This window comes from Micromys minutus (genome assembly GCF_963924665.1).
Source record: "Micromys minutus genome assembly, chromosome: 2".
NCBI lineage: Eukaryota > Metazoa > Chordata > Mammalia > Rodentia > Muridae > Micromys > Micromys minutus.
Genome location: NC_137971.1, coordinates 92,174,669 through 92,246,757, shown reverse-complemented (window position 1 = coordinate 92,246,757; position 72,089 = coordinate 92,174,669). Strand labels below are relative to the sequence as shown.

The following is a 72,089-nucleotide window of genomic DNA, read 5'->3' as shown; positions in this document are numbered from 1 at the left end:
TTGGCTAATTGAACTGATATTGGGGTGGACATACTACCTTGTTCATTTTATCTGTTATCCCAAGGAAAAAAATGAGAAAGAAATGGGCACTCTAGCTTTTTGTAGTCACAAGCAGATATGATATGAAGATAATCTTTAGTACAGTTACCTAGCTACCAATTGAACACAGAGCATCTGAAAATCTAAGAACATATTATGGAGGTTAATTATGCAGTTAGCTGTGTGCTCATTAGTGAGTGTTACATCACAATGACCAACATATGAAGAAAAAAAAAAAAACCTTAGAGAACAAGGGTTAAATTAGTTCATACTTAGCAAGTTTTACTGCTGAGGACCTTAAGTGAAACTGAAACGTGACGTGAATACCTGTGGAGAATAGCATCTTACCAGCTGGTGAATAGAAAGCAGAGATGAAATGATGGGAAGAGACCACAGAAAGTCATTGCAAGAACAGTATCATAATGACTGACTTCATTCAGCCATGTTCTACCTCCAATGTATTACCAGTAACTAGAGAACAGTTATGGAACACATAATCCTTGGAGAGAAGTTTCATATTCCAACTATATCTGGAATAGGTGATCTCTAACTGACTGATATGGAATTATAGAATTTTTAGTTGAACATTTACAGAAAAACAATGGTATAGATATTACCCTTGTTTTTTATTGTATAAAACGTTGCTTGCTCATTGCTATGGACCAGCTGACTAATAGTTTCATTACAATACTATAAAATTCATATATGGTGTTTTTATAGTATCATATTTTTATATTAACATATTAACATCTTAAAATTCCTAATGAACTGATTTAACGTAATTTTAAAAATGAAGTAATTATCCAAAATGAAACAGAGCTGGATTCAATCTTCCTAATGATTAACGCATTTCCACTGACCGTTTGGTATATGGAGGCTAGGAAGGGCATGACTATTTGTATTCGTACTCCTGTATAAATCACCTTGTTTAATTTTGCTATAGATGTCATGCTTTCTAGGTATAAGTATTAAGTTGAGATCTTCTTACTTGACCTGTAATATCAACAGAAATGATTTGATGTGTTTACTATCTGACACATAGTTGCAAATATGTCAGTGGAATTCAAAAGCAAAAGAAACTTTCCAATATTTCTTTTTTTTCCTCATATCTACTAATATTTCTGGAAGTGGTTCAAAGTAATGTTTCTCATTACAGTTTTTGATTTTGTCCTTTACAATCAAAATAAATCTGTTAATATAGTCCTTGCAAAATCTAGACGATAAATTCTTTGTCCTAAGAAATGTTCTGTGCATAGTAAGATTATGATAAGAACCTACTCACTGGACAATATTACTGAAGTGTCTTTGAAAGAAACTTAACAAGTTGAGAAAAATTTTGTTATGTACACTTTGTTGGTTCTTAACTAATGATAATGAAAAAATTAAATTTGAGGATTTAATTATAGAAAAACTCCTCATAAAATCTTTCTACCATTGTTTTGATAGAAACAAGGGAGACATAGTTTGATTTGAACCAATGGTTCTTGCCAGTTCCATTCCAGAACATTCCAGGAGGGAAGAGCAGAGACAATTCAACAGTTAACAGCTGGAGTCAGGAGGGCTGCAAGAGCTTACAACCCAAGCCACTGAGTTTATTATCATCATTACTAGGACTTATTAGTGTAGTATTATTAGGAACCTTGGTGTCTGTCCTTTGCTGTCCTAGATAGTCATTAACTGCATTTATGGAACAAAAGCTTAGTACTTCTTATTCTCACCCACAGGATCCTAAAGTACCATTGGTCCTATCTGGCTCAAACAGTTGTTCAATGTTGGAAAGGACTGGAAGGTTGAGACTGAAAGAAAATGATGGGATTCTTTCAGAGAGTGCAGGAGCTAAAACAATGAAGAGAAAGATTTGAGCATAACAAGCTGGCACAGAAGCAAGAATCTCTACTAAGTACTAGTTATAATTTCTCCAGCTATAGCACTACCTGTGTAACACCTACTGTATTGACCATATGAAGTGCAACCACAGAAAAGACCATGAGAGCCTGGCTATGGTCTGTGAGGCATATTTCAGGATAAGCATGGTCATTTATTTACAGTATCTGAAAATCAATTTAAGCAGATAAGAATCCAGGAGAACATAAAGATAAGGGCATTACATAGTAAAATTTGTGCTATTGCTGCTGTTATTAGCTAGATTGGAACAAAATGTTATATTGAGGAGGGAAATACAACTGTTTCTACTGAGCATCTATAGCAACCAGAGAGACAGACAAGATGAAAGAGTCATGGAATGAATGAGTGAATCGGGTGTAGAATTTGGTTTTGCAGACTAAGAACCAGTTAAATGACCAACAATAGGTTAGGTGGAAAAGCCACTCCCTTGTGAAGCTAGAGAGTCCAGAAAGAAGTGAAGCATTCATAGAGGTTCTTAGCCAATACCACATTAAGGAGTAACAATAAAATAGAAAACTTGGGGTGGGGAGGTATAAGTAAAGTTTGGAGATAGGGGCATGGATAGAGGGAGAGGTATGTATGGAAAGTTATCACAAGTTACTATAAAGAATATGTCATAAGGAAACTTACTTTTGTAAATCAACAAGAATGAGAGTAGACTCAAAGTTTGGATACTTCCTACCATGGAAAGACCTGGAGGCAGATTATGTTCTGGGTGATGAAGGTGTTTCTTCACAATGACGACAGCAGATAACCTGTAATCGTAATACTAGAATCTGAGAGGAAGACTGCCCTTTGAACAGACTAACTGAGTAATAAGCCTATTACTATTGACAAAGGTGGGAATTGTGAGTACCAACTGAATATGAAGTTATAAGAACAGAAAGCCAATAATCATATGACTATAAACATACTCAATTTTCTAAATTGAACATAATTGAGTTTTTCTACATTTAGTTCAGTCTAGTAAAAATATTTATAATTCACATATCCAGATTTATATATAAAGAATGGGCATTGCACATGTGGTACTTCTAGGTGAAAATTTGTCACAGTAAATGAAGCAGTAACCATTGTCAAATTGTGTACCATAAAAGTCAATTACAACCAGAAATCAGTTTTACACTATGGCTTTGGGAAGTTCTTAACATGCCTTGCACATATATACACACAATTATAATAAAAAGGTACTTTACAAATCAATCAACTCAAATCAATAAAATCAAAACATCAAGATAGAAGGGAGAGGAGTGTGACATGTTTGCTTGCGTTGTACAGAAAAGAGGCAGAGAGAGGGAAAGGGAAAGGGGAGGGAAATGGCGAGGAGGAGAGGGGAAGTAAGAAAGGGAGAGGGGATTAAAAGACAGAGAGGGAAGAAAAGAGGGAGGAAGGGAGGGAGGGAGAGAAAGAAAGGGGGGAAGAGAAAGGGAGAGAAACCCAAGGTTTCAAAAGAATTCCATCATTTTATCTCTTGTAGCCTCATAATAGATTTCCTGGTGGAAATAGTGATTGATCTCTTCATATTTTGTAAGCTACCCTGAGCTCCTCCAAACACAGCCACTGTATTTGACTCTGCTGGAACATCTTCTGAAATATTTTTTTTTATATATTTTAGAACTCTGCAGGTTTATGTCTATGCAAATGCAAAATACTTCATTTCACACTTCTTTCAGATTTGTATGCATGTGATGAATTTATATTACTTTTTATAAGACCCATAATAGGCACAATTTCTTTTTATAAAGAACATTTTTTTTTGGTTTCAGTTATAACTTCTCACTCATTTTTATCCTGCATGAGTAGGACACCCCATATTGTATTTTTATTATTTTCACTTCTATTTATCCTAACTAGATATAAAATCTGAGTGCAAGGAATGGTTTTATATTCTTCATGTTTATGGATAATCAGCACATTCTCACTGACCAGTATAATACTCTCGAATTTGAATAGTCACTCTGATGTTTCAGACCACTTCTCAACAAATGCCTGTCCTCTAATCTTCCATGTAATGCTAGAAATAATACACACTTAAAAATCCCATGTTTCTGTGTGTGATTTTTGTATTCTAGTCAAATTTTCATCATCATAACAAATTACCTGACACACAATTACAGAGGAAGAAAGTCCCACTTTGGCACAAAGATACAGAGGTCAGGTCCTGCTCATCTGGCTCTTGCTTTGAGCCAACTCATCATGGCAGGAGTGTCTGCTGGAGGCCTGGTCACCTCATGCCAGCTGGAGATGGGGAAGAGAACTAGTTAGCTGGGATCTACAATACCTCCTCAAATGTCACACCTCAGTGATATTCTTCTTTGTGTCCCATTTTATTCCAGTCCTGCCAATGCTTTATACTAATCGTTCTTCATTAGTACACACAATGTTTTTTGTCTTTAATCAGTAGGTTTTACAAGTCTTTTGTAATTTATTATTAGTAGAATATTTTACCTATTACTATTAGTAAAGTAGTATACCTATTTTGCATACCTATGAGTACAGGATCAATTAATACTTATCTCAATAATTTTTTATAACAAAATTAATCTTTGGCAACAAAAGATATGTTTTCAAAATATACTACTGTAAAAAAGAAAACTAGAAGACTCTAAGCCTTATTAATCACAGTGGTTATTCATAGCATTTAAGTGCCTATATTAAATAATCTTTCATATATGTGCATTCATTTTATAGTTAGTATGGAGAATGATTGGAACTAAATTTATTTTTAACATATAATAACATATCAACAATCCATCACATCTTTAGTACAAATAAAATAGTACCTGTTGCTCAATCACATTTCTTTAGTTGGTTTCATTTATTTTCATCTCTCTCTTTCCTATTTCCATTCCCCCTCCTTTTCTTCTCTTCTTCCCTCTTCCCTTCCTCTTTTCTTTCATTTTATCTTATTGGGATAAAGTTTTTCTATATAGTCTAGGCTGTTCTCAAATTAACACTGCTCCTGCCTGAGATTCCATGTTAATATGCTTCTTGTCATTTGCCAAGACACTCAAAAGCAATAAGATGGCTAGTATGACTTCTATTGATTTTATACAACAAGATTTAAAGATAACGTTAAACATTTGCCTATTTATAAAATAATATTTTTCAATAGAGTCTCCAGATAGAAGAAGTATGTATAATTTTGACCGATTGCTGAAATGTCTAGAGTCATTTAAAATTGTGTGACCTTCTATTTAAAGTATGACAATCACGTAAAATATTTCCTGAGTCAATCAATGAAAGGCTCCAGAATTTGAAATCAACAACATAGAATAAGGGGAAAAGTTCTCATGTGGATAAAGAGACAGAAAAACAAAACAATTTCAACAAATAAAATAAATTTTTGCCAGAAAAATCCACAGTAAATTTGTCTTTTTCAAATATTTGTTTTATCAAATAGGTCAAATTCAAATTGACTTTTTATCAAATAGAAAAAAAAGAACTGAAGATTTGATAAGTGAATTTTGTTAATAAACTTTTTTCTTTCATGAGGAATACATCAGTTAAATCTGTATTATATACCACATCTCTCAGGTCTCTAGCTCTGGGTACCATGAAATTTATTCTTCATTGTAGGTTTTCAGTCTGCAGGTTAGCTGTGCTCACAAAGATGACCTTGTTATTTTAGAGGAAAATCCCGTGAACTGTTTCTCATCTGTGGTGATGTCAGTATGGGTACATGAAGACTCGATGTGCTGTGGTCTCTGGTTCATGAGCCTTTTCCACAGAAAGCTCGGGTAACCCTGTCCCTGATCTGTTTGGTTCTTACTCCATATATGATGGGATTGAGCATGGGAGGAACTAGAAGATAGACATTGGCAAACATGATGTGCACAACTCTGGGCACATGGTGGCCAAAGCGATGGGTGAGAAAGGTGAAAAGGGCTGGGATATATAAGGTTAAGATGACACCAATATGGGAAGCACATGTGCCAAAAGCTTTGAGGCGAGCTTCACCCGAGGGCAACCTCAGCACAGCTCTCAGAATCATCACATAAGACACACTGATGACAATTATGTCAAAGCCAACCACAGAGAAAGCCACAAAGAGTCCATATCCACGATTGACTCTTGTATCAGCACATACCAACTTAAGCACAGCCATGTGTTCACAGTAGGACTGGGGAATGACCTTGTTGGGACAGAAGGGCATCCTGGAGATCATGAAGCAGAAGGGGCTCACCCACAGCAGCCCTCTCACCATCACAGCTGTCCCTAGTTTGATGACTACAGATGTGGTCAGGATGCTGGAATGTCGGAGTGGAAAGCAGATAGCCACATAGCGGTCCAAGGCCATGGCCATGAGCACCCCAGACTCAACAGAAGAAAAGGCATGTATGAAGAATACTTGGATGAGGCAGGTATTGTATTCAATGTTATGATCGTGAAACCAGAGTATGGCCAGCATTTTAGGTTGTGTGGAGGAGGACAAGACCAGATCAGTGGTAGCTAACATGGCCAAGAAGAGGTACATGGGCTCATGTAGGGTATGGTCAATTCGGATTATGTGTAGAATAGTGATATTTCCAGTCAGTGCCACAACATACATAATGCAGAATGGAAAAGCAACCCAGAATTGATAATTCTCCAGTCCTGGGATTCCAAGCAAGATGAAAAATGTAGAGTGGGAAGAGCTGTTCCTTGAAGCCAACATGAGAGAATGAGTCATACTTTCTGTGTGGTGAAGTTACTCTGCTCTCTGAGGAGTATAACAGCCAAGACATGGAAGATTTTTGCACTTGTGTAATATTACAATTTTATTCCATAATATATTATAGTAAAATCATCTTTTATAGTTAATAATATTTTGTAACATAAATGATGCTACTCATTAGTAGTTGTAACATTTAAATTTCTGATCATTTATCGGTGAGGGATTATTGCATTTTGAGACCTTTCTCTAGAGTCCCTTAATATCTATTGTTTTAACTTATGTAAGGCTTCTGTGTTATCAGTTATCATGAGAAACAATAAGAGCTCAGAGCCATTAAATGATCTGTCAGTGATCACATGTAAAATTATGGTCTGAATGCATGTCTTTTGGACCAGGGCTCCTAGTAAAACACAATACCACAATACCTGTCTCTATTATAAATGAGTCATTGGGAATCCCCCATCACACAGGTCAGGTAAATTGCTAGCCTGTTGTAAAAGATACCAATATGTCCAGTACTTAGAAAACATACTGAATGAGAATTTGGACTCAGGATTCTTCTACTTCTGTGGACCAGAGCCATGACCAAGCACTAGGTTGTCTCTTTTAGTGTCTCTGGGAATCATTATGTTCTCTGGGACCTTCCCTCCTCTCTCTCTCTCTCCCTCTCTCTTCCTCACCATTCATTCCCTCCCTTCCTTTCTTCCTTTATTCACCTTTGTTGATCTTCTCTTTCTACTTTCCCTCCCTTCTATTTCAGCAAAGTCTTGATATTATCATATAGTTTAGTGGGCCTCATATGCAAGAATACTGGAATTTCAGGAATATAACACCATGCCAGTCAAGAAATGGCATTTTCACTGGCTTATTCCCATTAGTCTGAATACAGAAATCTAATTTACAGTTTGGAAATGAATGTACAAATACACACACACACACACACACACACACACAAACACAAACGAGCATGTTATACAGCTTTATTGGAAATCCAGTATACCTCCTCTCCTCTACCTAAACTTTTTCCAAATCCAGAACTCACATGTTAAGAGAAATGTCACAGTCTTTCTTATTCTCCTCTGTCTAATCTGACTTTTTGTTCTTGGTGTTTATTTCTTGGAGAAACACCAGAATAATAGAATTAAACTAAAAGCTGCATGTGATATAGAAGATGTGGTTTTTTAACCAGTGTTGTCTCTGAATTTTTCTTGATATTCTGTAGACTCTGTTGTCCTCACTGATAATAATTCCATCTGTTTCTCTTTCATTCTTAGGACCTGAACACATGAAGATTTGTTAACTACAAGCTAAACTTAATTTACACATGTTTTCTGATCCTTTGTTATTTTTGTTACACGTGGAAGAATTTCCTTAGGAAAAGATCAGTTTAACATTTTGCTTTCGTTTGAAAATGTAGTTGTGCATTCCTTAAACAAGAGGAAAAATACATATGATTTTTCTTTTGCCTAGTACTCTTGATTTCTCTATTCTTCTATAAGATATTCTATTCTTACTTTTACATTATATAACTATTATTAGCAAACTATATAATACTACTCAACAGAAGATTAAATAAAGTTATATTCTTGTAAAACATTAGTGAAAGGGTACTGAACGTCTGCGTCTCACTGTGCACTATCTGAACCTATGTGCAAAGCCTGTTAGGCTCACAACCATCCTGTTGCTGGAAAGCATCTTCCTGGAAGGTATCTTCCTACCTTTCTGGGTCTGACACAGAGGAAGTCATGATTCTGTTCCCCTTCTCAGAGTGTAGCTCGGTGGACTTGGATTTCTAGACAAGGTGTTTCCATCAAGCCAGTGCCCTCAATATAGTGCATCACTTTTCTTGAAGAGTTCACGTGTCCCACTGATATCTGAAAAGAAAAAAATATGCCTTTGGCAAAAGAAATAATTCACCATGAGTTTTTCAATACCTTTGAACAAGCTGAGTATGACTAAAAATGTTATGACAAACCCCTGGTATTCAAGCTTGTTTAGAGACTTTGGGTCAGGGTCTATTTAAAGAACTGTATGGTCTGTCTGTTTCTCTAAGCAATGACTCTTTTCTTCTTTCTATATCTACTACCGCATGTTTACAATAACTCCAGTTATTCCCTCTGAGACCAGTAGTTGAATCTACAAGCATTAACCCTTAACTTTACTCACTTAACTATATACAGGAACACAAAGACAGGTTAAAGTGAATGTAAAAAAAAAAAAAAAAAGGTGTGTTATTGGGATTACACAAATGTTCCTATGCTTATAGTAAAACATTTTATTAAAATTTATGGCTCTCATTTAAGGTATTTTATGTGCAACAGAAAAGCTCATTAAGACTTTATGTATGTTTAGGTTTAACTATGAGAGGTATGCTTATATACATGAAAGATGTCCAGATGTATGTGAGCATATGTGTATATATGTGGAGGTATAATTGCTCGGCTTAAGCATGTATAATTAATGTAACCCTCTCACTCTATGAGTTCATATTGTAGAATGCACAGCTTTGTGTAAGTGCATCCCTGCTTACATTCTTGATAGTTTAAAATGGCAAACCATGATGTACATAAGTATATGGTTTTATTTTGAAATAGGACCATTTTGACATGATGGTGGTAAGATAAAGCTCTCATAGAGTATGATGAATTACTAATCCAATGTGACTGAAGGTCTTACCTAAACATAAACCATATGTACATGTGTATGTACACACACACACACACACACACACACACACATCTTTGAAGAAAGAAGCAGAGATCAAAGTGTTGTCTCTATAAATACAGGGTTCCCTTAAACTATTAGAAGCTAAGTGAGGACAGAAGAAATTTTGCTCCCACAAAACCAAGAGAATGAGCCATATGTACTAACACACTGATTGATAATAGATCTGAAGCTCCTGGATCTGTGACAGAGGGATTTTCTGTAGTTAAGCCACTAAGTTTGTCACCCAAAAAGAAGTTGGGGATGGACAAAAGTCTTGTATCAAGAAAAAGATAATGATGATGTTTTTACTCTTTGGGATCACATATTTTCAATAATAAACCCTGAAGTTGTTGAGATTAAAAAAAGAAAGAAAACTTCCAAAGATTAGAAGAATGCACTGAGGTTGCTAAGAATTTTGAAACTGAGCTTCTGTGCTGATTAAATAGGCATAAACAAGAGCTCACTAAATTGCAAAAAGTTTATTAAAAATATTATACTTAAAGCTAACTTTCTCACAAAAAGTAGCCCCTATGTCTAGACGTGGCAACCACAAGTGCTATGCTTAACAAACAACATAGGACTTTCTATTTTTAAAAATAGGATTTACTGTCTAGTTAATTTGCCTAGATGTGCTCTTGATGTCTAGATTTCAGATTCTATTTCTAAGAAGGCAGGTGGATAAAAATATGGACTGTAGGAAAAGATTAAATAAAAATTTTAAAAGTGAATCAAGGTACTAAGATGTTAAAATGCCGATTCACAGAATGATCAAAAGGGAACCTGGGCTAAATGGTTAACATGTTACATGGTTTCAAAGGAAATAGCTTGTACAATTGTAGTAAATAAAAGACTGGGCTTGGATCTTTAAGAGAAATCCAAGCAGATTACAGAGCTGTAAGTTTGTATCCATCACTGACTCTGAGTCATTCTTTCAAAGCTTCCATTCATCACTCCCTCAGAATCCTCTCTCAGTCTGAGGCTAGACCAGGCATTGCCTGGTAGAATTGTTGGGGTGACTTACAAATACTTTCATATTATCTGTGATTAGCAATACTTTGACTTCTTCCTTTCCAATCTCTATCCTCTTGATCTCCCTCAGCTATATGATGGCTCCAGCTAGAACGTGAAGCACTATTTGAATAGATATGGAGAGAGTGGCAGCCTTGTCTGGTTCCTGATTTTAGTACAGTTGCTTTGGGTTTCTCTCCAATTAACTTACTACTGGTTGTCAGCTTGCTGTAAATTGCTTTTTTTATTTTTAGGTATGTATTTTCTATCCCTACTCTCTTCAAAACTTTTTATCATGAAAAAATAAAGAGCTGTTGGATTTTGTCAAAGGCTTTCTCAGCATCTAATGCATGAACATGTATTTGTTTCTTTTGTTTTGTTTATATGGTGCATTCATTACATTATGGAATTTTGTATGTCGAACTATCCCTACATCTTGATCATAGTGAGTCATGTATTTGAAGTGTTCTTTGATTGAGCTTTTAGAGTATTTTATTGAGTATTTGTGTAATTATGCTGATAGTGAAAATAATGGTTCATAATTTTCTTTGTTGATTTGACTATCAGTATGACTCTGGATGCTTAAAAAATTTGGAAATGTTTTATTTTTATGTTTTGATTTAGTGGAATAATTTTGCGGAGCATTTCTCGGAGTGTCCAGTCGAATCCTATGTTAAAATGTCTGCCCCTGGGCCCTTTTGAGTTTGGAGACTATTAATAACTGCTTCTATTTCCTTGGGGGTTATAAGTCTATTTAAATTGTTTATCTGATCTTGATTTAAGTTTGGTACATGGTATCTATCAAGAAAATTATGCATTTATTTTTAGAGTTTCTGATTCTGTGGAGCATAGGTTTTTAAAGGATGACCTAATGATTCTTAGAATGTCATCAGTGTTCTGTTTTTAAAATTAAAATTACAACATTTATACCTACACTTTTATCTATCATTACAAATTAGTCCATATACCTCTCTAATCTTTTCTTCTTTCAGATTCATGAAAAAATCTTATTAGTTACAATGAGCATAAAGCACATGTAAAGCAAGATGTAACCTAGAAATAGTCAAAGTTTTCTTGGTGTGTAAAGATTAAGAATAATGATTTTTCTTTTTCCTTGGCCATTGTTTTTCTGAAATTTATTATAGTCTGTGAGTAGTTTCTGGGGGTGTTCAGAGCTTTCAGGGCTTAGTATCCAATTATCAGTGATTGCACATTATGTCTGTTCTGTTGTGAATGGGTTACTTCACTCAGGATGATATTTGCTAGGTGCATCCATATTCTTAAGAATTTCATATAGTTATTGTTTTTGATAACTGAGTAGAACTCCATTGCGTAAAAATACCACAATTTTTGTATCCATTAACCTACTGAAAGACATCTGGATTCTTTCCAACTTCTGGCTATTATAAACAGGGCTTCTATGAACATTGTGGTACATGTGTCTTTGTTGTATGTTGGTGTAGGGAGCCGTTTGTGCTGCACCCAAATGTGGTGCCGGCTTCCCGCTGAGAACTCAGCAAACAGAGCTGTGGCCCAGCCAAGAGACTTAATGCGCATGCACCACATAAGTCACAGCCCACCTCCGGGGCACGTGATTGAGCTACAGGAGGATGCACCAATCAGGTAGCAACACAAGTCTCTGAGGCATGTATAGCAGTGCATCTTCTCCCCCACGAGAGAGAAGAGGAAGACGGAGAGAGAGACCCCACGTGGAGGGATGGCGGAGAGGCACCACGTGGAGAGGGACCCGATAGGAAAGATTGCGGGAGGTCCCGCGTAGACAGAGACTGGACAGAGAAATCGTTCATGGGGAACTGCGCGTGAGAGGCCGTCTAGACAGTAGAACTCAGTAGGGAGTCCCCGACTCAGAGACAAGTATCCTGCTCATGAAGCCCCTGCTCAAAGTGCTGTACAATAAAGGTTATTCCGCAGAAGAAGCTGTTCGTTTGTTGCACGCCTGTTCCTAGCGGCGGGAAGCGTGGGCGTGGGACATGGTGGAGCATATTTGGGGTAAATGCCCAGAAGTGGAATAACTGGGTCTACAGGTAGTACTATGTCCAATTTTCTGAGGAACCACCAGAATGATTTCCAGAGTGGTTGTACCAGTTTACAACCTCACTAAGAGTGGAGAAATGTTCCTCTTTCTCCACATCCTCGCCAGCATCTGCTGTCATCTGAATTTATGATCTTAGCCATTCTGACTGGTGTGAGGTGGAATCTCATTGTTGTTTTAATTTGCATTTCCCTGATGGCTAAGGATGTCCAGCACTTCCTTAGATGCTTCTCAGCCATTCAATATTCTTCAGTTGAGAACTTCTAGTATAGCCCAGTGCCCCATTTTTAATAGGATTGTTTGATTCTCTGGTGTCTGATTTCTTGAGTTCTTTGTATACCTTGGATATTAGGCCTCTATAAGATGTGGGGTTGGTAAAGATCTTTTCCCAATCTGTTGGCTGCCATTTGGTTTTCTCGACAGTTTCCTTAGCCTTACAGAAAATTTGCAATATCATTAAGTCACAATTGTCGATATTTGACCTTAGAGCACTAGCCCTTGGTGTTCTGTTCAGGAAATTTTCTCCTGTGCCTAAGCATTCTAAGGTTTTTCCTACTTTCTCTTCAAATAGTTTCAGTGTACCTGGTTTAATGTCGAGATCTTTGATCCACTTACACTTGAGCTTTGTACAAGGAGATGAGAAAGGTCTATTTATATTCTTCTGCATGCTGAGTACCAGTTAGACCAACACCATTTGTTGAAAAGGCTGTCCTTTTTTCCATTGAATCTTTAATTATCCTTTATCTTTTGTTATTCCAGATGAAATTACACATTGCTCTTTTCAACTCTATGAAGAATTGGGTTGGAATTTTTATGGGGATTGCATTGAATTTGTAGATTGCTTTTGTTAGAATGGCCATGTTTACAACGTTGATCCTTCCAATTCATGAGCATGGGAGATCTTGCCATTTCCTGAGATCTTTCTTGATCTCCTTCTTCAGAGATTTGAAGTTCATGTCATACAGGTCTTTCACTTTCTTAGTTAGTCACACCAAGGTATTTCAGATTGTTTGTGACTACTATGATGGGTATCTTTTCCATAATTTATTTCTCTGCATGTTTGTTCTATGAGTATAGAAAGCTACTGATTTGTTGAGTTAATTTTATATTCAGCAACTATGCAGAACTTCTTTATTGGCTGTAAAAGTTTTCTGTTGGAATTTTTCGGGTCACTTACGTACACTATCATGTCATCTGCAAACAGTGTTTTTACTTTTTCTTTACCAATTTTTACCCCTTTAATTACCTTTTGCTGTCTAATTTCTCTGGCCAGGACATCCAGTACTATTTTGATTAAGTAGGAAGAGAGTGGCAGCCCTGTCTAGTTCCATATTTTAGTGGGATTGTTTCAAGTTTCTCACTGTTAGGTTTGATGTTGGCTATTGGTTTGCTGTATATTGTTTTTATTATGTTTAGACATGGGCCTTGGTCCTGTATTTTTCAAGAGTTTTAACATGAAGGGGTGGTTTATTTGGTCAAATGGTTTCAAAGCATCTAATGAGATGACCATGTGGGTCTTTTATTTAGTTTGTTTATATGGTGGATTACATTGATAGATTTCTGTTTATTAAACCATTCCTGCATCCCAGGGATGAAGCATATGTGATCATGGTGAATGATCATTTTGATATAGTCTTGGATTCATTTTGCAAGGATTTTGCTGAGTATTTTTGCATGAGTGAGATTGTTCATGATTGAGATTGGTCTGAAGTTCTCTTTCCTTGTTGGGTTTTTGTGTTGTTTAGGACCGAGGGTTATTGTGGCCTCAAAAAATGAGTTAGGTAGTGTTCCACCTGATTCTATTTTGTGGAATAGTTTGGAGAGTATTGGTATTAGCTTGTCAATAAATATCTGATAGAATTCTGCACTTATCCCATCTGGACTTTTGATGACTGCTTCTATTTCTTTAGGTGTTATGGGATTATTTAGATGGTTTACCTGGTCCTGGTTTAACTTTAGTATCTGTTATCTGTCTAAGAATTCATCCATTTCCTCCAGATTTTCCAGCTTTGTTGAGTATAGGCATTTTATATATTCAAGAATCTGATGATTTCTTGAATTTCCTCAGTTTCAGTTGTTATGTCTCCACTTTCCTTTCTGATTTTGTTAATTTGTATACTCTCTCTTTGCCCTCTTGTTAGTCTGGCTAAGGGTTTATCAATCTTGTTGATTTTTTCAAAGAACCAGCTTTTGGGTTTATTGATTCTTTGAATGGTTCTTTTTGTTTCTATTTGGTCAATTTCTGCTCTGAGTTTGATTATTTCTTGTCATCTACTCCTCTTGGGTATATCTGCTTCCTTTTGTTCTAGAGCCTTTAGCTGTGCTGTCAAGTTGCTGATGTATGCTTTCTCCAGTTTCTTTTTGGAAGCGATCTGAGCTATGAGTTTTCCTCTCAGTACTTCTTTCATTGCATCCCATAGGTTTGGGTATGTTGTGTTTTCGTTTTCATTGAATTATAGAAAATCCTTAATTTCTTTCTTTATTTCTTCTTTGACCCTGCTATTGTTCATCAGAGTGTTGTTTAGTTTCCACATGTATGTGGGCTTTTTGTTGTATTTGTTGTTGTTAAAGACCAGTCTTAGACCATGGTGATCTGAGAGAATGCATGGGAGTATTTCAATCTTCTTATGTCAACTGAGGCTCGTTCTTGGTCCAGTTATGTGGTCAATTTCGAGAAGGTGCCATGGGGAGCTGGAAGAAGGTGTATTCTTTTACTTTAGAATGATATGTTCTGTAGTTATCTATTAATTCCAGTTGGTTCATAGTCTCTGCTAGTTTTACAGTGTCCTTGTTCAGTTTTTGTTTCCATGATCTGTCCATTGGTGAGAGTGGGGTATTAAAGTCTCCCACTATTATTGTGTGTGGTGAAATGTATTTTTTGAACTTTAGTATGGTTTCTTTTATGAATGTAGGTGCTTTTGTATTTGGAGCATATATGTTAAGGATTGAGAGTTCCTCTTGACAGATTTCCCCTGTAATGAGTAAAAAGTGTCCTTCCTTATCTTTCTTGATAACGTTTGGTTAGAAATTTACTTTATTCGATATTAGAATAGCTACTCGAGATTCTTGGGGCTGTTTGCTTGGAATTTTTTTTTCCCAACCTTTTACTCTGAGATAGTGTCTGTCTTTGTCTCTGAGATGAGTTTCTTGTATGCAGCAAAATGCTGGCTTTTTTTCATTTATCCAGTCTGATAGCCTATGTCTTTTTATTGGAGAGTTGATTCCATTTATGTTAATAAATATCAAGGAATAGAGGTTGCTGTTTCCTGCTATTATTGCTTTTGTAGGTTGAGTTGTGTCTGTGTTGCTTTTTTCCTTTGGTTTTCTTGCTTAAAAGTTTTCTTGTTTTTAATAGGATGTAGTTCCCTTTACTGTATTGGGTTTTCCACCTATAATTCTTGGTAGTGCTGGGTTTGTGGTAAGATATTGTGTAAATTTTGATTTGTCTTGAAATATCTTCATCTCTCCATCTATAATGATTGATAGTTTTGCTGGGTATAGCAGCTTGGGCTGGCACTTGTGCTCTCTAAGGGTCTGCATGATGTCTGTCCAGGCTCTTCTAGCTTTCATAGTCTCTGTTGAGAAATCGGGTGTGAGTCTGATTAGCCTGCCTTTATATGTTACCTGACCTTTTTCCCTTATTGCTTTTATTATTCTTTCTTTGACTTGGGCATTTGTTGTTTTGACTATTATGTGTTGGGAGGAATTTCTTTTCTGGTCCAACCTATTTGGAGTTCTGAAGGCTTCTTTTATGCTCATGGTCATCTCATTTTTAAGGGTAGGGAAGTTTTCTTCTACAATTTTGTTGAAGATATTTACTGTGCCTCTTAGTTGATATTCTTCTCCCTTTTCTATTCCTATTATCTTTAGGTTTGGTCTTCTCATTGTGTCCTGTATCTCCTGGACATTTTGGGTTAAGAGCTTTTAGTTTTTGCATTTTCTCTGACTGTTTTGTCTATGTTTTCAATGTTGTCTTCGCCCCCTGAAATTCTCTCTTCCATCTCTTGTAGTCTATTCGAAATGCTTGCATCTGTGACTTTTGATTTGTTTTTTAGGTGTTCTACCTCTAGGGCTATCTCTTTTAGTGTTTTCTTTATTGTGTCAATTTCTGTTTTAGATTCCTTATTCCTTTCCTTCATCTCTTTGCTTCTGTTTTCCTCTAGTTCTCTGAGTTCTTTGATTTTTTTCTTGTTTCCTCTTTAAAAGTTTCTGATTCTTTTTGCTTTTCCTCCCGTTCTTGTTTAAGGATCTCTATCATCATCTTGAGGTGTGATTTTAGGTCTGTGTTTAATTTTTCTGGAGTGTTTGGCATTCTGCTGTTTGTTGTGATGGGAGAGCTGGGTACTGGTGTTGCCAGGTTTTCTTGGTTTCCTTGGGATATGCTCTTTCGCTTTCCTCTTGCCATCTTGTTGTCAGTGATATGTTCTTGCCTTTCCCTTGTACCTTTCCTGTGTCCCTGGATCTCCTCTGGTCCAGGTGGCAAATGGTCCGAGCCCTGTTCTGAGCCCCAAAGCCTCCGGGTGGGAACAGAGGTCCCAATGCTGGGTTCCTGGTCCCTGGATCAGGCAGGGCAGGGGCGTGCTTTCCGTGTGCCCTCGGCAGAGATCTCTCTGCCCCCTAGCTACTGGGATAACCTGCTCACCAGGCCTTTTTCTCTGGGAACTCCTGGTCCAAGTGTCAAATGGGCTGAGCCCTGTTCTGTGCCCCAAGGCCGCCGGGTGTGAACACAGGTCCCAATGTTGTGTTCCTGGTCCCTGGATCAGGCAGAGCAGGGGCGTGCTTTCCGTGCACACTCGGCAGAGATCTCTCTGTCCCCTGGCTACTCAGATTCCCTTCTTACCAGGCCTTTATCTCTGGGAACTGCAGGTCCAGGAGTTCTTTGATTTCTTTGAGCTTTTTTCATGTTTCCTCTTTAAAAGCTTCTATTTCTTTATTCTTTTTCTAGTTCTTTTTTAAAGATCTCTGTCATCATCTTGTGGTACGATTTCTGGTCTTAGTCTACTTTTTCTGGAGTGTTTGGTATTCTGCTGTTTGTTATGATAGGAGAGCTAGGTTCTGATGTTGCCAGGTTGTCTTGGTTTCCATTGGGTAAGTTCTTTTGCTTTCCTCTTGCCATCTTTTTTTCTGTGATTATAAGTGATCTTGTTGTCAGTGATTGGCTCCCATCTCTCCCGTGTATGTGGCCTGTGTACCTGGACCTCTGCTGTTTTAGGTGACAAATGACTTGAGCGTTTGTTCCGCATGCAAGGACCTTCTGGGTCGACCCAAGTCTTTATGGCAGAGGTCCTGCTCCCCTGGACCAACGGGAGGGTTGCACCTACTGCATGCTAGGCCTATCCCTCTCTGAGCCCCAGCTACTCCCAGCACAGTCTCGCCAGGCCTGTGTCCCTGCATCTCTGCTGTTCCTGGTAACAAATGTCCTTAGTGTTTAGTCCACACGCAAGGGCCTTCTGGGTGGAAACCAAGTCCCTATGGCAGAATTTCTGCTCCCCTGAAACGTCTGAGGTCAATGCTTTCTGCGTTTTCGGCCCTGACCTATTAGTACCCTGGCTACTCTCAGAGCAGTTTCACCAGGCCTGTGTCCCTGGATCTCTGCTATTCCCGGTGTCCATAAAATAGTTTTAGTTTATGAGCTAACAGTAACTGAAGGCCTAGAGACTGGACAATTGGGCACTGTTGTATTAGGGCCCATTATGACTCTTCCTCTCTAAGTAAAAACTATTGCTAAGGACATAATTCCATAGCTGTTTTGCTTTGTTATCTCATTTGCTTTGGACAGTGTATATCTTTGAGAACTAGGTGCAGTTATATTTAAGAATGCAAAAGTTTAAAAGATTAGGTATATGAATGATTTCATGGTTATGACTTATTCTCAAAGTCAAGTTATTTTTATACTATATTCTTATTTTATAATTAAAAAAACACCAAGAACAGAGCCCGGACCATCTGATGCACAGACCGCCAGCTCCTAAGTTTGAGAGACTGGTGAGTGGGAGATCTGAGCAGACCTGGAGCAGAAAGATCTCTGCAGAGTGCGCACGCAGGGCACACCCTCCGACCTGCCTGATCCAGGGACCAGGAACAGAACTTTGGAACTTCTGTTCCCACCCGGCGACTCTGAGGCATAGAACAGGGCTGAGCCCATCTGCCACCTGGACCAGTGGAGATCCAGGGACATAGACCAGATACAAGGGATAGGTGAGAACATATCACTGACAACAAAATGGCAAGAGGAAAGGGAAATAGTATATCCCAAGAAACCAAGACAACCTGGCAACACCAGAACTCAGCTCTCCCATAACAGCAAACATCGGAATTACAAACACTCCAGAAAAAGAAGACGCAGACCTAAAATCATACCTCAAGATGCTGATAGAGATACTTAAACAAGAACAGGAGGAAAAGCAAAAGATTCAGAAGCTTTTAAAGAGGAAACAAGAAAAACACTCAAAGAACTCAAAGAACTAGAGGAAAACAGAACCAAAGAAATAAAGGAATGGAAGAGGGAAATTAAAACAGAAATTGACACAATAAAGAAAACACTAAAAGAGATAACCCTAGAGGCAGAACACCAAAAAAAAGAAATCAGGAGTCACAGAAGCAAGCATTTCCAATAGATTACAAGAGATCGAAGAGAGAATCTCGGGGGCAGAAGACAACATTGCAAACATAGACAAAACAGCCAGAGAAGATGCAAAAAACAAAAAGCCCCTAACCCAAAATGTCCAGGAAATCCAAGACACAATGAGAAGACCGAACCTAAGGATAATAGGAATAGAAGAGGGAGAAGAGTATCAACTAAGAGGCACAGTAAATATCTTCAACAAAATCGTAGAAGAAAACTTCCCTACCCTCAAGAAAGAGATGACCAGGAGCATAAAAGAAGCCTTCAGAACTCCAAATAGGTTGGACCAGAAAAGAAATACCTCCCGACACATAATAGTCAAAACACCAAGTGCCCAAAGCAAAGAAAGAATACTAAAAGCAGTAAGGGACAAAGGTCAGGTAACATATAAAGGCAGGCCAATCAGAATCACACCCGATTTCTCAACAGAGACTATGAAAGCTAGAAGAGCCTGGACAGACATCATGCAGACCCTTAGAGAGCACAAGTGCCAGCCCAAGCTGCTATACCCAGCAAAACTATCAATCATTATAGATGGAGAGATGAAGATATTTCAAGACAAATCAAAATTTACACAATATCTTACCACAAACCCAGCACTACCAAGAATTATAGGTGGAAAACCCAAGACAATGAGGAAAAATACAGCCTAGTAAAAACAAGAAAACTCTTAAACAAGAAAACTAAAAGAAGAAAAAGACACAGACACAACTCAACCCACAAAAGCAATAATGACAGGAAACAGAAACAACTATTCCTTGATATCTATTAACATAAATGGACTCATCTCAGCAATAAAAAGACATAGGCTATCAGAGAGGATACATAAACAAAATCCAACCTTTTGCTGCATACAGGAACTCATCTCAGAGACAAAGACAGACACTATCTCAGAGTAAAAGGGTGGGAAAAAACTTCCAAGCAAACAGCCCCAATAAGCAAGCTGGAGTGGCTATTCTAATATAGAATAAAGTAAATTTCTAAACAAAAGTTATCAAAAAAGATAAAGAAGGACACTTTTTACTCATTACCGGGAAAATCTGTCAGGAGGAACTCTCAATCCTTAATATATATGCTCCAAGTACAAAAGCACCCACATTCATAAAAGAAACCCTACTAAAGCTCAAAAAATACATTTCACCCCACACAATAATAGTGGGAGACCTTAATACCCCACTCTCACCAATGAACAGATCATGGAAACAGAAACTGATCAAGGACACTGCCAAAGTTGCAGAGACTTTGAACCAACTAGAATTCATAGATATATACAGAACATATCATCCTAAAGTAAAAGAATACACCTTCTTCTCAGCACCCCATGGCACTTTCTCGAAAATTGACCACATAATTGGACACAGAACAAGCCTTAATCGATATAAGAAGATTGAAATACTCCCATGCATCCTCTCAGATCACCATTGTCTAAGGCTGGTCTTTAACAACAACAAAGACAACAAAAAGCATACTTACATAGGGAAACCAAACAATGCTCTTTTAAACGATAGCTGGGCCAAAGAAGAAATAAAGAAAGAAATTAAGGACTTTCTAGAATTCAACGAAAACAAAAAAACAACATACCCAAACCCATGGGATGCCATGAAAGCAGTACTGTGAGGAAAACTCATAGCCCTAAGTGCTCCCAAAAAGAAACTGGAGAGAGCTTACATCAGCAACCTGACAGTACAGCTAAAAGCCCTAGAACAAAAGGAAGCAGATACACCCAAGAAGAGTAGATGACAAGAAATAATCAAAATTAGGGCAGAAATAGACCAAATAAAAACAAAAAGAACCATTGAAAAAATTAACAAAACCAAGAGTTGGTTCTTTGAGAAAATCAACAAGATTGTTAAACCCCTAGCCAGACTAACTAGAGGGCAAAGAAAAAGTATAAAAATTAACAAAATCAGAAAGGAAAGTGGAGACATAACAACTGAAACTGAGGAAATTCAAGAAATCATCAGATCCTACTACAAAAACTTATACTCCACAAAATTGGAAAATCTGGAGGAAATGGACGAATTCCTAGACAGAAACAAGATCCCAAAGTTAAACCAGGACCAAGTAAACCATCTAAATAACCCTATAACACCTAAAGAAATAGAAGAAGTCATCAAAACCTCACAACCAAAAAAAAAAAAAAAAAAAAAAAAAAAAAAAAAGCCCAGGACCAGATGGGTTCAGTGCAGAATTTTATCAGACATTTATTGCAGATATAACACCAATACTCTCCAAACGATTCCAAAAGATAGAATCAGATGGAACACTACTCAACTCATTTTTTGAGGCTACAATAACCCTCGATCCTAAACCACACAAAGACCCTACAAGGAAAGAGAACTTCAGACCAATCTCACTTATGAACATTGATGCAATAATACTCAACAAAATCCTTGCAAACCGAATCCAAGAACACATCCAAACGATCATTCTTCATGACCAAGTAGGCTTCATCCCTGTGATGCAGGGATGGTTTAATATAAGGAAATCCATCAACGTAATCCACCATATAAACAAACTCAAAGAACAAAATCACATGGTCATCTCACTAGATGCTGAGAAAGCATTTGACAAAATTCAACACCCCTTCATGTTAAAAGTCCTGGAAAGAACAGGAATCCAAGGTCCATACTTAAACATAATAAAAGCAATATACAGCAAACCAACAGTCAACATCAAACTTAATGGTGGGAAACTTGAAGCAATCCCTCTAAAATCAGGGACTCGACAAGGCTGCCCACTCTCCCCCTACCTATTTAACATAGTACTGGAAGTCCTGGCTGGAGCAATTAGACAGCAAAAGGAGATCAAGGGGATACAAATCGGAAAGGAAGAGATAAAAACATCACTCTTTGCCGATGATATGATAGTGTACTTAAGTGACCCCAAAAACTCCACCAGAGAACTCCTACAGCTGATAAACATGTTCAGCAAAGTGGCTGGATACAAAATCAACTCAAACAAATCAGTAGCCTTCCTATAATCAAAGGACAAACATGTGGAGAAAGAAATTAGGGAAAAGGTACCCTTCACAATTGTCACAAAAACTATGAAATACCTTGGTGTGACTCTAACTAAGCAAGTGAAGGACCTGTATGACAAGAACTTCAAACCTCTAAAGAAGGAAATCGAGGAAGATCTCAGAAAATGGAGAGATCTCCCATGCTCATGGATTGGAAGATCAACATTTTAAAAATGGTCATCCTACCAAAAGCAATCTACAGATTCAATGCAATTCCCATCAAAATTCCAACCCAGCTCTTCATTGAGTTGGAAAGATCAATGTGCCATTTCATCTGGAATAACAAAAAACCTAGAATAGCAAAATCCATCCTCAACAACAAGAAACATCTCCGGGAATCACTATCCCTGACCTCAAGCTATACTACAAGGCAATTGTGCTGAAAACTGTATGGTACTGGTACAAAAATAGGCATGTGGATCAATGGAATAGAATAGAAGATCCAGAAATGAGCCCTCACATATATGGTCACCTGATTTTTGACAAAGGAGCAGTAAACATTCAATGGAAAAAGGACAGCCTATTCAACAAATGGTGCTGGGCCAACTGGCACTCAGCATGCAGAAGAATGAAAATAGACCCTTTCTTATCTCCTTGTACAAAGCTCAAGTGTAAGTGGATCAAAGATCTCCACATTAAATCAGATACACTGAAACTATTAGATTAGAAAGTAGGGAAAACGTTAGAACATATAGGCACAGGAGAAAATTTTCTTAACAAAACACCAATGGCTTAAGCTCTAAGGTCAAAGATTAACAAATGGGACTTAATGAGATTGCGAAGTTTCTCTAAGGCTAAGTACATAGTCAAGAAAACAAAACGGCAACCCACAGAATGGTAAAAGATTTTTACCAACTCCACATCAGATAGAGGGCTAATATCTAAGGTATACAAAGAACTCAAAAAGCTAGACACCAGAGAATCATATAGCCCTATTAAATATGGGGTACAGAGCTAAACAAAACGTTCTCAGTTGAGGAATATCGAATGGCTGAGAAATATTTGAGGAAGTGCTGGACATTCTTAGCCATCAGGCAAATGCAAATCAAAACAACCCTGAGATTCCACCTCACACCAGTCAGATTGGCCAAGATCCAAAACTCAGATGATAACAGATGCTGGCGAGGTTGTGGAGAAAGAGGAACACTTCTCCACTGTTGGTGGGGTTGCAAACTTATACAAGCACACTGGAAATCAGTCTGGCGATACCTCAGAAAATTGGATACAGTACTACCTGAAGACCCAGCTATTCCACTTCTGGGCATATACCCCAGAGACACCTTAGTACACAATAAAGATATATGTACCACAATGTTCATGGCAGCTCTATTTATAATAGCCAGAAGCTGGAAAGAACCCAGATGTCCTTCAGAAGATGAATGGATACAAAAATTGTGGTACATTTACACAATGGAATACTACTCAGCTACCAGAAATAATGACTTGACCAAATTCTTAAGAAAATGGATGCATCTAGAGAATATCATCCTGAGTGAGATAACCCAGTCACAAAAGAACAGACATAATATGCAGTCACTGATAGTGGGATGATAACCCCAGAGGCTTGCACTCCCCCCAGAAACAACTCACAGTCTATATGAAGTCCAAGAAATAAAGAAAACAAAACAAAACAAAACAAAAAAATCTCTATACAACAAGAAAACTTTGACTATTTCCATGTTACATTTTGTTTTACATGTACTTTATGCTCATTGTAACTATTAAGTTTTCAATGCATACTATCAAACCTTTAAAAATATCAAGTACTGACTAAAAAATATATTCATTTAGTTTTATGTAAAAATTATTTTAAAATCTGAAAAAAAGTACTGACAAAAATGTATTGTATAATTTTAAGCAAAAAATGCTTAAAATCTGTACATTTATCTTTGTTTTTAAAATAAAATTGTTATAAAAAACAAAAACAATAAAAAACTAAAATGTAGATAATAGAAGTCAAAAAAAAAAAAAAAAAAAAAAACACCAAACATCAAAATGCATAGTAGAAAAGTTTTTACATAAAAAAAGTCAGAGGTAATGTATCTGCTAATTGCCTTGATCTCACACCTTCTATACTTGTATTAAAGTATCCCATTGTGCAACAAAACTTTTTGAAAAAATAATTAGATAGCTTATGTATTTGCATTTCAAATGTTAATCCCTTTCAGAATACTCTTCTTCAACACCCCCCCTTCTATGATGATATCCCTCCTCTTTTCCTCCTATTCTCATCTCAACACCCTGGCATTCCCCTACACTGGGGAAAGGAGCCTTCATGGGACCAAAGGCTTTTCTTTCTATTAATGCCAGACAATGATATCCCCTACTACATATGTTGTTGTAGCCATGGCTCCCCATGTGCGAACTCTTTGGAACAATGACTTTATAAAAATTTTAGGCAAATGGATGGATTTAAAAAATATCATCCTGAGTGAGCTAATCCAGGCACAAAAGAACACACATGATATGCACTCACTGATCGTGGCTATTAGCCCAAGAGCTCAGAGAACTCAAAATACAGTTCACAGACCATATGAAGTTCAAGAAGAAGGGGCCCAAAACTTGGATGCTTCAGTCCTTCTTAGTTGGAAGAACAAACTATTCATTGGAGGAAATACAGGGACAAATTGTGGAGCAAAGACTGAAGGACAGGCCATTCAAAATTCTGCCACACCTGGGGATCCATCCCATATGCATCTACCAAACCCAATCACTATTGCTGATGCTAAGAAGTACAAGCTTATAGGAGGCTGATATATCTGTCTCTTCAGAGGCTCTACCAGACCCTTACTGATGCAGATGAAGTTGCTTGCAGCTAACTATCAGACTAAGCATGGAGACTCCAATGGAGGAGTTAGGTAAAAGACTGAAGGAACTGAAGAGGTTTGTAACCTCATAGGAAGAACGACATTATCAACCAACTAAACTCCCCCACCCAGAGCTCCCAGAGATGAAACCACCAACCAAAGAGTACACCGCCGTTTTGTACACTTACAATCTCTCATGTTTTATTGCTGAAGACATCATATATCTGAATCATATGTACATAAGAACAGAGAAATCTGATCTTAAAGTTTTATTTCTCTTGGCTAGCTTTCATTGATCTAGAAGATGCTGGTCACAATCTTACTCTTTTGTGCACTTATCAGCAACAACAATGACTACCTTGACAACCTATGCCCACAGGTGCAAGGGTGGTTCAGTGTTATAGGAGTAACTGAGTGCTTTCTGATTATATGTAACTAGAGAGAACTTGTGCTTTGCAGCATCATTATGACCAAGACCCTGTGGCTAGATATGCTATAGGTACTAGGGGAGAGCCCAAAATTATTCTGCTAATTGAGCAAATTATTAAAATAATACCAATTGTTTAATGCTCTACCCATAGATTAACACATTATCATCTTACATAAAAGAAGTTTCAACTTGCACATATGTCACCATTTAGAGAATAAGAGATAATAAACCCTAAACAAGACATCTAGATACTCTCCTTCTCCACAAGACTCATAGTGTATTAAGGAAGAGTGTGTAGAAATACCATTAAGCCAGAGATGATGATGGACAAAGACAAGGAAAACATGGTTTTTTTTTTTTTTCAGACAAAGCTGTGCACCTGTGAACTCACAGTGAGTGTGACAGAATTCACAAGAAACAGTACATCAACTGTTTACAAATGCTTTTGTTTTCTTTGTTTATCATTCAGGACTCCTGGGTACTACTCTTCACTGGAGTTGGTAGCTTAAAGCCTTCTGGGATTCAGTGGTGATACCTTACATGTTTATGTATATTTTTTGTTCTTTGTCTGCTTCCCCAGAGAAGGCCACATCTTGCATATAATCCCACAGTTCAGTTTAAACTTAGTAAAAGGTCCATAGGTCCGAGCATGATAGCCTGTTCTGTCTCTGCTAGCAAAGACATAGGACGTTCCTGTTTCCACAAAGCCCTGGTAAGGTAGATAAGGATGCTCACAGTGTTGTCTTTGTAAGTGTTTATTACCTACACATAAATATTCAAACAAGTTTAGAGAATTTTGAGGTATTTATATATTCTAACATATCTTTGGAGTTTCACACAATGTTATCAAACAATTTGTAGTTGAATATTGTAATTATTACCCTCAGAGTTGAAATTCATGTAATTAGTGGCTTAATATAAAAAAATGAAATAGCATAAAATAAACATAGTTAATTCAAAGTAGATTACATGATATTTCTTAGAATACAGCAAATTTGACTGAAAGTCTTAACAGGATAAGCAATTGTCACTATTTTGTTTTTAGTAATCTGAGAAATTAATTATGTAATTTTTTATTTTAATTGAATGATTCCTAAACATGCTGTTAAAATCATCTGCCTGTTTATTTATATCTTCTACTTTGTCCTCAAGACAAAATACATCTATTTGGATATTGCTGAAAAAAAAGACAATATTTATTCTTCATAATGCCCCGAGAGAATTATAGGTATCGAGTGAAAATTCCCTTGGAATGACTTCCTTCAGCCAACTACTTGCCACAGTCTAGAGTCAATAAAGATGCTTAACTTCATCTTTCTCAGATCTCATTTCTCTCCTGTGCTCAGCTCAATCACCTGATACTTTCAAACTTCTATATATCAACCGAATCCTCTAATTCCCTACCTAAAATGTATGACTGTTTATTGTATCTATAATCACAGTTTATAAATTTGTATATTTATTTAAATGTTCCCTTTGCAAAACACTGGCCTTTTCATCACACTTTATCTTTGCCTTTAACAGCTAAGTTTCTCAAAATGAAACAAACCATAGCACTACCACAATTTCTTCATCCATTCCCTAATTCACTCCCACTGATGGCCAGTTTTTGTTTGGGAGGGCCCCTCACTTTCCCAGGATAAACAACTTCTCTGAACTGCACTTGAATGATGAACTGTTACTTGAGTTAGCTGCTCAAGCAGTTCATCACAGTTGTCAAATAGGGGATACCATGATCTCATTTTTTTTATAGTGCTCATAAAGCATTCAGATTTCCCATAGTTTAGGAAATATAATTGTTCCCATAAATTTCCACAATATTCTGTCTTTGTTATTTTCCTTTTAATAACATACTCTTTGATTATTCACCGATAATGTAGGATCAAAATGATTGCTTCTAGAATTCTATGTCTAGAAAGTCACACCTTTAGGACCAATTCTAAGAAACAAAGTCTTTTAGAAGGTTTCTCTTGCTCACATTAAGTCTGGCAAATTAAAAATTAAATGTGCTTGTTTTTCTCTGTTCTAAAAACTGAGTCTCCCACATTGAAAGATTTTTAATTTTTGTGTTTCTAGAAATCACTATCTATGCACAAAATCCCCTAAAACTTAAAAGTCTATAAATATAAAAATACATATGTAAGCATACAAAATTACATGATTATATTTTCTTGGTTTAAGAATCAACACATTGTATATTCTAAACGTCTCTTATAATTTTAATTGCTAAATTGATATATTTATTTTTTTTGAACAAGGGAATTTATATTCTAGTGTAGTTTTTCTAATCAGAAAATGTTTTAAATATTTTTTACAACAGCACAGTTATAACAACAGTTTTGTTGTTACTTATTAGGATATAAACACTGTGAAGGCAACAACTACGAATGCAGGACAACAGAGAATTCCTAAGCAACTTCACATCGAAATTACCAACTTTCTTGTTGACTGGCATTCCTGGCTTAGAGTCTGCTCATGGCTGGATCTCCATCCCTTTCTGTTGTCTTTACGCTACCGCCATCACTGGCAACAGCATGATCCTCTTTATAATTGTGACCCAGCATAGTCTGCATGAACCTATGTACTACTTCCTCTCCATGCTCTCTGCCGCTGACCTGGGTTTGACTTTTTCTACAATGTCAACCACCTTAAGAATCCTGTGGTTTCAGGCAAAAGATATCAGTCTAGATTTATGCATTGTTCAGATGTTTTTTCTCCACGGATTCACATGTACAGAATCTGGGATACTAGTGGCTATGGCTTTTGACCGTTACGTCGCAATCTGCAACCCTCTTAGATATACCATGATTCTTACTAATTCAAGAATTGTTCAGATCGGTTTCCTAGTGATGATGCGTACTCTATTATTAATAATTCCACTACTTTTACTCCTTAAGCCTGTCTCTTTCTGTAAAAAGAGTACCCTCTCCCACTCCTACTGTTATCACCCAGATGTGATTAAGTTAGCATGTTCAGACACTCGGGCCAATAGCATCTGTGGACTAGTTGACCTCATTCTGACCACAGGGGTAGATATTCCATGCATTATCTCATCTTATATACTGATCATTCGCTCTGTCCTCACTATTGCGTCCTCGGAAGAACGGCACAAGGCCTTCAGCACCTGCGTGTCCCACATTGGAGCAGTTGCTGTTTTCTACATCCCAATGTTTAGCCTGTCTCTGGTGCATCGCTATGCGCGGTCAGCGCCCAAAGTAGTCCATTCAATGATGGCCAATGTTTACCTTCTTTTACCCCCTGTGCTCAACCCTATCATCTATAGTGTGAAAACAAAACCAATCAGAAAGGCTGTTCTTAGTTTGCTCTTTGAAAAAAAAGCACAGAAACCTCTTAACATTTGAATATCCCGGTGTGATTTTCATGCTCCAAAAGTGAATGGGGTTGGAGATGCCCCATTTGATGAAGGAATTTTCAATTCTTAATTTATTTAGAAAGGTTTAATAAATATTTTGATGTTTTCTGTTTACAGTATTCCATGCTATGCTTTTCATGAGTTTTACAGTCTAATCAGGGAAATTTGAAGAGTAATGATGAAGAAATAAAACTGTTGCTCAAAATAGTTGACATTTCCTAGTTGTTTTGTTGGCTCACAAATAATATTCCATCTATCTTTTAAAACAGCACAATAAAATGTATAAATATTTGCAATACAATCAAAATATATACTGTTCATATAAATGAAGGTCTGGAGACATTCAGGAAACATATCAAACTTGGATCTGAGTTGGTATTTTGATTGATGATTCCCATATTCTAGACAACATGATCTGTAATGCACATTATACTAAATGTTTCCAGGGGAGACACTGCAAAGCAAGAAGTAAAGAGTACATCACTCCAAACACATCCCTCAGTTGTAAATGTTTCATAGCTTTTTCAAAATTATTTAGCTTATTATATACAGAGAAAATTCATGGTATATGTACGTGATAAGAATAAATAGTGTAGAAAAGAAATAGTCAAAATAAAGTTTTGAAAATTAGGAATAATTATTTCTTTATTTGTTAAATGAAGTGGATCTTTGGGGCTAAAAGAAACCATTAAGTAAAATGCAAGAAATCTTAGAACAGAGGTTGTTGCTTTGTTTCTTAATTGTTTATTAAAAATTTATATTAAAATAATTTATATAATAAACAATAGTTCACTAAGAATTTAATACAATACATGTTATTGTCATCACAGGAAAATCAAAGTGAACATACTGATGTTACTTTATAAAATTTCACGTTACATAAATGTATGAATGGCTTATATGGATTCTTTAACCATCCTATAAGCTAAAGTAAAGATTGATTGATGATTTTTCAGCTGATAAGCAATTAATACAGAACCAGGCACAAATATTTGCTTTCTAAAAAGGAAAACTATTTGGATTCTGGAGACAGCCAAAAGCTTACACTTCCAGTTGCATAAGGATATTTTTAGATGTAAACAGTGTGGTGATGCATACACAAATACACACACACACACACACACACACACACTCACAAACACACACATGCACACACACACACTGACACATGGTGGATTTCATAGATATCTTACAAACACCAGGACACCAGTGTGATGGAACCAGTCCACATTAGCTTGCAAACCCATTTTGTATACTTTTCCCAACAATAAACTCATACAAATGACAAATTTTCTCCTCAACATATTCTGTTCATCAGCACATATATGACTGTAGGTGTACTTTAGCATGTTTGCACTTGCATGATGTAATAGAAAATAAAATATCAATAAACATACATCATTATGTTTCACAAACTTTTGAATATGTACATGAAACATAAACATGGGCAAAAATGAAAACAGTGCACTTAATATTATTACAGTTGGTAGCTCAAAATTAGTACCGTATTGAGTTTTCCTTGAAATCTGAAATGTAAAGATTTCCATTGACACATTAAAAAAGATATTTTAATATTTTAGAAGCAATTTTCTGGAAAAACTAAGGAATGTGTGTCCAATATTCACGTGGGATTGTACATTTTAAAATTATTGGTCATATCTGAAATAGGCTTTGAAATAAAGAAAACACAGAAATTTGTCTGAACTCAGTGGAGTCCAGTTGCTTTTCTAAGTGGTCTTGCACAGTTCTAAAGTCAGAAAATTGAAATCTTTGCTCTTACAAAACCCACAGAAGTAAGACAAGTTAAAGATTTTAAAGGAGAAGCTAATAAATGTAAAATGGCAGAAACTAGCTGTTATATGAGTCCACATATATAAACAAAAAAATAAATCAAGTTTCTGAAATAATTATATTCTCAAAATGGATAAAAATACCCACATAAAATATGAAATGTTGAAACTCGGAGAGGAAAATACAGAGAAAATACATCAAGATAGAGGCATAAAGTGCTCCAAAGTAGATTCTACTGGTTCAGGAAGTATTCTTAAGTATTAACCACAATCATGATCATATGAAGGTAAGATGTTCCTGTACCCAAGTTAAATGAGTGCCAAACAGTAAAATTATTACAAAGTACACATCACAGAGAAATTGACAAGCAGAATATATGAAGTGCAAATATCAAATGTCCTCTTCCATATCACAAATGAGCTAATGGTAAACAGACAGCTCTGAAAACAAACAGAAATGTCAAATAAATATCTATAAGTATCTGCTAATGCTTTGTATCCTTAGCCATCAGAGAAAGACAAGTGAAAATGGCCTTCAGACTCCATCTTCTGTCAGTCAGATGAAGACTAAGTAAATGAACAACAAATGCTAGTTAAAATGTGGGGAAAGAAGAATCTTTATGGGGCAAATGTAACATCGTAAGGCTACTGTAGAAATTGGTGAGGATATTCTTCAAAGAACTACAAATGCCAGTCCTAAATAATTCAGCTATATTGTCTTGATTATATTGTCTGAAAACTCTTACAATCATACTACTGACATGGCCATTTTTATTACACTACTATTCCCAATAGCTAAAAATTTGGATCAGCTTAGATGAGATTACAAAGTTTCTGTAAGGCTAAGGACATTGTCAAGAAAACAAAATGGCAGCCAACAGAATGGGAAAAGATCTTTACCAACTCCACATCAGATAGAGGCCTAATATCCAGAGTATACAAAGAACTCAAAAAGCTAGATACCAGAGAATCAAACAACCCTATTAAAAAATGGGGTAGAGAGCTAAACAAAAACGTTCTCAATTGAGGAATATCAAATGGCTGAGAAACATCTGAGGAAGTGCTCGACATCCTTAGCCATCAGGGAAATGCAAATCAAAACAACCCTGAGATTCCACCTCACACGAGTCAGATTGGCCAAGATCCAAAACTCAGATGACAGCAGATGCTGGCTAGGTTGCAGAGAAAGAGGAACACTTCTCCACTGTTGGTAGGGTTGTAAACTGATACAACCACTCTGGAAATCAGTCTGGCCAGAAGCTGGAAAGAACCCAGATGTCCTTCAGTAGATGAATGGATACAAAAATTGTGGTACATTTACACAATGGAGTACTACTAAGCCACCAGAAACAATGACTTAACCAAATTCTTAAGAAAATGGCTGCATCTAGAGAATAGCATCCTGAGTGAGATAACCCAGTCACAAAAGAACAGACGTAATAAGCAGTCACTTATAGTGGGCTGCTAACCCCAGAGGCACGCACTGCCCCAGAAACAACTCACAGACTGTGTGAAGTCCAAGAAAAAAAAAGAAAAGAAAAGAAAACAACAACAAAAAAAAGTCATGCTCAATCCTTACACACCAAGAACACATTGACAAATTCAGGGTTACACCCTGTATTACATGTACTTTGTGCTCATTGTAAAAAAAAAAAAAAAAAGCAAAAAGAAAAAAAAAAAGCCAAAAAAAGATGTCAATCAACAAATTAATTCATAAAAAAGTACTGTATATACTCACAATAAAGGTGTATTCAGCTACAAAGAGAAGTGCAATTCTGACATTTGCAGGAAAATCAACAGAGCTGAAGATCATTCTTGTAAGTTATTCAGATTCAGAAAGAGAAATAGCACGTTTAATCTCACAGGCAAAAACTATGCATATGTAGTGTATCTAGGGTGATGAGAAGTGTGTGTTTTGGAACTGAGAGGAGTAGAATAGGGAGCCTGAATTTGAGATGAGTTATATGAGAGAAGAATAAATTTTAAAAATATTAGAAAATCAACTGAGGTTTAGGGTTTCTCTAGGGAAAAAAGAGCTAATATAAACTTTGTTTCTATACTTATGTGTTAAAGGCACAATGAGGATAATATAAAAGACTATTTACATTATTACAAATTAATATTAATTCAATCTCCCAGAATCAAAGCATCTCAAATTAGTGCAGATTTAACTCATCTAAGCGTTAAACCAAAGGTAGCAAGAAGTAAAACAGAAATATAAGGGAATGTGGAGACAAAGACAAATTAAAAATGGAAATCTAGAATTGCACGCTGGAAAGACTTAAGTTTCTATAAAGACAAACTAGGAAACAGAACAGAGACCATTAGGACATTCAAATAGTAGGCGGAAAGAGACAAAGAGGGAAACACACACACAGACATATAGAGAGAGAGAGAGAGAGAGAGAGAGAGAGAGAGAGAGAGAGAGAGAGAGAGAGACAGAGACACAGAGAGAGAGGCAGAGAGATACAGAGAGACAGAGACAGAGAGAGACAGAGACAGAGAGACAAAGAGAGACAGAGAAAGACAGAAAGAGAGACAGAGACACACAGAGAGACAGAGACAGAGACAGAGAGAGAAAGAGAGAGAGACAGACAGAGAGAGACAGAGACACACAGAGAGGCAGAAAGACAGAGAGACAAAAAACAGAGACAGAGAGACAAAGAGACACACACAGAGAAAAACATTATGACTTATCAACATTGGGAAGAAATAATAGAACTATTAGTTGTTTGGAAAGTGGGTAATGGTAGCTTATTAAAATGTCTCAATGAAGAAGTTCCTTATGCATAAACTTCAGGCAAGTGTTTTAATTGCAAAATATAATTGAATATATTATACATTAATATATACTTTCAAAAGCAAAACCATTATGAGGTAAATTACGGTTTAGGCAGTAGTGTTAATTTTTTAGCAATGAGGAACACATCACAATGTCCCCTCTAATATTTTTTCAGCTATTCTTAGATAAAGTTGTTATTGTAAAACAGTTTTCAAAGACTACATCTCAGGTGACAGCAAAATAATAAAAATAAAATAAAAATTATCTAAAGGATGCTATTTATAAAAGGTGATGGGATAATTTGGTTAACTGTAATAATCACACACACACACACACACACACACACACATACACACACGGAGTGTTATTACTGTCTGTCATATTCTTCAGTTTAGAATATGCCTGCGACTAAAATTTCCAACATTAAAATTAGCACAAAAGTGACTCTGTGTCTAAAACATTCTCCCTTTCTCTCCCAATTCTTCTCCCTCCCCACCTCTCCTCCATGCTGTGTGTGTGTGTGTGTGTGTGTGTGTGTGTGCCTGTGCACACACACATGTGCTCACACATGCATATGTGTGTGCCCTCACATTTGTGTATTTGTATGTGATATATCTATCTCTATCTATCATCTATCTATCTATCTATCTATCTATCTATCTATCTATCTATCTATCTATCTATCTATCTATCATCTATCTACATATATATATATATTGGTGCTAATATCTACCCTGATTTCATGAGTTCAATTGTAAAACAGAAAATAAAAGTTTCTGAGAGGAAAATTAATAAGGCCAGAATTTTCAGTAAAAAAAATTTTTTTGTAGGTAAGAAAAATAAATGTTCTGCTTTGCAGGGGAGCAGATTGCTTTAGTAAAGCCCATAGGCCCAGAGGAAGTGCAGTTCCACTTTTGAGGGCTGAATTGGGGAAATGGGATGATTCTAACACAGAGGATGAGGAAAAACATGAGCCTGAAAAACCTAAAGAAATTTTCATCATGGGAGAGAGAGGTAGCTTGCAACTCACTACAATCCTCTTTGTAAGTAGTTGTCACATGGTAGATTAGAAAGAAATTAAAAATATGAACTTTTAATAAAATATAATCCGGATAAAGAAACAAATATTGTGGCTGTATAGTTGCAGTCCCATTATAGAATGCTAAGGTATCACTACAAACAGATTTCACATTAGTCTACAGTTAGACTGAGTCAGAGGCACGGTTTGTCAGAAGAAATGAGGAGGAGTCTGAGCTGCTGTCACACTTCTGAAGATCTTGTGTATTAATATTTGTATTTGTTGTTCTGTTAGAAGGTATAAACAGTATTATATAAAAGTAAACAGTAAATCAAGAGATCATAGGTGCTGTGGAATGTAACTCACAATAGGCTTCTTACTTAGAACATGTAACATCCCAGGTTTGACCTTAATAGTCTGTGACTCAGTCTCTCTCTCTCTCTCTCTCTTCCTCCCTCTCCCCCTCCCACACTCACACACATTTATTTATGAATAATTTTATATGCAGTGTAGGATACACAAATGAAAGAAACATTTCTACATTCACCGACTTTATGATGATTGTAAGGAATTTTTTTTCATTTCACATGTATGACTGTTTGGAAGCATTTGTGTGAATGTACGTCTTATGTGCCAGGTGCCTGTGGTGTCTGTGGAGGCTGGAAGAGAACATCATGTTCACATGGGAGTAGAGTTACAGTTGTGACCCACCATGTGTGTGCTGGGAACCTAACAGGTCTTTTATAAGGTCAGTTATTGCTTATAAATTGCTCATCTCTCCAGCATCTGCTTCATAAATATTGTTTGTAAATTAAGACCGATCTCATTGAATTTGGCCTAAGTAAGTGAAATAAGAGTGGCGTTAGCTTTTTAGGCACTCATATATTAGAAGTTTTCAAATAAATTATCAGATTTGGCTTTCCAGTTTTTCATTAATTTATTTATTCACTTTACATTCAAATATCAGACTCCCAGTCTCCACTCACACAGCTCCTCCCCTAATTACCCTTCCCCTTCTCCTTTGAGAAGGAGAAGGCCCCCAGGTTATGACCTCACCCTGGCACATCAAGTCAATTCAGGACTAGGAACATTTTTTCCCACTGAGGCCCAACAATGCAACCCAGTTATAGGAACAGGATCCACAGGCAGGCAACAGCTTATGATATTATAGGGCTCATTCCATTTGTTGGGGATATGCATGAAGACTAATCTGCTACTTATGCGTAGGAGATAGGATCTAGGCCCAGTCTAGGTATATACTCTTTGATGGTGGTTCTGTCTCTGGGGGTCTCCATAGTCCAGATTAGTTAACTATTGGTCTTCTTGCAAAGTCCCTGTCATCTTTTGTTCCCTCTTTCTTTCTCCCACCTATACCACAAGACTCTCTGAACTCCATCTAATGTTTGCACATGGGTCTCTAAATCTGGTTCCACTTTCTGGTAGGTAGACAATCTCAGAGGATAGTTAGGTAGGCTCCTGTCTGAAAGCATAGCATAATATCATTAAATAATGTTAAGGATTGGTACTTGCCCATAGGATGGATGGGTCTCAGTTTGGGCCAGGTATTAGTTGGCCATTTCCTTTGTCTCTGCTTTATCTTTGTCCCTGAATATCTTGTAAGTACACATTTTGTACTTTTCTTTCCATCTGGGAGTCCTGCCTGGATATGGTCAGTGGCCACTTCAGGCTCCATGTCCTATTCTGCTAGGAATCTTAGCTATAGTCACTCTTAGATTCCATGCTCCCTCCCCTGTCTCAGGTCTTTGGCAAGTTCTAAAGATGATGCCTATCCCCTAACATGGACAGCCAGTAGATTTAAATCCTGACTCCCCTCCTCTCCCCACACCTGATGCCCTTCCCTGTTCTCTTCACCATTCCTTCTCCTTCCCAGTCCCTCCCTCTGAAATCTACTTTTATTTCTCTTTTAGAGAAATATTAAACTCCTCTCTTGGGCCCTCCTTGTTATTTGTCGTTTTGGGGTCTGTGGATTGTTTTATTGTTATCCTGTAACCTATGGTTAATTTCTTCTTAAGGTGAATACATAAGATGCATTTATTTTGGGGTCTGGGTTACCTCATTTAGGATGATAGAGTTTAGTTCCATCTATCTGCCTGCAAAATTCATGATGGTCTTGGTTTTAATAGCTGAGTAGTATTCCATTGTATAAATGAACCACATTTTTCATTTTCCATTCTTTCCTTAAGGAACATCTGGGTTGTTTCATTTTCTGGCTATTACAAATGAAGCCACTCTGAACATAGTTGAGAAAGTGTCCTTGTGGGATGGTGGAACATCTTTTTCCCAGAACCTCTATAGCTGCTTCTTGATGTAGATATATTCCTAATTTTCTGAGAAACCATGGAATTGATTTCCAGAGTGCTTGTACAAGCTTTACTTTCACTAGCAATGGAGAAGTGTTACACTTGCTCCATGTCCTAGTCAGCATGTGTTGTCCCTCGTCTTTGAAAATTTCTTTAAGTGTTTCTTGGCTGTTAGAATTTTCTCTGTGGAGAATTTTCTTTTTAGCTCTGTACCCATTTTTAATTGGGGTATTTGGGTTGTTCATTTCTAAATTCTTGAGTTCTATATATATTTTGAATATTAGCCTCTTGTTAGATGTACTGTTGGTGAGATCTTTCCCCAATCGGTAGACTGTCATTTTGTCCTGTTGACAGTGTCCTTTGTATACATAAGTTTTTCAAGTTGATCTTAATGCCTGAGCTATAGGTTTTCTGTTTAGAATGTTGTCTCCTGTTCCAATAAATTCAAGGCTATCCCCCACTTTTTTCTATATTAGATTTAGTATATCTGGTTTTATGTTGAGGTCTTTGATTCACTTGGACTTCAATTTTTTGCAGGATGGTAAATATGGATCTATTTACATTCTTCTAAATACAGACATCCAGTTAGATCCACACCATTTGTTGAAGATTCCCTCCTTGTTCCATTGCATGATTTTTGCTTTATTTATTTATTTATTTATTTATTTATTTATTTATTTATTTATTTATTTTGCAAGACTCAAATATCCATAGATGTGTAAGTTTGTTTATGGGTTTTCTATTTGACTCCATTGACCAACCTGTCTGTTTCTAAACCAATACCATGTGGTTTTTAATCACTATTACTCTGTAGTACAGTTTCAGGTCAAGGATGGTGATTCCTCCTGAAGTTCTTTTCCTGTAGAGGATTGTTTTAGCTATCCTGTTTGTGTTTGTTGGTTTGGTTTGTTAATTTTGTCTTTTCTTTATGAAGATGAAAATAGTTATTTCATTGTCTCTAAAGAATTATGTTGGAATTTTTATGGGAATTTCACTGAATTTGTAGATTGCTTTTGGTTAAATGACCATAATCACTATGTTAATTCTATAGATTGGTTTTTGAATAGCTTTTCAAGGCTGGGATCCAAACCAGAAGCTTGCCCTTGATTTTCACTTGTGATACCTACAGAATTGAATGAGTCTCCTCTGCTCTCTGTCTCTAACATAGTAAGAATTTTCTTGACCTTTCAGAAATAAAATTTACTCAACTTCAAACCAACAGATAATTTAAATCAAGAAAGTCATTGGAATATAAAGCCCGTTTAACTGCACTTAACATTTCTTTTCTAAAATTGGATTTTACAGATTTACTATATTTAAAATAAAAACCTTTTTTTTTTTTTTTTGATTTCTTGTTTTGGAACACTCAAAGCATTATAATTTTTTTAAAAAAATATTTTATTCTTTGATAAGCAACCACATATTTCATGCTTTCATTTTTAAGACAGATCATACTCTCCTTTCATATATATATTTACTTCAAACGGGAGAGGGTGGTTGGAAGACAAAGCACCTTACCTTCATGGAAAGAAGTGGAGGTGGGGGATGAGAGTGGGGGGGTTAACATTTGAAATGTAAATACAGAGAATATCTAATTTAAAAGTGATTCAATAATAATAATAATAATAATAATAATAATAATAATAATAATAATAATAAATTATAATTTCCCCCCTCTTTCTTTTCTTTCCTCAGTCCTAGATACCATCTCTGCAATCCTCTCATACCCTTTCCCTGTCTTTCTGTTTGACTTTTGCAACATACTATGTTCACTCATGCCAGCCTTGAATTTGTATGCAGGCAGTTTCCTGCTTCTGCCTCTTGAGTGGAAAGTACTGGGCCTAGAGGTATACAGCCTCACACTAGGTTTGTGTGCTAGGAAGGATCAAACCCATGTTCTTACATGTCACACACTACAATATCAAGTAAGATATAGCCAAAGATGCCTATACCTATGTTTTGACAGAATATTCCTGCTACCATTTTTGAAAATTTCCTTTGCATATATTGATTAAAATGGTGAAATATCAATGACTATTCTTTTACAGAGAAACATAGAAAAATGATAATTGGGAATCATCATTCCAATTTTGGAATGACTTAGAATATTCATTATTGGTACTTTAATAATTGATAAAATTATCTAAATCTTCAAATCATGGTTATTCAGTGAGGTATAAAAATATTTCAACCACTTTGTTTTGGACACCATATTAAATAGTAAGTTGCTAAAAGTAATAAAAGTAAAGTATAACAGTATAGAATGTTCTTTTTAGATATTTATCAAATATCTGTTTATTTGAGAGAGCTAAAATAAAAGTTTCAACACATAAAATAATTTGTAAAGTATTTCAGTTATATAAATGATAGCACTATAATAATCTTTCATAGTTTTATATACTCTGCTTTTTATAGTGTAGGCATGTTAGGCAAATATTACAACATAAGAGTAGTCAAATTCACGGGATTTTGTTCTGATGTCAAGTTTAGTATGCATGTTTAGTGTTATGTAATAAAACAGTATTAAGCAATCACTTTTTCTATTTTTATATTCATACATTTGTCCTAGGTTAGATTACTAATGTTTAAAAATCCATTTAATACATTATACTCTTACAACTGGTAAATCAAAAACAACTAACTAGAAAAACTAGGTGTAAAGGAAAATGTGACAGAGATAAACAAAGGGAAGGATGCTATCAGAACCTCAGAGCAGGGTGTATAAGAACAAGAGAGAATTGAAGGGAACATTGATAACTAACGGATGACAGGAGCAGACACAGTTGGAAGGACTGTCATCGTGATGACAAAGTAAGGAGTGCTGAGATCTCTGAGGTCACTGAGTTTCAATTATTCCCCAGAAACACATGAAATGCCTGATATTGCCAACTTGGTATGGATAGGGATCTCAATATTAAATATTAAATCAAGAAAATTGCAAGGCTGATTCTCTGAACTGCTGAACATGTACAAAGGTGATGCTGAAGAGTTAACATGCAATGTGACCCTTATTGATTCATTCTGCTTGATTTTCTGACATCACAGATTAGATTTTTTTTTGAGCTTGAACATGGTTAGCAGTTTTGTTTCTGACACATTTTTTCTAGAATCACGTTTCTTATCTGTTGGCTCTTCACACAGTATATGATAGGATTCATTACCGGAGGCACAAGCAAAAAAATGTCAGACATGAGAATTTTAGATAAAGGGGAACTACAGCTTGAAAGGCGATGGATCACAGCAAGGGAGATGACAGGGACATAGAAAATGAGCACAGCACAGATGTGGGAGACACAAGTACTCAGGACCTTCAGCCTTTCCCTTTGGGATGCAATGCCCAGCACTGCTCTCAGGATGAGTACATATGACATGAAAATGAATGTTATGTCAAGGATGCCTGTAAGAGCCACAAATAAACCATAGATGACATTGAAGGTGTTGTCTGAGCAGGCCAATTTCATGACATCCTGGTGGAGGCAATAAGAATGTGACAAGAGATTCTTCTGGCAATATCTTAGATGTTTTAGAGTTACAGGGAAAGGCAGGATCAGCAGCAGATTCTTGAAAGAAAAGGCAAGCCCGATTTGAAGGACCTTGGTGCTAGTAAGGATGGAAGAGTATCTCAGAGGGTTACAGATGGCAATAAAGCGATCAAAGGACATAATGAGAAGCACAGATGACTCCATAGCTGAGAACTCATGAATGAAAAACTCCTGGGCAAAACACACATCTGGAGAAATATCTGGAGAATTGAACAGGAAAACCTTAAGCATGGTAGGAAGAGAGGAAATGGACAGTCCGAGGTCAGAGAGAGCCAACATGGAGAGGAAATAATACATGGGTTCATGCAGAGAAGGCTCTGATTTGATGAAAAAGAGAATAGTGCAGTTGCCCAGGATGGCCACAGTATACAAGAGACATATAGGGATGAAGATCCAAATGTGGGTTGATTCCATCCCTGGGAACCCAACCAAATAGAAAGTAGAAACTTCAGTAACTGAGATGTTGAGAACAGACATGTCACCGTGTGTGGTTCAAGATGAATGGCTCCCAAGAGGTGTGTTGTGGTGCTGATAGTAGAGTAGCTTAAATGCTTGAGCTATTTGTGTTGAAATCTTTAAGGGTCTGTTAAACCAAGAGAGATAGAAATTGTTCTTAGAAATGTGCCTAACATGGAGGAAAAGAGATCAGATGTAACCTTAGTAGTTTATGTCAATATACAAATATGTAGTACATATCAATATCTTTATCAAAGCATAGTATGACCTATTAATATCTAAATCTTAGTGATTACTGGTCACATGAAGGATACTTTTTTTGTTTGAAGCACATTGATTCTCTCTCTTTTTTTGTTTATTTGGTTTTTTTGTTTTTTTATTTTTGTTTTTGTTTTTGTCTTCTTTTCCTGATGTTGGTATTGTTTGACAGTACTTTGGATTAGCATATTCTCAATAAAATAGATATTCTGCATTTTAATGTTAAACATGTTTTACTGAAATGTTTTTATTTATGTTAAATATGTTTAATTGAACTATTTATATTACTACTGTTGACACTGTAAATCATTATCATATGAAATACTCTCTTTAAAAATGTTTAACAGTAAGCAGAATTGTCTTAGATATATCAGTATTACACAATTAGATAGCTTTGTATGTATATGTATATGTTTATATATATGTATATACAAGCCCAGTCCTTTAAAATACTATTTATTTGTGAAGATTAATTATAGAAAATAGTTTTATAGGAACATTACAGTGAATTTTTAAATGCAACTTCTAATTTATGTTGAATATTTGTTTCATTTTAAAATTCATTTTGAAATGTTTGGCATTATAATGTAGTTAGCAACATATTAACATATCCTTCTGCCCTTTCTTCTCTCTTCATCTTTTTGAATCCCTGATTTATTTCAAAGAATTAGCTTCTGTGTCCAGCAATTGTTTTATATAAATAATTTATTACATAAATAAAATAATTTATATAGTTTATCATATTTAATTTTTAATTTTCTGTTTAGTATTTAGTGTATCAAAATTATCAATTACTTTTACAATACTCTTTGTTTCTTCTCTTTTTGAATTATTTAAATGACCATGAATTCCTGCTTACATTTACTAATCACTTAATTATTTTCCATTCAGTTAATCATAAGCTTTTATGCTTCTTATAACTTATTTTTATTTAAATTTATAAATAATATTTGAATTAGTTTATGAGACAGTGTGCTATTTTGATGTAGCTGTACAATGACAAATTTTTATTTTTTCAAATAAATAAAATAGAGGCAATATTCAGTTGTAATTAATATTTATTTCCCTTACCAGATCTGTTAGGTATCTTAGTTGTTAATAAAGAATTGTTTTGGCTGGTGTATGCAACTCCCAAGATGAATGTCTGACGCTGACCGGAAAAAAAGAGAAGTGTCTTATGGAAAGTTAAAGAAGACTTTGCAGGAAGATCAGGAAACAGATGTCACCTGCTTATTTGGTATGTTTGTCTAAACAGAGTCATTAGGAACTTTGTTTTGTTATTGTTTGTTGTTTAGATTTATTTTCTCCAGGAGAGAGCCCTCCTAGGCTTTTTTATTTGTTGTGTTGGTGTAGATGAAAGATTAAGTGGGATGTGCCTTTAATGCTTTGAGTCCTCTCCTGCAGAGCTCTTACTGATCAGGACTGGCTTATTGTCTTCAGACACCTTGGATCACTTTGCCAGACTTTCCTGTAGATAACGTTATTTTGCTTCTTTTAAATTTCCTTTCAGTTGTTCTGCAAAAAACTCTTCACTCAAGCCTAATAACAAGCTTAGTTAGATATTGATATTCTTTTGAGGCATGTTGTGGCTGACCTACAAGATCTTTTCATTTTTAACCTTGAATCCTTTTTATACTGTTAAGGGTTTGGATTTAAATAATTCTACACCAAACCAAACTAGTAACTTTAGTTTATTTCAGCTCTTTTAGTACAATAAAACTACATTTTAATCAATATAGAAAATAGAGTAAGAACATATTCATTCATTATTGACCTCTGCTTATTATAAATGACAAACAACCTTGTGTTTAGCACAGTGAAAAAATATGGATCTCATTAGAATATTCCTTATTTTCCAGAACGTATATTTTCTTTTGCTGTGAGAAAAGCGACATTTAGAGTTAGAATGGTAAATAGAAGGTTTTCTAGGTCTATCTGTTGCTCAGAAGTGTTTTCAGAGGTCAGTTTTCTAGATATAGAATTGTAAGAAAAATAATTACATCATGAGATCTTGAAGGTTTTCAAAGAGTAGCATTAGCATGAAGTTCAGGACTAAGCTGAAGTTAAATAAGAGGTTATTTATTGTGCTATTTATACTAATAATGTAATGATCTTTAATGGGACAATTATGTATTATAAAAGTTTTAGTCAAGTTTTCTCCATTTACTTACTTGGAAAGGAATTTATGTAAGGTGCTCCCCATAGTGGTACTGAATGAATGTGTCTAAAGAGAAAACACAAGTGTTTCCAGCCACTTACCAAGGTATGTCTTACATGGTCTTCACCTCAAGACTAAATAGAGATGAGCCAAAATAAACCTACTCCAGACTTTATTGTTCATCACATTCTGAAAGGCTGATTATATGTCTTCCCCTCTGAAGCCATGTTAGTACTTTAAAGGCCCCAGGGATGACAATGGAGTATCTGTACTCAAAGGGACTGAAATGCACATCTGTGTCTCATGCAGGCAAAAGCCCACTGAATAACAGTTCAGCTCAATTCTTAGTGTGCAGAAGATTTGAATGCTTATGTGTAAATTTCTACGAACCATGTCTCCTCTTGTGAAATTTATTTATTGTTCTTATACTTTTATATCCTTTTGGAAATTTAGCCACGTCATATTTTTGCAGATAGTTTTGTTTGTTGAGTTTGTTCACTATAGTTGAAGTAATTTACTTTTGCTCCTTTCTGATTAATGTAACTGTCCCTGTAAGGTAATAAATACTGGCTGTTTTCAAAATCAAAAGGACTCTTGAATTTTTTTTTTTTATTTTGGACAGCAGAGTAGTTTAATCATTGGTCAATTTTATTTTATATGTTCATTTCAGTGTTTGTTTTACTTAAGTAGATCTATGTATTTGGTTGTGTAATTGTGTGTGTGGGTGGATGTTTGTGTTGGGTGTGGGTGTGGGCTTGTTCTTGTGTGCATGTATATATATGTGTGTTTCCTCAGAGGCCAGAAGAGGGGGTAATATTCTTGAAAGCTGGAATTATTAGTGGTTGTGATCTTGCAGAGGTCTTGCGGAACAAATTCTAGTCCTCTGCTAAAATCACTCGGTCCTTAAATCACTGAGCCTTCTTCCTTGCCTTCCTTTTAAAAATACCTTGCAAATTACATTTTCTGTTTATGGAAGTTTTTAACATATAGAATAAATTAATATTTTTGTGATTTGGTTTAAAACGTGTTTTTCTGTCATCTTGTTAATGATACTCTCATCCTAAATTTGGCTCCCTTTTTATTGAACAGCAAATGACCATTAGTGTGCTGCTGAATGAGTGTGTTCTTTGAAGTGAACAAGCTATGTGAACAAAAAGGGAACAGAACTATCTGACAAACTGAATCCATTCAGTTATAATGAGGTCACATTCCATGCTGCAGAAATCTTTGGTTCCAATAAGACCATCCTTCATCATAGTCTGGAGCTGAAGAAAATCCCTATGGATTATTAATGACCATTGTCTGGTCACTGGATTTGTTTTTCCTTCAGAAAACATACATGACCTTATATTTGGGAGTTCAGAGTAGACAAAAGAAGCTCACATCAAAGTTTTCGGTAGGACCTGTCTCACATAATTTCCCTTGGAGATGTGACTCAAGTGTGGGACATTAGATAATTGTAGGTGTGTTCTAATCCTCTCTTACAGCTATTTCATTGTTCAGTGATATGTTATAGAAGCAAGTGCTCTAGGTTTCACATGGATTTCAGCTCCAGTGAAGAAGCCACAATGACTGTTAGAACAACAATCTATAGTACCTTGTGTGTCAGCTTTCCTCAGACTGTGTTACACACCACCTTAATCTTTTAGTATTTAAATAGACCTTGCCCAGCCAATCCCTTGGGCTATCATACACTTAGCATAAGAACCCTTTGCCATTATTTTTCCTTACCAATACTGAGTAATGGTATTAGATGCATTAGGACCATCTAATGGCAAGTGCATCCTGACTTCTCTACTTTCATACTCTCAGTCTAAGTTTAGAGATATTTCACTCATTTCTGTTTGTTTGCTACCATATTAGAAAGACACAATGAATACATTCTCGATGTAAAAATTCAATATAACTGTTTGAACTCTGTTGGGATATTTGCACCCAGGTAACATATAAATTGTGATGAAAAGTTTGGAAATATGTTGGGATATGATCTGCTTTAGATTAACATGGGTGTGATTTCATGAGCATCAGGTAGTTTCTGTGATTGTGTAACATATGGAATTCTGGGCACTTTTCAGAGGCTATATAAACGCTCAATCCCTGAGTGGTGGGATGGGTTGTTTGTTTGTGTTGTTTGTTGGTTATGTGGTGCTTCCTGTGTTGTAGCAGGTGACTCCACTGCAGTCTTGGTTCTCAACACTCCACACTCACACTTTGCACTGCTCGTTCTGTCCTGCTATATGGTGCCTACAACACTTATGAGCCCAGATCACACTTGAGTTTTAAATTCCCATATCTTTTTTCTCCCTGTTTATAGTTTTATCCTCTGAAGGAAAAACAATATAATGATAGAAAATAAATGATTCAGTATCTTTCTAATGTCATTCATCAGCATTATGAAATGATTATGTATTTGGAGCACATTGTATTAGGATATTTGTCATAATGTTTGAAATTCTGATGACTTTCATCAAGTTCTGTTTCTGGTTAATTTTGGCTTTCAATTAAGACATAATTTCCAAACTTAAAAATTGTCTTAATCACATGTCTATTATTTTTTGTATGTTTTTGTATAAATCTGAACTAGAATAGTTATAAAATATAATATTCATTAATTCTATAAAAATGTCGATGATTCTCCATGTCTTGCAATATCAAATATTTACTTAAGTATTAATACTTTATGTAAAAAAAACAAAAAAGTATATTGAGCTTATTGTGTGCAAGTTTTCCTTCATCTTTGATACTCAGTAAACTTGTATGTGTTTTATATTAAAATAAACTAGTTTGTGATTTATTTGCCAGTTTTAATTTTTAAACTTGCATGTATACACACAGAGTCACAAGGCTACAAGTAAGCAGGTGAAGAAGCAGTGCTCCTGATTAGAGCAAGAAAACACTGGAAACTTTCTCTGCTGCAACTGATATACTTTGGTGTGAGTTGATGAGTGGAACACTACATGAGTTTCAGTCATTCTTTGTAACTGAAAATTTGGGGTGAGTAATTGACAATTGCATAGAATATGTGAAAGTCAACATGTGTTTAGTTGCAAATACACAAGCTCCTGTTTCATCTCAAAAGGTAGAGCTATAGCTGATCCCAGCCACAGAGGCAGGTAAATATACGGACAAGTTTTCTATGTTAAGATCAGAATTTAAGGATGGGAAATCTGATGCTCTAATACACAAGAAAAAATCCTCTGTGGAAAGATTTTCACTTTCCCAGCTGGCTAGTACAAGTTAGAACTTATTTTCTTGTTTATTAGTAGAAAATGATGTACATGCTCAGAACATCAAGTAAATGTATGTATTTCTATAACATCTATACTGAGGATTTCATGCTATGACCACTATGATTAAAATTCACTGTAGTGGTTAATACAGAGACATACAAATAATTAAGGTATTAAGAGAAAGTGCCCATGGCATGCAAACATTCAATAATGACATCTTTATTACATATTCTCCCCACAGAAGTTTAGATAGCATCAAAGAAGACAAGGACATAACGATTGTAAGTGCCAGAGTTCTGGGATAAGTGTGGTTTAAGCTGTCTTCTGAACATGAGTGACACATTGTACTCCTATACTCATGGTAACTGTGGGTACCTCCACAATATCTGTATGAGAATAAGTTGGTCAACATTCTAAAATGCAAGATAAGTAGCTCATGTGATTGCACACTTAGCTGGGGGAGTTGTTAATACTTGATGAGATGTAGCATGTCAGTTTTTATGAGAGGTATGTTTCTAATAGATTAACATTGCTCCTTTCTATATGTCTTATGAGTATATAGACATCACTAATTAGACTTTAAAATGTTTGCAAAAAATTCCTATTTCTAAAAAAGTTTTGTACCAGTCCCTCCTCTAAAGTAGACAAAGCTGGGATTCTCTACTCTATGTGGATAACATGCTTTACCTCCAAGATACCATGCCTTCCCTTCAAGATGAATACAGACAATTCTCAGGGGGTGAAGACATGCCTTGTTGGTGCAACCAACCTAAACTGAAGTTATGGGATTGTAGATTTCTATTAATGTGATATATGATTGGCTAGTGGAGAGGTAGGCAGAGGAAAAGATAAGAAATTCAAAGAGGAACAGAGATTTGAGAGAAATCAAGATAGAGCTCGAGAAGGATGAGCTAGATCCAGGTGGACTTAATTGGTGTTAGGTGGATATGAATATTTTAAAGGATCCTATAGGCCTTTATCTCATATAGAAGGGCAGTTTATATCTTTGTCCATTGGATTTATCATATTGTATAGAGGATTTGTGGATTGATCTTTACCAACCCCACATCTGATAGAGGTCTATTATCCAATATATACAAAGAACTCAAGAAATTCAGAGAATTCAAACAATCATATTAAAAATGGGGTACAGAGCTAAACAAAAATATCTCAAATGAGGAATATAGAATGGCTGAGAAGTATCTAAGGAAATGCTCTACATCCCTAATCATCAGGGAAATGCAAATCAAAATAACCCTGAAATTCCACCTCATACCAGTCAGAATGGCTAAGATCAAAAACTCAGATGACAGCAGATGCTGGTGAGGATGTGGAGAAAGAATAACACTCCTCCACTGTTGGTGAAGTTGTAAGCTGGTACAACCACTCTGGAAATCAGTCTGTCAGTTCCTCAGAAAATTGGACATAGTACTACCTGAAGACCTAGTTATCCCAGTTCTAGGTATATACCCCAGAGAAGCTCCAACATACAATAAGGACACATGCTTCACTATGTTCATAGCAGCCTTATTTATAATAGCCAGAAGCTGGAAAGAACCCAGATGTCCTTCAGTAGGTGAATGGATACAAAAATTGTGGTATATTTATACAATGGAGTACTACTCAGCTATTAGAAACAATGACTTTATAAAATTTTTAAGAAAATGGATGCATCTAGAGAATATCATCCTGAGTGAGGTAACCCAGTCACAAAAGAACAGACATAATATGCAGTCACTGATAATTGGATACTAACCCCAGAAAGCTCTGAACACCCCAGAAACAACTCGCAGACCATATGAAGCTCCAGAATAACAAAGGCCAAATAGTGAAAGCCTCAGTCCTTCTGAGGAAAACCAATAAGTGTATAGCACCCTTTCAGCATATGGTACACCTAGACCTTAAGTCATTAATAATCCAAGAGCTAAGAATATAACCTTGTGGCAATTTTTTGTATTCAAAGATTATTATGTGTTATTATTATTATTATTATTATTATTATTATTATTATTATAATTATTAATATATTATTAATAATAATAATATATTATTATTATTATTAACACCAAGAAAACTCTGTTTCCATGCTACATTCTGTTCCACATGTACTTTATGCTTATGGTAACTAGTGGGATTTCAATGCATGCTATCATACCTCTAAAAGAACTGCCAAAATGCTTTTAAAAATCTGTACATGTATCTCTCTTCTTTAAATAAAGTTGTAAGAAAAAAAAGAGAATCTAATATATAAACATACAATGAAAAACACCTGGGCTTTGGAGTAATGTTTGTCCTGGGCAGTAGAGAAAAGAAACAAGCCAGGGCCGTAGTATCCACCTCAGTCAGAAGCACCAGAGCAGGCTGAGTGTACCACCTGGGAAGGGAATTGTGTGGAGAGAGTGGCTTGGACTGAGTGACATAATTTGTGCATTTGGCTCCATACTAGAGTGGGATCCATGGAGTGAGACCATGGGGGCCAATAAAGAGATAAGTCTTTAATTTTAGTATTTACTGAAACAAAGGATGACAGCCAGGCCATTGTGGTTAGTTTAATTTGTCAGCACAATCCATAATAACCCAACAAGAGAGTTTCTGAAAAATTGAAGACCCAGATGGAAAGTAGATGGCAGCAATTCCTGGGTTTGTGTTTGAGACTTTATAAGAGGAGGTGAGCTGAGTTCAATGGGGAAATGCAAGTGAATATAATTAAAATGTATTGTGAACATGAATAAAATCTCAAAAAATATGTAGACATATATGAAAAGCAGAGTTAATATGCATAAAACTACTTGTTATGAAAAAAAAGAAGATGCCTTGATACCACTTTTGATAGTAAAGATCCTTGAAACTGCCAACTAAAAAATAAAATAAATATGCAAAGCATGTATTCCTGGACAACTAGGATTTAAAAATAGGCAAGGCTATAAACTGAAAATCCAAATAGCCCTATAATGTTTAAAATACAAATTTTAAATACATCTCCCTCTAAATATTTTGAAAATTTACAAAAAAATCCATGGGTAATAACGAATTATCATACTTAGAATGGAAATGTTTTAGATGGCTGTTTAATAAAGGGCCCAAAAATGGGTAAAATATTGTGAGCTGGGGATAGAAATGTCCCCAAAGTTATTCTGAGCTGAGCACAATATGATTTAAAATAGAACATTGCAAAATCATGGTGCATTTTGAATGTGATTTTTCTCTCTGACATGTGTGTGTTTGAACAATCAGTTTTGCTGGTAGTATTTTTGGTAAAATTGTAGGACCTTTAGGAGGAAGACCCTTGCCAGGGAAAGTAGGTCCCTGGGGAGGGCCTCCAGGTTTTATAGTTTGTCTCCACTTTCCTCTCACTCTGTTTCCAGACTGTGTATGAAACATGTCTAACAACTTGATGGCTCTTGCAACTAAGATGGAGGGTAGCTCGTTTTAAACTGCAAGCCAAAGGGGATCCTTTTTTTCTTGTCAACTTGGTTTGTCAGGTATTTGGTCACAGCAATGAGACAAGTGGCTGATACAGATGGAATAGAGGAGCTGCTCAGGCCATTTCACTGATAAACAGTGATGTCAACATATCTAAGCACAGCATCAGATCAAATCATACCACTTGTCACACTAACAGTAACACAGAGATTATAACCTCACAAATCTCAACTTCTAGAAAGTAAGTTAACGAAATTTGCCATCTAATATTGAAGATAACTTTATTATGAACAGAAGAAGGTGATGCTATTCACTGATAGAGTTAATTGTAAAAAGTCTAGGGAACATATTTCATAGGAGAATATTAGAAACTTTCCCTGCTATATAAAGAGAAAGGTCAATATTTTATATAATTCTATACCACATTGCTTTGGAGAGCTTAGCTAATGCAGTAAAGCAATAAATATAATAAATGATTCAAGACAGGAAACAGGATTGAAGGAATATGATTACATTTAGGAGCATTTAATTAAATTCCAGTTAAAGCCAAAAGAGTCTGTCACTAAATAGAAGAGCACACTAGTTGGTTGTCAAGTGTCATATAGGTAACATTAAATAACTAAATAGAATATATTTAAAAATATATATGTATATATATACACACACACAAACAAATACACATATAATAATGAAATATAAGGTTATAAATTTGAAGGAAGTGCAAAATATATGGGCATGTTTAAAACAAAGGTAGGAAGATATTGATATTAATTATAGAATTCAAAAACTAAAATAATTATAACCTCAATAAAGTACCAGAAACCTCAGGTTTCTTCCAGAAAAAAAGCTATTATATACTATCTTTATTTTCACACTTATTTATTAAGAGATTAAAAATAATTTAAGGCTATTTATATTACTAAAAATTAATTCCAAATACTTAAGAATTAATTTAATTTATGACATGCAATTTATATGCACAAACATGCAAAATTACTGAGAAAAATAGAATACTTTAGTACATCGATGTTCCTGGTCTTGTGTGAAATATCTGATCTGTATATGAAATTTTTCCATATTTGCATATATTATTAATAAAATTATACACCTCAAATCTTGGTATGATTCATAGGTATTTCTGGGACTTCTGGAGACACAAAGACTTTGGATGAGAATTTAAGCAAACCACAAATGTGCTGAGAGGCCATGATCTGAGCTAAGCACTATGAACATGAGCCTTTGTCTACTTAACTTATGCTCAGCCAGGTGCCTAGCACTTGACTTCTCTACATGTTCTTTTTTTTTTTAATCTTTAACATTTTTAATTGAAACAGAATTAGTTCCTTTTCCACACTTCAGCTTTTTCCAGTTACCCCTCTTAAAAGCTTCTTATGCCTTGCCACTCTCAAGTTGGTAGATTTTTCTAGATTATAGTTGCTAAGCACATAGATACTGATAACTCCACTTCCTGCCACACACAATGTATGTGTGTGTGTACAGTATATACAAACATAACCTGCCGAGCTTGTTTTACTGTGTGTATTTTTGTTCCTTATCATGATTGGAGAACCAGGAATTCTACTGCAAGATTATATCTTCTAGATATGATGGGAAGTTACATTGTGAAATCTCAACAATATGCTTCCTCAAAGAGGTGGAGTGACCACCACCAATTGACATTCCCACATTGACAGGGGAAATATCACAAGGCCTCATTCCTAGATGAAGCATGACAAACAAGTAATGATTTTGACTAGAAAGAAAGCGTCTTTCTCATGGGTGAGCTCCGTAATTATTTTATCTGACACCAAATGGTCATACCTAAAAACATAAAAAATACACATACAAGCTATACTAAATAAACTCTAAAGGGTACAGTTATATATTTTTGTCAATGTGTTGTGTGTGTGTGAATAAAAGAATATTTTATAATGATATATATATATATATATATATATATATATATATATATATATATCAGTAATAACTAGAGGAAAAGAGGTCAAAATTTGAGGAAGAATTGGGGGAGCATGGGAAGGACTGGAGAGAGGAGCTGGAGGAGGAAAATGTTATAATTATATTTTACTAAAAATAAATATTTAAAATGTTATTTAAGTATTTAAAAATAAACTTTTAACAAGCCTACCTCATTGAGCTTATTTAAAAATATATGTATTAAAAAAAAAAACCAAACAAACAAAACTACTGTGTATGAAGGAAGGAGTAGGGTCCATAGGTGGCAGTAGGGTTACATTCTGAGGACTGAAGTTTTGTGCTCCAGCTGATGGTCAAATGCTGGGTGCATCATTTCCCTTTTGAAGATCTACCAGATTTTAAAAACAATCCCCTGTGATCCACCCCAGGAGAGATGAGGGATATTTATAGAGGTAGAGGAATAAATAAGAAGCCTTAAGACTCTCAGAATCAGAGTATCTGCAGTCAGTGCAGACTTAACTCCTCTCAGGTCAGGGTTAAACCAAAGGTACCAAGAACTAAAACAAAAATACAAGGGAAAATCTGGAGACAAAGACAAAGAAGAAATGGAAATCTACAATTGCAAGCTGAAAAGACTTAAGTTTATATACTGACCAAATTAGAAATAGCAATTAGAACACTATATAGTAAATGAAAGGAGACAAAGAAGAAGACACAGAAATAGAAACAAAAGGAGAATATGACTTTATCTATAGTAGAAATGTTGAGTCAGAAAGAAATAAGACAACTCTTAATCATTTGGGATATGAGCTACTGGTGACTTACTAAAATCTTCTGATTATCCAATTGTCTTATGAATAAACCTCAGGTAAGTGTTGATTTTTTTATTGGATATTCTCGGTAGTTACATTCCAGATGTTATCCCCTTTCCCCAATCCCATTCCCTGTCCCCCTCCCATTGCCCCCATGAAGGTGAACACTCTCCCACCTTAGCACCTTGGCATTCCTCTACACTGGGAAAATGATTTGCTGGACCAAAGGCCTCTCCTCCCATTGATACCAGAAAATGCCATTTTTTTGCTGCATTGGCACCTGGGGCCATGGGTCTTCCATGAAAACTCAGAGTGTTCATTTTCAATTACAAATAAATGGTGGAAGGATTTTTAGCATATTATATGTTAACATATACTTCCAGAGACAAAATTATTATAAAGTATTTGTGTAATTTAGGCAGTGGTATTCATATTGAAATGAGAAATATATCATCATGTCTCATTCCATTGTTTTTTTTTTTTTTGTTGTTGTTGTTGTTTGTTTTTGGCAATGCCAGACAAACTTGCCATTTGAAATGTGTTTTTGAGGACCACAGTTATGAGGATGAGAAGAGTGCCTCTTGCCTTCGGTATTTTTCCCTTGATTGAGTTTAGTTTGTGACATGAGTGTTTTCCCTTAGCCTCTGTCATTATCAGTGGTCGTCACTCTCAGTGTTTCCCCATTATTTCCCAATCTCAGTGTAATTTAATTATACTCAACCATCACCCAAGTCAACCGAATCAATGACCTGCAAATAGAATAAAAACGAGCCTAGAAAGGTCACCTGTGGAGAGGTCCAGGGGAATCACACTTTCCCTGCTCAGGGCTGGACTGGAGAAGCAGGGCTGATTCACACACAGAGGATGAGGGAAAACTACTCTGCAAAAATTAGAGAAATTTTTGTCATGTCAGAGATGGATAGGTTGTAACTTAAATCCTCTTAGGAAATACAAGTAATATTGCCTAAGTCATTTTGTTGTCTCATGGTAGATTAGAGGGAAAAATTAAAGATGAATGTGACCATGAAATATTATCAGATGATATTTAAATAAAATATAACCAGAATAATAAAGCATCACTGTTAGAGTCACACTGTAGAATACTAACGCTTCCTTTGGAACAGTGTTCCCATTAGATCAGAACTGATTTATCCAAGTGAGGGGCAGCATCTTGTCAGGAAAAATGAGGTAGACATCGAGTTGCTGCTGCATTTTAGGAATTTCTCTGTGTTTTCAGTAAGTGAAAATACAACATTTAATATTTATGCTGACTGTTCTGTTCAATATATAAGCATTCTTCTGAAAGATAAAATAGTGAATCAAGAAATCATGAGTGCTGGAAAGTGTAGCTCAAGGTAGGCTGTTTCCTTAGCACAGGCAATGTTCTAGGCTTGATCTTTTAGACTTTCTCAGTCTCTCTGCCCCCCCCCCCCTTCTAAGAAATGAATATGGGAAAACTGACATATTCACCTGTAATATTTTAAGGCATGATAAACAATAGTATTACATATAATGCTCTTACATTTTTTTGTGTGAGAACATACAGAAAGTCAAAATGAGAAGGATTTATGAGATTAAGCTGTGATGTGTAACAATGATCTTTGAAGATGTGTGTTGAAGTCACGGGGTCGGTTCAGTTGTCTCATGGCTGTAACCTAACAGCAAACACCAACTGACTCAAGAGCATCTCTGAGGAAGTTTTTCAAAAATATTGTGCTTTTCCTCTGATTTTTCTCTACTCCTATCATTATATTATAGAGTAAAATGATCTGTATTTTTCTGTGCCATATATTTTTTTTTTGTTGATTCTGATGAAGGTCTGTCAAGTTATTTGTCATAGATTTTCATGTTTATTTGGCACACACTCTTTAGATTCTATAATTTGAAAGTGAATTTCTTACATAATAACCACTGTCAATTTCTTTTTTTCTTTCAAGGTGAACATAAAGGGATGTATGTCTTTGTCTGGGCTGTGTTGTCTGATGCAAATTTGACTGAACAATAGAGAAGAAGCTCCCAAGCCATGTGAGGCTCACCATGCTTGCCTGGAATAGCAGTGATGGTACAGAGCCCATATTCATCCTGAAGGGTTTCCCTGGACTGGAGTATCTCCATTCCTGGCTCTCAGTGCCTTTCTTCCTTGCTTATTTGGTAGCCTTCATTGGTAATGTAACCATCCTCTCTGTTATTTGGATAGAGTCCTCACTCCATCAGCCCATGTACTACTTCCTGTCCATCTTGGCACTGACTGACCTAGGTATGTCCATGTCCACACTTCCAACGATGCTGACTGTGCTGTGGCTGGATATACGTGAGATACAGGCGAGTGCTTGCTATACTCAATTGTTCTTCATCCACACATTCACATTTCTGGAGTCCTCCGTGCTTCTGGCTATGGCCTTTGACCGTTTCATAGCCATCTGTCGTCCACTGCACTATTCTACCATCCTCACCAACAGTGTGATTGGCAAGATTGGTATGGCCTGCGTGCTACGAAGCATGGGCGTTGTTCTGCCTACACCTTTGCTACTGAGACAGTATCACTATTGCCGCATTAATGGCCTCTCCCATGCCTTCTGCTTACACCAAGATGTTCTGAGGCTGTCCTGCTCCGATGCCAGGATCAACAGTGTCTATGGTCTATGTGTAGTTATTGCTACACTAGGTGTGGATTCAGTCTTCATACTTATTTCTTATGTTCTTATTCTGAATGCAGTGCTGAGCATCGCATCCCGTGAAGAGCGACTGAAGGCTCTGAACACCTGTGTTTCCCACGTCTGTGTGGTGCTCATCTTCTTTGTACCAGTAATTGGGGTGTCAATGGTCCATCGCTTTGGGAAACATCTCTCTCCCATAGTCCACATCCTCATGGCTGATATCTACCTGCTTCTTCCCCCAGTGCTTAACCCAATTGTCTACAGTGTGAGAACAAAACAGATTCGTGTAGGAATTCTTCGAAAGTTTAGATTAAGCAGAAGGGTTTAAATTACTCATATCCTAAGATTTGTGCCATGGGAAATATTAGAAAAGATTTTATATTACATGATAAAATATATACTAAAGTGCTTGGGTCATATCTGGCTCAGGTAGAATAAACTAACTCTTTTATCATCTAAATATGAAGTCTCAAGTAATTTTAATAATTACATCATTTAGGTTCTCTTGGCCAAATTCCATTAATTACAATGGTCTTTTTCTGCACCTAAGACTATTATGAGATTTAATAATAGAAAACACATGTAATGGGAACTCAATTTTTGAAAAACTATGTAATTGTTACCTTATAAAACAATTATAGTAACAGTCCTTATGAAAATAGACCTAACATTTAACAGTGATAAAAGTTTAAAAATCAATTTAATTTAACAATAGAGTTTTTATAAGGCTGTACAGGTCTTTATTGTGTTTTCAATTAATTTATTGTAGTTAATTTAGTAGGATGCTATCCTTTATGGGTAATATTTTACTATTTCATATATACTTACTTTATTCTCAATTGAATTGTGCACTTTTGAGCAGGGTGTGATGAATGGCCTATCAACACAGCATTATATGTATAGTCTTCACCAAATCATAAAACACAATGTAAATTGTAGTTCTAATTTTGTAATGCAAGTCAAATATCTGGGAACAGACAAGATATGTACTGTGGTAGCCATTTCCTTAAATACTGTGGGTATGTAAACAACTGTACAATTGCCTGACCTGAATGATGAAGGAGAGCTAGTGCTTTAAAGTGCTTGCTGTGTGAGTATGAGGAACTGAGTTAGATCCTGGTCATGGCCTGGCATGCCTATAACCCCATCTCAGCAGAGCAAAGATATGTAGAACCAGAGGAGTTGTGGGTCAAACATACTATCTGAAATCAATAAGCAAATAAATAAATGTAATAATGTTTTGAATTCTTAATTTTAAATGAAAGCTAATATATAAATCTGTGTTAACTTTGAGTATACTTTAAGAAATACCTATGGTGGGACATAGTGGTGCATGCCTCTAATCTCAGAATTTGGGAGGCAGAGGCAGGAGTTCCAGGCTAGCCTGGTCTACAGAGTGAGTTCCTGGACAGCTAGGGCTACACTAAAAAGTCCTGCTTTAAAAAGAAAAACCCAAAATAGAATGAAACAAACCAAAATGAACAAACAACAATAAAAAAGAAAGAAAGAAAGGAAGAAAAAGAAAAACTATGCCTATTTATTATGTTATTTTGGGTCCAGCTTAGAGACAGCCACTGCACAGCAATTTTCACTGTGTTGGGAAATATTTATGCGTCTTAAATGTTAACTTTTCAGGGATTAAGTGTATGGAGGAATAATAAAGTCTAAATAGGACATTGGCATTAAAGAAAATTGATTATTCAAAGAAGGATAAATTATGGCTTGGAAGTAGGAAAATGGCAGAGAATGGCAAACGGACCCTCTTTAAGCACGTTTGGGGAGAGAAGCCACAATTTTTACTAACTGGAGACATGCTCTCTAGGATGCAGAGTGACTATAGTTGAGATACCAAACACAGTAGTGACTGTCAGATTCATAAAGAGCCGAGCCATTTGCCTACGGTTGAAATCAGAGGAATGCCTGCCATGCTTGTCTCTGGTCTCTGTATAGTAGAAGCAAACTCAAACAGAAATGCAGAAGACTTTCGCCTACACTGTCATCAGCATTTTCTACTGGCCAATGCTAGCACGATGGTACTTGCAAGGGAAAAATTCTTCACTGAATTCAGCTATAGCCTTGTAGTGTAGGCAGTGAGGACACTCTTGAAGTGAGAGATATGTAGGTAACATGTATGCTTAGCTCTGCTGCTATTCATGTTCTTCTGTGTGACTTTGGAAATTTTATGACCTACTTTTCATGTTAGGATATACAACTTATGTAAAAATTACTTATAAGCAGGGTAGGATAAGATTGAGGCATAGGTCCCAAAGAATCAGCTGTTCAATTAAGCATTAATCTTGAATCTCAGTGATGTATTGTGCAGTATGAATATATTAGTGAAAATAATTTTAGAGTCTCATTACTGATACAATGTATCTTATATTTGCTTAAATTCAATAGGACTATAAGTGGTATCAACCCAACAATTTAGCACTACTTGTTTTAATGCTTATGTTTTCTGTTTTTCTTTTAAAGACTTTGAGCTTACAGTGGATTTATAGTGAATAACTACTTTTACAATATTACATTATCGAATCTGTATCTCTTAATTTTACAAATAGTCATAAATTTATGTAAATAAAATTTACCTTTATAAGTATGTGTCTGGTTAATTCTTTATTAGTTTATCTTCCTCCGTAGTTTTCAGGCCAGAATATACAATGTAGCTGAGTGTTTATTTTCTTCTCACTCACACTAAGAAATGGATTTAGAAATAATATGTTCCTAACCCTGATGAATTAACATACTTGTTTTTCTGACTTTTCATTAAAATTTCATTAAGAATTTTCATTTAAATAGTTAGTATTGCTTATGAATAATAACAAAGTTATTTTCCTTTGAATTTCTGTTTTATTTCTCATCTATTTATATCGAATAACTACACAGATATTTTTTTTTCCCAGAAGGCTAACCTTTTTTATTTATTTATTTATTTATTTATTTATTTTTTGAGAAAACAACAACTCATTTATTCCTTTTCTTTTTTTTTTAAACGACTATTTTGCAAAACAAAGATAAATGTAAAGATTTTAAACATTTTTTGCTTAAAATTATACATTTTTGTCAGTACTGTTTTTTCAGACATTAAAATAAATTTTACATAGAACCATGTGAATATGTTTTTTAGTCAGTACTTGATTTTTTTCAAGGGCTTGACAGTATGCATTAAAAACGTACTAGTTGCAATAAGCGTAAAGTACATGCAAAACAAAACGCAACATGGAAATAGTCAAAGTCTTCTTGTTTTGTGAATATATGTATATTTTTTGTTTTCTTTATTTCTTGGACTTCATACAGTCTGTGAGTTGTTTCTGGGGGAGTGCAAGCCTCTGGGGTTAGCATTCCACTATCAGTGACTGCATATTATGTCTGTTCTTTTGTGACTGGGTTATCTCACTCAGGATGATCTTCTCTAGATGCAGCCATTTTCTTAAGAATTTGGTTAAGTCATTGTTTCTGGTGGCTGAGTAGTATTCCATTGAACTACACAGATTTTAGAGCTGAACATAGTTAATATTATTATCCGCCTTTGTATATGGGGAGATTTACTATTATATTTTCAACTAAGATTAATGTTTATTATAAATTATTGGACTTAATCACATGAACAATTATCATTAACTTTGAGTTTAATATATTTTCTATTGTTACTAATTTTAAATCTAGCACAATATCTTTCTCAATTTATATTATAAAATGATCCTCTTTTTATCAGGTAATAGTAAGTTACTTTGAGTTTAATATATAAAGAATTTTGATGACTGAATAAAATATAAAAGAAGCAGTGTGTGTGTGTGTGTATTTAGCAATTATATTTATAATAATTTAGTTTAAATTTTATAATAGACGCATGGTGGTCATACATTTTTTTGTCTTATATTCTTCTTTGGATATCAAGTTATGCTTGCTTCAAAGATATTACTGAAAAATAATCTCTCTTAATATATACCTTAGTCAAGTATTTGATATAGTGAATTAAATATAGTATTCAGGACTAGGACATTTTCCACAATACTTTTAAATAAAGTTTCAATAAAAATATAATGAAAACCATTGCTTGTCTTCATCAAATAACTCTTAGGACACTTCTGAATTGCTTCCTAATCTGAGAGGCAAGGTTAACCTGTCTACAATCTGCCCTTGAGAACGATAAATAGGTTTGCTATTAATTATTATCCCCAGAGGTTTTATTGAGAAAAAATGTGCTAGAGGCAATATACTAGTCAAGAGGGACAAGAAGGCCAGAGTCCTTAATAGGAAGTAAGGTGGCATTGCTGCACCTGTCTGGATATTGTCAAACATATCCATGGCATAAAATACCTTGTGTAGGCTCTGGAGTCACGAAGAACACTGAACCTAGCTTTGAAGCACCTATGTTTCCATAAATTTCTCTTTGCCTCAGGAAGCATTGTGTGCTTTATTATTTTTTATTCCACTCCTCAGTAGCTTTAGATACTTATGGAGAGTCTGTCATATTGATAGACTGGAAATAGACCATCTGAGTCAGAATGAATGCCTGTCTGCACTTAAAGACTTGGGCGTGCCTGTGATTTGAGGTAAGAATAGTGGACCTACAATTGCTGGGTTATATATTTAAAGAATCTAGAAACATTAGAAGGAAGTTGAGAGCCTTTGCTGATCTTAGATTAAGTGAAATTACTGCTCTGGGACAGATGGAAGGGATATAATATTTGCTTTTCTAACCCTGCTAGACTATTATCCTCAAAAGCTGTTAAAAATAACCTTGAGGTGAGAGAATGTAGTGTCCATGACAGGAATTTGGTATCAAAAATGTCATCACTGTTGACCAAAGACAGTATTGTAAAATACTAAATAAAGATTAAAATGTCAAAATGGCTGAAGTGGTGTACAGATTGATTATGCTTTGAATTCCTCTTTTTTTTGCTCCCACAATATTATGAGCACTTATCAATCCTGCTTAATCTTAGAGATATTGATCATAGTGTCTTTGAGTCAGTGACTGTCGTTGATATGTTTAATATTAATATGCATTATTTTGATCAATATTTTTTCTTGAGATCAAACTATTTAAATATCAGATGCAATGTATGGCATTTCATTTATTTTCCTCAAACATATTAAATATTAATAAGGTTCTGTGGTTAATACTACTTTATTTTTATGTTCAAGAAAGTTTAGTGATCTGTCAAATATGTAGTAGTAGATTGCAACAGCCATCTGACTTTCTCTGACTCTAGATGGGTCATCACTGAAAGCAGGTGCTTGTGTATAAAACCAATAATGTCTCATAACTGAAATCATCTAAATTGGAAGTATTTCTAAGGAGAAAAAGAGTTACCTGTGACATGAACCTCTGTGTGTCCCCCTGAGAAGAAGACTGAAGAAAACTCAAACTACTGAGGGTGGATATAAGGAAGAAAGAAAGTAATTTTGAATGCCAAAAGATTCTTATTACTCAGTGATGAAGTAGAACAGAAACTTACGCCATCAAAGTAGGGGAAGTGAAGATAATGTATAAAAACAGTATTTCCCAAGATTTAGTATTATTACAGCATTTACATCACTGTGTAATAGATAATATACACATTAATTATTTTATTCTCTTTATTTTTCCTATCTTAAAAGTAAAGGTATTACCATCGAAATGAAAACTCTTGTGTTACCTCTGTAGAGAATTATATAATCAGATATTTTACAAGTGAACCAACCATGGAAATTGCAGCATGATTCTGTTGATTGAAGAGTAAAAGTTGGTAAATAGAGCATAGGAATTTTGATGTAGAACTTTAACATAGATTACTTTATGTAAATCAAAGTTTGGTTTCGCTTGGTGCCTCGGATACCCAATCTGTGGATAACTCTGCTTGGTGCACAGAAAGCTCACAACTCTTCTTGCAACTAGATACTGCATTCAAATATTAATGTCCTTTCTGTTGATCTGTGAAGTGTTTTCTGACTCTTTATGAGGCATTTCAAATTCCTCATTTGACAGAGTATACCAATTCCTCATGCTTAACATACTTAATTGGATTTATCTTACTCATTTCATTATTCAACTTTCTATATCAATCTTTTATTATGATTATTTTAGCAACTAACAAAATTCAATAAAATAAGTGAGCTGTTATAGATTCCTAAACTTATATATTATTCCATAATATATGATGTTCTATATTATCAGTTTCCATCTTCTCTGCCTGATCTTAACAACAGAATATTCCTCATGGTACTAACTACTAGAAATTATATTCAACCACTATTTTAGTATTAATAACTTCTTTTTTACTTTATGGTTTGTCTTTTTAAAAATTGAACAACTTTATTTTGTAAAAACAAAGATAAGTGTATAGATTATAAGCATTTCTGCATAAAAGTATGCGAGTACATTCTTGTCAGTATTTGATTTTTTTAAAGGTTGGATAGTATGCCTTAAAATCTTACAAGTTACATTGAGCTTAAAGCACATGTAAAGCAAAATGTAACCAGGAAATAGTCAAAGTTTTCTTGGTGTGTAAAGATTAAGTATAATGCTTTTTCCTTTTCTTTTTTTTGGGGGGAAGACTGTTTTTTCTTGAACTTTATATAGTCTGTGAGTTGTTTCTGGGGTGTTCAGACCTTTCTGGGGTTAGTATCTAATTATTAGTGACTGCATGTTATGTCTGTTCTTTATGACTGGGTTATCTCACTCAGGATGATATTCTCTAGATGCATACATTTTCATAAGAATTTCATAAAGTCATTGTTTCTGATAGCTGAGTAGTATACTCTGTTGTGTAAATACATCACAATTTTTGTATCCATTCAGCTACTGAAGGTCATCTGGGTTCTTTCCAGGTTCTGGCTATTATAAATAGGGCTGCTATGAACATTGTGGTGCCTTTGTTGTTTGTTGGAGTTTCTGTTGGATATATACCCAGAAGTGGAATAGCTGGGTCTTCAGGCAGTACTATGTCCTTTTCTGAGGAACTGTCAGGCTGATTTCCAGAGTGGTTGTACCAGTTTACAACCCCACCAGCAGTGGAGAAGTGTTCCTCTTTCTCTGCATTCTCTCCAGCATTTGCTGTCATCTGAATTTTTGATCTTAGCCATTCTGGTTGGTGTGATGTGGAATTTCAGCGTAGTTTTGATTTGCATTTCACTGATGGCTAAAGATGTCGAGCACTTCCTTAGATTCTTCTCAGCCTTTCAAAATTCCTCAATTGAGAACTTTTTGTTTAGCTCTGTACCCCATTTTTAATAGGGTTGTTTGTTTCTCTGGTGTCTAAATTCTTGAGTTCTTTTCATACCTTGGATATTAGACCTCTATCAGATGTGGGGTTGGTAAAAATCTTTTCCTAATCTGTTGGCTGCCATTTTGCTTTCTTGACAGTGTCCTTAGCCTTACAGATACTTTGCAATCTCATTAAGTCCCATTTGTTGATATTTGACCTTAGAGCACAGGCCACTGGTGTTCTGTTCAGAAAATTTTCTCCTGTACCTACGTGTTCTAAGGTTTTCTCTACTTTCTCATCTAATAGTTTCAGCGTACCTGGTTTAATGTGGAGATATTTGATCCACTTGCACTTGAGCTTTGTACAAGGGGATAAGAAAGGGTCTATTTTCTTTCTTTTGCATGCTGAGTGCCAGTTGGACCAACACTATTTGTTGAAGAAGCTGTCTTTTTTCCACTGAATGTTTGAAACTTCTTTGTAAAAATCAAGTGACCATACATGTGAGGGCTCATTTCTGAATCTTCTATTCTATTTCTTCAATCCATGTGCCTATCTCTGTACCAGTACCATGTTGTTTTTAGCAGAGTTGCCTTGTAATATAGCTTGAGGTCAGGTATAGTGATTCCTCGGGTGGTTTCTTGTTGTTGAAGATGGATTTCGCTATTCTAGGTCTATTGTTATTACAGAAGAAATTCTACATTGCTCTTTCCAAGAAGAAATGGTTTGGAATTTTGATGGGGATTGCATTGAATCTGTAGATTGCTTTTGGTAAGATGGCCATTTTTACAATGTTGATCCTTCCAATCCATGAGTATGGGAGATCTTTCCATTTTCAGAGAACTTCCTTGATTTTTTTCTTACAGATTTGAAGTTCTTGTCATACAGGTCCTTCTCCTGCTTAGTTAGAGTCACACCAGGGTATTTCATAATCTTTTTGACTATTGTGAAGGGTATCTTTTCTCTAATTTCTTTCTTTGCATGTTTGTCCTTTGATTAGAAGAAGGTTATTGATTTTTTTGAGTTAATTTTATATACTGCCAGTATGCTGAACTTGTTTTTCAGCTGTAGAAGTTCTCTGGTAAAAATTTTGGGGTCACTTATGTACACTATCATGACATCTGCAAATAGTGATGCTTTTAGTTCTTCCTTCTCAATTTGTGTCCCTTTAATTTTCATTTTCTGTCTAATTGCTCTAGCCAGGACTTCCAGTACTATGTTGAATAAGTAGGGGAGAGTGGGCAACCTATCTAGTCCCTGATTTTAGTGAGATTGCTTCAAGTTTCTCACCATTAAGTTTGATGTTGGCTATTGGTTTGCTGTATACTGCTTTTATTATGTTTATGTATGGGCCTTGGATTCCTGTTCTTTCCAATACTTTTAACACGAAGGCCTGTTGAATTTCTCAAATGCTTTCTCGGCATCTAGTGAGATGACCATGTGGTAATTTTCTTTGAGTTTGTTTATATGGTGGATTACGTTGATGGATTTCCGTATATTAAAACATCCCTGCATCCCAGCTGGATATGAAGCCTACTTGATCATGGTGAATTGATGTTTTGATGTGTTTTTGTATTCTGTTTGCAAGTATTTTGTTGAGTATTTTTGCATCAATGTTCATAAGTGAGATTGTTCTGAAGTTCTCCTTTCTTGTAGGGTCTTTGTTTGGTTTAGGAACAAGGGCTTTTGTTGCCTTGTAAAATGAGTTAGGTAGTGTTCCATCTGACTCTATTTTGTGGAAAAGTTTCTAGAGTATTGATATTAGGTCTTCAATAACTGTCTGATAGAATTCTTCACTGAACTCATCTGTACCTGGCCTTTTTTTTTTGTTTGTGAGGCTTTTGATGACTGCTTCTATTTCTTTAGGAGTTATGGGACTACCTGGTCCTGGTTTAACTTTCGTATCTGGTATCTGTCTAGGAATTTATCCATTTCCTCCAACTTTTTCACCTTTGTTGAGTATAGGCTTTTGTAGTAGGATCTGATGATTTCTTGAATTTCCTCAGTTTCAGTTGTTTTGTCTCCACTTTCCTTTCTGATTTTGTTAATTTGGATACTCTCTCTCTGCCCTATAGTTAGTCTGGCTAAGGGATTATAAATCTTGTTAATTTTCTCAAAGTACCAGCTTTTGGGTTTGTTGATTCTTTGAATGGTTCTTTTTGTTTCTATTTGGTCAATTTCTGCTCTGCGTTTGATAATTTCTTGCTGTCTACTCCTCTTGGGTATATCTGCTACTTTTTGTTCTAGAATTTTCAACTGTGCTGTCAAGTTGCTAGTTTATGTTCTCTCCAGTTTATTTTTGGAAGCACTCATAGGTATGAGTTTTCCTCTCATTGCTGCTTTCATTGCATTCCATAGGTTTGGGTATGTTGTGTTTTCATTTTCATTAAAATCTAGAAAATCTTTATTTTTTCTTTATTTCTTCTTTGACCATGCTATCATTTAATAGAGCATTGTTTAGTTTCCATGTGTATATTGGCTTTTTGTTGTCTTATTTGTTATTAAAGACCAGCCTTAGAACATGGTACTCTGATATGATGCATGGGAGCATTTCAATCTTCTAATATCTATTGAGGCTTATTTTGTGACAGATTATATGGTCATTTTGGAGAAGTTGCTGTGAGGTGCTAAGATGAAGTTATATTTTTTTTTCTTAGGGTTATATGCTCTATAGATGTTTATTAATTCCAATTGGTTCATAACTTCAGCTAGTTTCCTTGTGTCCTTGTTCATTTTCTGTCCATTGATGAGAATGGGATGTTGAGGTCTCACACTATTATTGTGTGGGGTACAATTTTTTGAACTTTAGTAGGGTTTCATTTATGAATATGGGTGCTCTTGTATTTGGAGCATATATGATAAGGATTGAGAGTTCCTCCTGACAAATTTTCCCTGTAATGAGTGAAAAGTGTCCTTCCTTATTTTTTTTGATAACATTTGGTTGAAAATTTACTTTATTCAATATTAGAATGGCCACTCCATCTTGCTCCTTGGGGTCATTTTCTTGCAAGTTTTTTTTTTTTTTTTTTTTTTTTACAACCTTTTACTCTGAGATATTTTCTGTCTTTTCTCTGAGATGAGTTTCCTCTGTGCAGCAAAATACTTGATTTTGTTTATGTATCCAGTCAGATAGCCTATGTCTTTTTATTGGGGAATTGAGTCCATATATGTTATCATATATTAAAGAATAATGGTTTCTGTTTCTTGCTATTTTTCCTTTTAGAGGTAGAATTGTGCCTGTTTGTCTTTCTTCGTTTGGTTTTCTCACTTTGGTATTTTCTTGTTTTTAGTAGGATCTCGTTTCCCACCTTGTATTGGGTTTTCCACCTATAATTTGTTGTAGTGCTGGGTTTGTGGTCAGATATTGTGTAAATTTAATTTTGTCTTAGATTATCTTGGTCTCTCCATCTATGGTGATTGAGAGTTTTGCTGGGTATAGCAGCTTGGGCTGTCCCTTGTGTTCTCTACTTTCTAAAAGCTACTTCTCTATCTTTTCACAAACATTCAGATTATTTTTATACTGATTCTACTTTGATACAAATAAAATGTTATCAAGTTGACTATCAAGTTCTTGAAGAGTCAGTAATTGTAAAATCACCCTTTATACATTTTTAACTTATCTGTTTTTTAAATTTAAATTAATAAAACCTTTGGGAAGATCTACTCAGGTCCTATTGTATTTGCTTTTGCCCATAACACAATGTTCTCCCTTTATGCAAATATCACCATGTGTTTAAAAAATATGTTTGAAGACTTAATACTTAATATAGTCTCTATTCAAAATCTTAATCTTTATACTCTTTAAGATATTTATTATAGACCTTTCTATTTTAACACTGCCATATTTCCTTTTATGTTCTTAACATGTATACAATAAAATAAAACAAATTTATATATTGATTAGAAAATACAAGGGCTAATTAAATGTGATGAGTAGAGAACTAATTTAAATATCTAACACAAAGTAGGACATTCTACCTTTGTTCATTTATTACAGAGCTGGGGTTGACTTTACTTTTCTGTGTTTTTATCTTCCATTGCAGATTGAAGGGCCCATTATCAGCATAATGTCTGTCATCAATGATTCCAGCTTGTACCCTCGATTCCTTCTGACTGGTTTCCCAGGCCTTGAAACTAGATATGGCCTGATTTCCATCCCTATATTTTTGGTGTATGTCACTTCTATTGCAGGGAACATTACCATCTTATTCATTATCAGAACTGAATCTTCCCTCCATCAGCCAATGTACTACTTTTTGTCTATGCTGGCACTCACTGACCTTGGCCTCTCTACCACGACCTTACCTACCATGTTCAGTGTGTTTTGGTTCCAAGCCCGGGAGATCCCCTTTAATGCTTGTCTGGTTCAGATGTACTTCATTCATGTTTTTTCAATTATTGAGTCAGCAGTGCTGTTGGCCATGGCATTTGACCGCTTTGTAGCAATTCGGGAACCTCTGCGCTATGCAGCTATTCTAACCAATACTGTCATAGTTGGAATTGGCTTGGCAATTGCTGGAAGAGCCTTAGCCCTGGTCTTTCCAGCCTCCTTCCTCCTGAAGAGGCTTCAATATCGGGTTATCAATATACTCTCCTACCCATTCTGCCTGCACCAAGATCTCATAAAGACAACTGTATCCAGCCGCTGGGTCAGCAGCATCTATGGCCTCATGGTGGTAATCTTCTCCATGGGACTGGATTCTTTGCTTCTCCTCCTGTCCTATATCCTCATACTGGGCACTGTATTGAGTATAGCCTCCAAAGCAGAACGGATAAAAGCACTGAACACTTGCATTTCCCACATCTGTGCTGTACTCACTTTCTATACACCAATGATTGGGCTATCCATGATACGTCGCTATGGGCAAAATGCTTCCCCAATTGTCCACGTGCTCATGGCCAATGTATACCTACTGGTTCCTCCTCTCATGAATCCTATTGTCTACAGTGTGAAGACTAAGCAGATTCGTGACAGAATCCTAAGGAAATTAAAAAACATAAAATTTAGGGAAAAAGGGAACTAGGAAACATCTTTATTATATATAATATTTCTTCTTTACATAAATGTTTGATGTAAGTTTTGTTAATAATGTTTTGTCTTTAAGACATTGGATCCAAACCTCAATGTCAGAAAAATATTTGTCTTCTCAGCATAGAGAATTAAAACTTGTCTTTATTTACTTTTTAAACAAAAGCCTTCGGTTTCTGAAGATATTCAGATTTCAAAGACAATTCTTAATTGAAATCTAAAACTTAGATCAACAATACTGTCCTAAATTACTTTTCGTAGTATAAAAATATTTTGCATATACATTTTGATTTTGTTAAATCTAGAAGACATATTTTCAAAAAAAAATGCAGGTTATGAAATGTAACACTATTCCCAAGCTGTAGGTTGTTGTTTTGTTCTACTAAACAATGTCTTTTGCCTTACAGAAGCTTTTCAGTTTCATGAGGTCCCATTTATCAATTCTTTATCTTAGAGCCTGGGCCATTGGTATTCTGGTCAAGAAATTTCCCCCTGTGTCAATGAGTTCAAGGCTATTTTCCACTTTCTCTTTTACAAGATTCAGTGTACCTAGTTCCTACCTGTTGCCTTTTGAGGTCCTTGATCCATTTGGATTTGAGCTTTGTGCATGGTGATAAATATAGATCAATTTGCATTCTTCTACATGCAGACTGCCAGTTAAACAAAGAATCATTTGTTGAAGATTCGTTCTTTTGTCTAGTACATAGTTATTTATTTATTTATTTATTTATTTATTTATTTATTTATTTATTGTCAAAGATCAAATGTCCATATGTTTTCAGGTTTATTTCTCGATCTTCAGTTCTATTCCATTCATTCACCTGTTAGTCTCTGTACCAGTACCAAGCAGTTTTTGTCACTATTCCTCTGTGATACAGGTTGAGGCCGGAGATAGTCATTCCTCAAGAAGTTCTTTTATTGTTGAAAATTGTTTTGGCTATTCTGTTTTACTGTTATTTTTATGAAGTTGTGAATTTCTATTTTCATGTCTGTGAAGAATTGTGTTTTAATTTTGAGAAAAATTGCATTGAATCTGTATATTGTTTTTTGGCAATATGGCCATTTTTACTATGTTAATCCTACCAAAATCTATGAGCATGGGAGATCTTTACATCTTATGAGCTCTTTTTCAATTTCTTTTTACAGGGATTTATAGTTCTTGTCATACATGTCTTTCACTTGCTTATTAAGAGTTACACCATGATAATATATATGATTCTGGGTATTATAAGGGTTGTTGTTTCCCTAATTTCTTTCTCAGCTCATTAGTGATTTGTATAAAGAGAGGCTTGAGTTAATTATGTATCTTACTACTTTGCTAAAGAAGTTTATTAGCTATAGAAGTTCTCTGGTAGAATTTTAAGCGTTGCTTATGTGTACTCTTATATCATCTATATAATATGACTATTTTCTTTCCAATTCGTATCTTCTTGATCTTCTTTAGTTGTCTTTTTACTCTAGCTAGAGCTTCAAGTACTATATAGAGCAGATATGGAGAGAGTGGACAGCCTCATCTTTTCCATGATTTTAGTGAGGTTGCTGTATATTGCTTTTATTGTATTTATATATGTGCCATGAATTCCTGTCCTCTCCAAGACTTTTAACATGGAGAGTTGTTGTATTTTGTCAATGACTTTTCAGCATCTTGTGAGATGACCATGATTTTTTTCTATGAGTTTGCTTATTAAAGGATTATATTGATGAATTTTCTTATATTGAACCATACACCCCTGGATCCCTGGGATAAAGCCTACTTCACTGTGGTGAATAATATTTTGGATGAGTTTTTTGGATTCAGTTTTTGAGAGTCTTCTATTTGAAAATAGATCCCTTTCTCATACTATATATCCCAACCACAGTATACACTCCCTCTACTCCTCCTAGTTCCTACTACCTCCCTTCTCCCCTACATATTATCTTTCTCCATTTCTCCTTCAGAATAGAGCAGGCCTCCAAGAATTGACAACCAAACAGGGCAAATCAAGTTATGGTAAGACAAGGCAAGAGCCCTAAAACCAAGACTGGATAAAGCAACCCAATAAGAGAAAAAAAAGTCTCAATAGCAAAGAAGAGTCAGAGAAATATCAACTTCCACTGTTAGAAATGTGCCAACCTAACATTAAAAACATATATGCAGAATAATTAGAATTAGTGCAGGCCTAGTGCTTTAAATCACATGGTACACAAAATATATTCAAGGAATATGGTTCAATGTTCTATGTCTTAACCTCCTTTTATAAAGTTAATATGTTGTTATCTAATTTACAAACATCTTTAAGGTTTGATTGAAATTTTACAGTATGATATTCTTGTCATTTATTTCACATATTGATTTAACTTCTATTTCTATAGACATTATCCGCATGCTGTGGATACATCTGAAAACCTGTCTTCACCTAAGACTTGGGGGAAGCTTGTTAAATAGGGGTTGTAAAGATTGTAATGGCCAGAAGATCATGGAGTATGCTATGATACTGTGTCCATGTAATATCAGATATTATAAATTCTCACAAAAGTGAAAATCAAGTCTGGCTTCCATCTTGTAGAGTCAAATCAAATATTGCCCATGACTCCTTCTTTCTTCTATCCTTCTCTCCATCCTTCTTTCCTTTCTTCCTTCCCTTCTTTCCTTCTTCCATTTCTCCTATACTCTTTTGCTTCCTTCCTTCCTTCCTTTCTTCTATAATTCCTTAGGTTCACTTTATAAATAATATTCATTAGTCATGTTATTTGCATTCATTTTGTCTCTTTTTGTATATTTTGAGTCATTTTAACAGCAATGAGTAAATCATGAAAACAATTTAATCCAAGTATTTAGTTCTATGGACTTGGTATTCTGTCTAAATATATATTTTGAAATTGAGTTATCTCACAGTTATGTAAGACTCAGTATAATCAAAAGTGGAAATGCTCACTTTCAAGGAAGGCCATTTTGTACTTAAAGGCTTTGACTTGCCAGTGTTTGGCAATACATTTGGTCCCACTGTATAATCATAAGTGAGGTTTTGTAGTGTAATATAAATGGGCTTTCTATCTATGTAGTATATGCTAGTCATTGTCTGTTAATTTCTCTACCTTTGTTTTTTTTTTTTTTTTTTTTTTTTTTTTTTCAATATACATCCAATGGAAAACAGTCTATACTCAAACTAAGAATGTTCATTTGGAACCATGATATAAGGCCAGTTCCTCTACAACTTGTTGTGTAGAAACTTAAGTTATGCCTGTCAATTTCTGTAGTGATTTGTTAATCTACTCTCAAACAACAAATAATGATTTTCTATAGCATAAAGTTTGAATTTTATAATTTTAAATAAATTTTATTTTATTTCTCAGGCTATTCTATAAAAGAATAATAGATGTGACAAATGATTTTCACAAATAAACATTCTGTAATATCTGGACTCATTTTAGATCAAATTGCTTAAAAATTATATACAACATAGAAATTAGAATCAAATTGAAAGATGCATCAACGTGTTCCTCTGTAAATCCACTCTCCATGCAGCCACAGTAGTATTGGTTTTCTCCATCTACACAGACACCTCCATGGAGACATGGATGACTAGAACATTTGTCAAAGTTGAGTTCACAGTTGTCTCCAAGGAATCCAGGTGTATAGTCAGAGAAGAGTAAGTGCTAAGAGAATCCTGACATGTAGTACCACATAGACATGGCTGGGATCCACATTCATTAATTTCCAGCTCACAGTTTATACCGGAAGTCACCATACCTGCCTTGGTATCCAGGCACACAGAAACAGGTGTAGTCATTAATTCTATCCTGGCACAATGTTCCATTGTGGCAAGTGCTGGAAGCACACTCATTATGATCTGTCTCACAGAACTTTGTAGCATATCCACCAAGGCAGATACATGTAAGGTACTCAGTGTCTTTATAGCTGGTGCATACACAATGGCAGGTGTTCCTTTCACAGGAATTAGTAGCAGTTTCACTGGTCAGCCTACTGTATCCAAGAGGACATTGATAGAGGAAACCCCTTTATCCTTGGGTATTTACACAAGTGGCAATTCTTTTAGATCTTCATAGTCTTTGTTCAAATTATTGGCTGTTTGAATAACAATTGTCTTCTAGAAAAAACCCTTGTGCATAGAATTGTTTTGGTAAGAAACACTGTTGACAACTATATCTGTCACTGCTGGCCTAGATACACAGGTGTCCTGTGTGAGATGGGCATAAGTGAATACTGTAAAAATCCCTGCCAATTTGGAGGGGGCAATGTGCTGAGTTGTCCATAGAGGATAAATAGAGACATTTATAGGCCTGCCCTTCTCCTTCAACTACCTTGGAGACTCAGGCTATGTTTTAATCTGTCAGCCTGGATTCACAGACAAGAGCTTAACATAACTGTCCTCTGAGATGCTCCACACAGGAGCTGACCAAAACAAATACAAAGACCCATAGCCAAACATTAGACCAAGCACTGGAGTTTTTAAGGAAGAGTTGGGGGAAGTTTGTTGACCAACAGTCAAATAACCTGGACATTTGGGGACTCCCAAAGACTGAATGAACTACTGTTCAAAGAACCTACAAGGGCTGAAACTAGGGTTCCCATACATATGAAATATTTATGCATTTTGGTCCCCCAACTACTGGAGCAGGGGCTTACCCTGATTTTGTTTCCTGCCTGTGAATCATACTCCCTTACCTGGGCTACCTTGTTTACCTTCAATGGGAGTGGAAGCGACTAGTGACTTGAGGCACCAAAAAGGGTTGGTACTCAGAGGAGGGCTGTCCCTCCTTTTCAGAGGGGAAGGTAGAGGAGGAGCCATGTGACACAGGGACTGAGAGGAAACTGGGGCTGCAATCAGGATGTAAAGTGAATAAATAAATAAAATAATGGAA

General features: G+C 35.6%; 2 protein-coding genes across 2 annotated transcripts; one reads left to right on the top strand and one right to left on the bottom strand.

Annotated features, from left to right (window-relative positions):
* Nucleotides 1-5,656: 5,656 nt before the first annotated feature.
* LOC308418026 (olfactory receptor 52R1-like) lies at nucleotides 5,657-6,616 on the bottom strand (the record flags this gene model as incomplete). Its single annotated transcript, XM_080913364.1, has 1 exon — nucleotides 5,657-6,616. The coding sequence occupies one exon, from the start codon at nucleotides 6,614-6,616 to the stop codon at nucleotides 5,657-5,659; it is 960 nt and encodes a 319-aa protein (XP_080769490.1).
* A 21,023-nt stretch (nucleotides 6,617-27,639) lies between these two features.
* Nucleotides 27,640-67,221, top strand: LOC308417754 (uncharacterized protein; the record flags this gene model as incomplete). Its single annotated transcript, XM_080913065.1, has 4 exons — nucleotides 27,640-28,590; nucleotides 34,028-34,211; nucleotides 54,548-55,293; nucleotides 66,241-67,221. 4 exons carry the CDS (start codon nucleotides 27,640-27,642, stop codon nucleotides 67,219-67,221), a joined length of 2,862 nt encoding a protein of 953 aa, XP_080769191.1.
* Nucleotides 67,222-72,089: the final 4,868 nt, after the last annotated feature.